The following is a 72,089-nucleotide window of genomic DNA, read 5'->3' on the forward strand; positions in this document are numbered from 1 at the left end:
AGCATTTTTGTGTAGAGACTCTTCTTGGAGTTAAACGCCAGCTTTTATGCCAGTTTGGGCGTTTAACTCCCATTCTTGTGCCAGTTCCGGCGTTTAACGCTGGGAATTCTGAGGGTGACTTTGAACGCCGGTTTGGGCCATCAAATCTTGGGCAAAGTATGGACTATCATATATTGCTGGAAAGCCCAGGATGTCTACTTTCCAACGTCGTTGAGAGCGCGCCAATGGGGCTTCTGTAGCTCCAAAAAATCCGCTTCGAGTGCAGGGAGGTCAGAATCCAACAGCATCTGCAGTCCTTTTTAGTCTCTGAATCAGATTTTTGCTCAGGTCCCTCAATTTTAGCCATAAAATACCTGAAATCACAGAAAAACATACAAACTCATAGTAAAGTCCAGAAAATTGAATTTTAACTAAAAACTAATAAAAATATACTAAAAACTAACTAGATCATACTAAAAACATACTAAAAACAATGCCAAAAAGCGTACAAATTATCCGCTCATCAAACTCCAACCATCCTCTAGCTACAGGCTTGAGGTCCAGTCTTCTTAGTTGAACTGGCTTGCCTTTGGAGTCTCTCTTCCATTGAGCTCCTTCCACACATATGTCCATTAGGACTTGGTCCAACCTTTGATTAAAGTTGGCCCTTCTAGTGTAGGGGCGTTCATCTCCTTGCATCATGGGCAAGTGAAACGCCAACCTCACATTTTCCGGACTAAAATCTAAGTATTTTTCCCGAACCATTGTGAGATAATTCTTTGGATTCGGGTTCATACTTTGATCATGGTTCCTAGTGATCCATGCATTGGCATAGAACTCTTGAACCATTAAGATTCCGACTTGTTGCATGGGGTTGGTTAGGACTTCCCAACCTCTTCTTCGGATTTCATGTCGGATCTCCGGATACTCATTTTTCTTGAGCTTGAAAGGGACCTCAGGGATCACCTTCTTCTTTGCCACAACATCATAGAAGTGGTCTTGATGGCTCTTGGAGATGAATCTTTCCATCTCCCATGACTCAGAGGTGGAAGCTTTTGTCTTCCCTTTTTCTTTTCTAGAGGATTCTCCGGCCTTAGGTGCCATTGATGGTAATGGAAAAACAAAAAGCTTATGCTTTTACCACACCAAACTTAAAAGATTGCTCGCCCTCGAGCAATAGAAGAAAGAAGATAAGAAGAAGAAGAAGAACAAGAAGAAGAGAATATGGTGGAGAGGGGGAGATGTAGGTTCGGCCAAGGTGAAGAAGAGGAGGTTGTGTTGTGTGAAAATGAAGTAGAATGGAATGGTATATATAGAGAGAGGGGGTAGTGTGTGTTCGACCATTTAGGGTAGGAATGGGTGGGAAAATGGTTTTGAATTTTTGAAGGTAGGTGGGGTGTATGGGGAAGAGTGGATGGATGTGAGTGGTGAAGGGGGTGATTGGAAAGAGGAATTGAGGTGATTGGTGAAGAGTGTTGGGAAGTGTGACATGGGGAATAGTCATCACAAAAATAGGATTAGGAGGTAAGGTAGGAATATAGTAGGTGGGGATCCTGTGGGGTCCACAGATCCTGAGGTGTCAAGGAATTCCATCCCTGCACCAAATAGGCATGTAAATTGCCTTTGCACACCATTCTGGCGTTTAAACGCCGTGTGGTGCACATTCTGGGCGTTCAACGCCCATGTAAAGCATGTTTCTGGCGTTGAACGCCAGTTTGATGCTTGTTACTGGCGTTCAGCGCCAGCTCGTCCTCTTAGGCACATTCCTGGCGTTCAGCGCCAGAATGTTACTTGTTTCTGGCGTTCAGCACCAGAATGATGCTCTGTTCTGGCGTTGAACGCCGGCCAGATGCATCTTACTGGCGTTGAACGCCAGTCTGTGCTTCCTCTAGGGTGTGATTTTTTTCTTCTGCTGTTTTTTATTCTGTTTTTAATTTTTATGATTTTTTCGTGACTCCTCATGATCATGTACCTAATAAAACATAAAAATAAAAATAAAATAATATCAAATAAAAATTAGATAAAATTAGGTTGCCTCCCAACAAGCGCTTCTTTAATGTCAATAGCTTGACAGTGGCTCTCATAGAGCCACAAGGTGATCAGGTCAATGTTGTATAGTCCCAACACCAAACTTAGAGTTTGGATATGGGATCTTAACACCAAAATTAGAGTTTGGTTGTGGCCTCACAACACCAAACTTAGAGTTTGACTGTGGGGACTCTTCTTGACTCTGAACTGAGAGAAGCTCTTCATGCTTACTCTCTTTTGTCACAGAGGGATGGCCTTGTGCCTTAAACACAAGGTAGTCCCCATTCAATTGAAGGACTATTTCACCTCTGTTGACATCTATCACAGCTCCTGCTGTGGCTAGGAAAGGTCTTCCAAGGATGATGCATTCATCCTCTTCCTTCCTAGTGTCTAAGATTATGAAATCAGCAGGGATGTAAAGGCCTTCAACCTTTACTAACACGTCCTCCACTATTCCATAAGCTTGTCTCAATGACTTGTCTGCCAATTGTAATGAGAACAAGGCATGTTGTACCTCAATGACCCCCATCTTCTCCATTACAGAGAGTGGCATAAGATTTATCCCTGACCCCAGATCACATAGAGCCTTTTCAAAGGTCATGGTGCCTATGGTACAATGTATTAAAAACTTGCCAGGATCTTGTTTCTTTTGAGGTAGAGTTTGCTGAATCCAGGTATCTAGTTCATTAATGAGCAAGGGAGGTTCACTTTCCCAAGTCTCATTACCAAACAACTTGGCATTCAGCTTCATGATAGCTCCTAAATATTGAGCAACTTGCTCTCCAGTCACATCTTCATCCTCTTCAGAGGAAGAATAGTCTTCAGAGCTCATGAATGGTAGAAGGAGATTTAATGGAATCTCTATGGTCTCTGTATGAGCCTCAGATTCTTTTGGATCCTTAATAGGAAACTCCTTCTTGCTTGAAGGACGTCCCAGGTGGTCTTCCTCACTAGGATTTTCGTCCTCCTCCTCCCTTGTGCATTCGGCCTCATTGATCACATCAATGGCCTTGCACTCTCCTTTTGGATTCTCTTCTGTATTGCTTGGGAGAATACTGGGAGGAGTTTCAATGACTTTCTTACTCAGCTGGCCCACTTGTGCCTCCAGATTTCTAATGGAGGACCTTGTTTCACTCATGAAACTGAAAGTGGCCTTTGACAGATCAGAGACTAGATTGGCTAAATTAGAAGTGTTTTGTTCAGAATTCTCTATCTGCTGCTGAGAAGATGATGGAAAAGGCTTGCTATTGCTCAGCCTATTACGTCCACCATTGTTAAAGCCTTGTTGAGGCTTTTGTTGATCCTTCCATGAGAAATTTGGATGATTTCTCCATGATGAGTTATAGGTGTTTCCATAAGGTTCACCCATGTAATTAACCTCTGCCATGGTAGGGTTCTCAGGATCATAGGCTTCTTCAGAAGCTGCCTCTTTAGTACTGTTGGATGCATGTTGCCATCCATTCAGACTTTGAGAGATCATGTTGACCTGTTGAGTCAACACTTTGTTCTGAGCCAATATGGCATTCAGAGCATCAATTTCAAGAACTCCTTTCTTCTGAGGTATCCCATTATTCACGAAATTCCTCTCAGAGGTGTACATGAATTGGTTGTTTGCAACCATGTCAATGAGTCTTGAGCCTCTTCAGGCGTTTTCTTTAGGTGAATAGATCCACCTGCAGAATGGTCCAATGACATTTTCAAAAATTTAGACAGGCCATAATAGAATATATCTAATATGGTCCATTCTAAAAACATGTCAGATGGACATCTTTTGGTCAGCTGCTTGTATCTTTCCCAAGCTTCATAGAGGAATTCACCATCTTTTTGTTTGAAGGTTTGAACATCCACTCTCAGCTTGCTCAGCTTTTGAGGAGGAAAGAATTTATCCAAGAAGGCAGTGACCAGCTTATCCCAGGAGTCCAGGCTATCCTTAGGTTGTGAATCCAACCATATTCTAGCTCTGTCTCTTACAGCAAAAGGGAAAAGCATGAGTCTGTAGACTTCAGGATCAACTCCATTTGTCTTTACAGTCTCACAGATCTGCAAGAACTCAGTTAAAAACTGATAAGGATCTTCAGATGAAAGTCCATAAAACTTGCAGTTTTGTTGCATTAAGGCAACTAGCTGAGGTTTCAGCTCAAAGTTATTGGCTCCAATGGCAGGAATGGAGATGCTTCTTCCATCAAACTTGGACGTTGGCTTTGTGAAGTCACCAAGCATTCTCCTTGCATTATTATTATTTTCGGCTGCCATCTCCTTCTCTTGTTCTAATATTTCTGAAAGGTTACCTTTAGATTGTTGTAACTTAGCTTCTCTTAATTTTCTCTTCAGAGTCCTTTCAGGTTCTGGATCAATTTCAACAAGAGTGCCTTTATCCTTGTTCCTGCTCATATGAAAGAGAAGAAAACAAGAAAAGAAAGAGGAATTCTCTATGTCAAAGTATAGAGATTCCTTTATGTTAGTAAAAAAAGAAAGGGGAGAAGAATGTAGAAGAGGGGATTCGGATATTAGGTGGAGAGGGGTGAAGAGAAGTGTTAGTAATTAAATAAATAAATAGAATAAGAAAAGAGAGGGAGAATTTCGAAAACAATTTTGAAAAAGGGGTTAGTAATTTTCGAAAATTAGAGATAAGATAAGATTAAAATTAAAATTTAAAACAATTAAAAAGAATTTTTGAAAAAGAGAGAAGTATTTTCGAAAATTAGAGAGGGAAGAATAGTTAGTTGGTTTTGAAAAAGATAGGAAACAAACAAAAAGTTAGTTAGTTGATTGAAAAAGATATTAAAATCAAATTTGAAAAAGATAAGAAGATAAGAAGTTAGATGAGATATTTTGAAATCAGATTTTGAAAAAGATAAAATTTTTGAAAAAGATAAGATAAAAGATAAAAAGATTTAATTTTTAAATTTAAAATTACTTACTTCACTAACAAGAAACTACAAGATAAGATTCTAGAACTTAAAGATTGAACCTTTCTTAACAAGAAAGTAACAAACTTCAAATTTTTGAATCATTCACATTAATTGTTAATGAGTTTTCGAAAATTAGATATAAAGATAAGAAAAATATTTTGAAAAATATTTTGAAAAAGATTTTTAAAATTTTCGAAAAATGGGAAAAAATGAAAAGATATAATTTTTGAAAAAAGATTTTGAAAAGATAAGATTTTTAAAATTGAAAATTTGACTTGACTTGTAAGAAACAACTAATTTTAAAAATTTTTTGACCAAGTCAACCCAAAATTTCGAAATTTTGGAGGAAAATAAGGAAAAGATATTTTTTTGATTTTTTGAATTTTTAATTATGAGAGAGAAAAACACAAACATGACTCAAAACATGAAAATTTTAGATCAAAACACAAGATGCATGCAAGAACACTATGAATGTCAAGATGAACACCAAGAACACTTTGAAGATCATGATGAACATCAAGAACATAATTTTGAAAAATTTTTTATGCAAAGAAAACATGCAAGACACCAAACTTAGAAATCTTTAATGCATGGACTCTAACAAACGAAAAATGCATATGAAAAACAACAAACAACACAAAACAAGAAATCATCAAGATTAAACAAGAAGACTTGTCAAGAACAACTTGAAGATCATGAAGAACACTATGAATGCATGTATTTTTTTCGAAAAATACAAGAAAAATTTTTAAAGCATGCAATTGACACCAAACTTAAAAGTTGACTAAAGACTCAAACAAGAAACACAAGATATTTTTTATTTTTATGATTTTATGATTTTTTTTGTATTTTTATTAATTTTTTTCGAAAATAAAGTTTGGAAAAACGAAAAAGAAAAAGAAAAATTTTGAAAAAGATTTTTGAAAAGAAAATTACCTAATCTGAGCAACAAGATGAACCGTCAGTTGTTCAAACTCAACAATCCCCGGCAACGGCGCCAAAAACTTGGTGGACGAAATTGTGATCACATCAATGTAGTATTCTTTGTTGTTGTATGGAATCATTATTATGGCACCTATGTGTGGACACAACTCCGTTCAACTAACCAGCAAGTGTACTGGGTCGTCCAAGTAATACCTTACGTGAGTAAGGGTCGATCCCACAGAGATTGTTGGTATGAAGCAAGCTATGGTCACCTTGTAAATCTCAGTTAAGCAGATTAAATGGTTATGGGTTTCGAAAATTAATAATAAATAGAAAATAAAAGGGATAAAAATACTTATGTAAATCAATAGTGGGAATTTCAGATAGGCGTATGGAGATGCTGTGCTCCTCTTGAATCTCTACTTTCTTATTACATTCATCTAATCCTTCTTACTCCTTTCCATGGCAAGCTGTATGTAGGGCATCACCGTTGTCAATGGCTACATCCCATCCTCTCAGTGAAAACGTTCCTATGCTCTGTCATAGCACGGCTAATCATCTGTCGGTTCTCAATCAGGTTGGAATAGAATCCCTTGATTCTTTTGCGCTTGTCATCACGCCCAGCCTTCAGGAGTTTGAAGCTCGTCACAGTCATTCAATCCCAGAATCCTACTCAGAATACCATAGGCAAGGTTTAGACTTTCCGGATCCTCATGAATGCCGCCATCTATCTAGCTTATACCATGAAGATTCTGTTGGGGAATCTAAGAGATATGCGCCCGGCCTAAGGTAGAACGGAAGTGGTTGTCAGTCACGCGCGTTTATAGGTGAGAATGATGATGAGTGTCACGGATCATCACATTCATCAAAGTTAAGTGTAACGTATATCTTGGAATAAGGATAGAAGAGAATTAAATAGAAAGTAATAATAATTGTATTGAAACTTGAGGTACAACAGAGCTCCACACCCTTAATCTATGGTGTGCAGAAACTCCACTGTTGAAAATACATAAGTAAAAGGTTCAGGCATGGCCGAATGGCCAGCCCCCTGAATGATCAAGAGACCGAATGATCTAAGACTACAAAGTCAAAAGATTAAACTATCAAAAGATTACTAATACACTAGTAAAAAGTCTTATTTATACTAAACTAGCTACTAGGGTTTACATGAGTAAGTAATTGATGCATAAATCCACTTCCGGGGCCCACTTGGTGTATGCTTGGGCTGAGCTTGATCTATCCACGAGCTGAGGCTTTTATTGGAGTTGAACGCCAAGTTATAACGTGTTTTGGGCGTTCAACTCCGGATCATGACGTGTTTCTGGCGTTTAACTCCAGACAGCAGCATGTACTTGGCGTTCAACGCCAAGTTACGTCGTCAATTTCCGAATAAAGTATGGACTATTATATATTGCTGGAAAGCTCTGGATATCTACTTTCCAACGCCATTGAGAGCGTGCCATTTGGAGTTCTGTAGCTCCAGAAAATCCATTTCGAGTGCAGGGAGGTCAGATTCCAACAGCATCAGCAGTCCTTTTGTCAGCCTTTTTCAGAGTTTTGCTCAAATCCCTCAATTTCAGCCAGAAATTACCTGAAATCACAGAAAAACACACAAACTCATAGTAAAGTCCAAAAATGTGAATTTAACATAAAAACTAATGAAAACTTCCCTAAAAGTAGCTTGAACTTACTAAAAACTACCTAAAAACAATGCCAAAAAGCGTATAAATTATCCGCTCATCAACTGTAAACTCATTTTCTTCTCTAGAAAATTTTGTAAGGGATTTTAGAATTTTCCAATATCTTGGAAGCTCTGTTTGTTGGACACATTCAGGAAAGGCAGACACGAAATATAGCCTATTTAAACAACCAACATTAAATTCCAAACGATTTAAAACTTGTTCGACATTCCTAGCTAGATTATAATGCTACCCTAAGTTATTTTGCCTTAGTCTTTCCAACATGTCATCAGCATTTTGACCATGTCTAGGCATATGAACGTCATAATTAGGAATTTCTCTACCATTTTAGTTAACATTATCAAGCCCTAAACCATGGTTATCATTTTCTTCTAAATTTACCACAGTAACAATTCTATTAACTTGCATGTTTAATTATTCAGTTCTAGTGTTTGTGTTTGCTAAAAAAGGATTCAAAATCGTCACCATTTGATGAGTTAACATGTTTACTAGATCATGGTAGCTTTTATCCATCTGTTGTCTAATATTTACTAAAGATCTAATAGTTTGACTTAGTTGATTAACAGGTATTGCTCTTGACATGTCAGGAAACACAGGCCTGGAATTTTCTACCCGAGTAACAGTGAGTGTAGTAGAATTAGATGCACTGTTATTTCCTGTGTTAATAGCATGAACAAAATTTTGCTGTGATATATATGAACCTGACACCCCAAAAATAGGTACATCTAATATGCCATATGCATTCTGGTAAAGAAAATTTTGAAAAGTTGAGTAGAGAGACACAGGCAATCCTTGTGTCACCATGGAGGGGACATACCCTGGTGGCAAGCCATAAGGTGGCCACCCCATGGTATTTATGTGAGTTGCATTTAACTCTAGATGGGCATGGCCAACGCTATCATGCTTCACTGACAGCAAGGTTGGCTCTGCATTTGAACTCACGGAAGAATTTTTGGACTCATTTCCTCTAGTCTCATCGCTGGAAGTAGAAGATGCTGTAGATGTATTTGACATGTCAAATGACGCTGATTTCTTGGTCTCTAGAAACACAATCTTCCCACTAGGTAATCACGTGCAAATTCAAAACTTCTGATTTTTTCTTTTGACAAAATACATTCTATTGACAAGGTCCCGTTGGGCGTGTGATGAATCTACATTTTATGATATTTATTTACTCTATTTGGGTGAATTTCATCAACTTTTCTTGCATTTATCCATTGAAATAGCATAGTTTCATGAATTCTCTCTAAATTGTGCTTAAAAGTAAAAACATATTTTTTAAGCTTTATAATTGCTAAATTTTATTCACTTTAATTCTATTTGATGTCTTGATGTGTTTGTTGAGTAATTTCAGGCTTACAAGGCAAGTATGGATTGAAGAAGTGGAAGGAAAGCATGCAAAATGGGAGAATTCAAGAAATGAAGGATTTGGAAAGCTGTCAATCCTGACATCTCTTTATTAAATTGGTCATAACTTGAGCTACAGAGGTCCAAATGAGGCGGTTTCAGCGAAATTGGAAAGCTAACGTCCGGGGCTTCAAAATGATATGCAATTTGCTATAGTGGACATAAGTCTAAATCAGGATTCAGCATGTGTGTGGATGCACACATCTGTGCATCCGCACAGATCCCTACACATGACCTCATTAATTGAAAACCGCTGGGGACGATTTTTGGACCCCAAAACCCAATCCAACTCATTTCTAAAGCTATTTCATGCCAAATTAAAGAGGAATGAAGGGGGGAGCACTTATGTTTAGGTTTTTACATGTTTTTGTTAGTTTTCTAGAGAGAGAAGCTCCCCCTTCTCTCTAGAACCTAGGGCTTTTAGTTTAATTTTCTTGTAATTGCTACCTTTAATTCTTGTTTTAATCTAGTTTCTTCTACCTTTATTTGTTCTATTGCCTTAATTTCCTTGTTTATTGGTGCACGAAATTGCAATAACACTTTTTGCAATCCGCACAACTAACCAGCAAGTGCACTGGGTCGTCCAAGTAATACCTTACGTGAGTAAGGGTCGATCCCACGGAGATTATTGGTTTGAAGCAGACTATGTTTATTTTATTAATCTTAGTCAGGATGTCAATAAGATTAATTGGATTTAATTGTAAGAAGTCAAAGCATTTGGAATAAGAAATTGTTACTTTATTAATGGAGAATCTGTTGGAGTTTTGGAGATGCTTTGTCCTCTGAATTCCTGCAATGTAATATTCAACTCAATTGCTTGTAAAGTTCCATCCATGGCAAGCTGTATGTAGGGTGTCACCATTGTCAGTGGCTACTTCCCATCCTCTTAGTGAAAACGTTCCAGATGCTCTGTCACAGCACGGCTAATTAGCTGTCGGTTCTCGATCATGTTGGAATAGGATCCATTGATCCTTTTGCGTTTGTCATCACGCCCAGCAATCACGAGTTTGAAGCTCATCACAGCCATTTAATCCTTGAATCCTACTCGGAATACCACAGACAACGTTTAGACTTTCCGGATCCTCAAGAATGGCCGCCATCAGTTCTAGCTTATACCACGAAGATTCTGATTAAGGAAGCTAAGAGATGCTCATCCAATATGATGTAGAACGGAGGTGTTTGTCAGGCACACGTTCATGGATTGAGGAAGGTGATGAGTGTCACGGATCATCACCTCCTTCACAATTAAGCGCGAATGAACATCTTAGATAGGAACACACACACGTTGAATGAAATAGAAACAATTGCATTAATTCATTGAGACGCTGCAGAGCTCCTCACCCCCAACAATGGAGTTTAGAGACTCATTCTGCCAAAAGGTACAATTTTCAGATCTAAAAATGTCATGAGATCCAAGATAAGTCTCTAAAAGTTGTTTAAATAGTAAACTCCTAGGTTTACAGAATACGAGTAAACTAAGATAATTGGTGCAGAAATCCACTTCTGGGGCCCACTTGGTGTGTGCTGGGGCTGAGACTAAAGCTATCCACGTGCTGAGGCTTTTCTTGGAGTTGAACTCCAAGTTATAACGTGTTTTGGGCGTTCAACTCCGGATCATGACGTGTTTCTGGCGTTTAACTCCAGACAACAGCATGTACTTGGCGTTCAACGCCAAGTTACGTCATCTATTTTCGCGCAAAGTATGGACTATTATATATTGCTGGAAAGCCCTGGATGTCTACTTTCCAACGCCGTTAAGAGCGCGTCAATTGGACTCCTGTAGCTCCAAAAAATCCATTTCGAGTGCAAGGAGGTCAGGATCCAACAACATCAGCAGTCCTTTTTCAGCCTAACTCAGATTTTTGTTCAGCTCCCTCAATTCAGCCAGAAAATACCTGAAATCACAGAAAAACACACAAACTCATAGTAAAGTCCAGAAATATGATTTTTTCCTAAAAACTAATAATATTCTACTAAAAACTAACTAAAACATGCTAAAATCTACATGAAATTACCCCTAAAAAGCGTATAAAATATCCGCTCATCACAACACCAAACTTAAACTGTTGCTTGTCCCCAAGCAACTAGATTAATAAAATAGGATAAAAAGAATTTAAGGAGTAATAAAATCTCCGAGTTTTAAGTGAAGCTCAGATTCTAATTTAGATGAGCGGGGCTAGTAGCTTTTTGTTTCTGAACAGTTTTGGCATCTCCCTTTATCTTTTGAAATTCAGAATGATTGGCATCCATAGGAACTCAGAATTCAGATAGTATTATTGATTCTCCTAGTGTAGTATGTTGATTCTTGAACACAGTTACTTTATGAGTCTTGGCCGTGGCCCTAAGCACTTTGTTTTCCAGTATTACCACCGGATACATAAATGCCACAAACACATGACTGGGTGAACCTTTTCAGATTGTGACTCAGCTTTGCTAGAGTCCCCAGTTAGAGGTGTCCAGAGCTCTTAAGCACACTCTTTTTGCTTTTGGATCACGACTTTAACCACTCAGTCTCAAGCTTTTCACTTGGACCTGCATGCCACAAGCACATGGTTAGGGACAGCTTGATTTAGCCGCTTAGGCCTGGAATTACTTCCTTGGGCCCTCCTATCCACTGATGCTCAAAGCCTTGGATCCTTTTCACCCTTGCCTTTTGGTTTTAAGGGCTATTGGCTTTTTCTTTTTCTTGATCCAATGATTTCTTGCAAAAGTTTTTTTTTTGTTTTTTTCACTGCTTTTTCTTGCTTCAAGAATCAAATTCATGATTTTTCAGATCATCAATAACATTTCTCTTTTTCATCATTCTTTCAAGATCCAACAGTTTTAACATTCATAAACAACAAGATCAAAAATATGCATTGTTCAAGCATTCATTCAGAAGACAAAAAGTATTGCCACCACATATAAATAATTAGAATTTTTCTTATTAAGAACTCGAAAAAAATTATTGCCTCTTTATTCTAAAAATCTACTATTTTATTCATGTTTGATGATGATGAGAAAAATAAATTATAAGTTAATTGAAAATAAAATCAAATATGCTAATTACTACTACTCCTATATAACTTCTAAGGTAAAATCCTATAATAATACTATCACAGAGTTAAAGCTTAAAATTAGAACTTAACAACCTGTATTTTGGGAAGTGGATGTTCCTCTAGTCTGTGGGGTGCTTGGTCCTTCAAGGAATAGCTTCTGACGCTTTAGTTCCTTCAATTCACATCCTTGCTCTTCCTGTTCCCTTAGGTGCCATGATCTTGATGAGTTTTAGCTCAGTGATCATGGCAAATCACACCAAACTTAGAGGTTTGCTTGTCCTCAAGCAAAAGAAAGGAAAAGAGAGGAATAGAGGGAGAGGCAAATTCGAAATCCAAAAGATATGATAAGTTGAAAAAGATTTGAAAAAGATTTGGATTAGAAAAAGATTTGTGTTTATGAATTAAGATACATTTGATATTTTTGAAAAAGGGATTTTAGAAATTAGGATTAAAATTTTTGGAATTGAAGGATGATATTTTGAAACATGTTTATGCAAGAAATCATGAATTGAAACATAAAAATTAGAAAATTTGTGAAGAAAGACGAATTTTACCTCCTCCTCACCATCCTGGCGTTAAACGCCCATCTGCTGCATGTTTTGGGCGTTTAACGCCCAATTGTTGCTTTTCCTGGGCGTTCAACGCCCAGCTGTTGCTTCTTTCTGGCGTTGAACGCCAGGAAGTCCTTTGTCACTGGGCGTTTTTCTGAACGCCCAGGACGCTGTCAATCTGGCGTTTAACGCCCAGATGGCTACCCTTACTGGCGTTGAACGCCCAGTGGGTGCTTCTTTTGGGCGTTCAACGCCCAAAACGTTTCTTACTGGCTTTTTCACGCCAGTGAGCTTCCAAATTTCCCTGTAACTCTATGAATTCAATCAATTGCTATTTTACCTTTGAAGATACTTTGACATATACCTGTAAAAATCAATTAATTAGCAGAAACAAATAAAATAAAATTAAATTTTGTGAATGGCTGGGTTGCCTCCCAGCAAGCGCTTCTTTATTGTCTTTAGCTGGACCATTACTGAGCTCTAATCAAGTCTCAATTTTGAGCATTCTTGCTCAAAATTACTTTCAAGATAATGTTTAATTCTCTGTCCATTAACAATGAACTTTTTGTTAGAGTCATTATCCTGAAGCTCTACGTATCCATATGGTGATACACTTGTAATCACATACGGACCTCTCCACCGGGATTTTAATTTCCCAGGGAATAATTTGAGCCTAGAATTAAATAGCAGAACTTTTTGCCTCGGCTCAAAGACTCTGGATGACAATTTCTTATCATGCCATCTTTTCGCTTTCTCTTTGTATATTTTTGCATTCTCGAAAGCATTGAGTCTAAATTCCTCTAGCTCATTTAACTGGAGCAATCGTTTTTCTCCAGCTAACTTGGCATCAAGGTTCAGAAATCTGGTTGCCCAGTAGGCCTTGTGTTCCAGTTCCACTGGCAAGTGACATGCCTTTCCATACACAAGCTGGTATGGAGAGGTCCCTATAGGGGTCTTGAATGCTGTTCTGTATGCCCACAGAGCATCATCCAAGCTTCTTGCCCAATCCCTTCTACGGTTAATTACAGTCCGTTCCAAGATTCTTTTGAGTTCTCTATTTGAGACTTCAGCTTGCCCATTAGTCTGTGGATGGTATGGAATGGCTACCCTGTGGCTTATTCCATAACGAACCAAAGCAGAGTAAAGCTGTTTATTGCAGAAATGAGTGCCCCCATCACTGATTAATACTCTAGGGGTACCAAATCTGCTGAAGATGTGTTTCTGGAGGAATTTTAACACGGTTTTAGTGTCATTAGTGGGTGTTGCAATAGCCTCCACCCATTTGGATACATAATCCACTGCCACCAGAATATAAGTGTTTGAGTATGATGGTGGGAAAGGTCCCATAAAGTCAATACCCCATACATCAAACAACTCAATCTCCAAGATCCCTTGTTGAGGCATGGCATAACTGTGAGGCAGATTGCCATATCTTTGGCAACTGTCACAATTAAGTACAAACGCTCGGGAATCTTTATAGAGAGTAGGCCAGTAGAAGCCACATTGGAGGACTCTTGTGGCTGTTCGCTCACTTCCAAAATGTCCTCCATACTGTGATCCATAGCAGTGCCATAGAATTTTCTGTACTTCTTCCTTAGGCACACATCTACGGATTACTCCGTCTGCACATATCTTGAAGAGATATGGTTCATCCCAGAGATAGTACTTTGCATCTGTGATCAATTTCTTTGATTGCAGCCTACTGTACTCTTTGGGTATGAATCTCACTGCCTTGTAGTTTGCAATATCTGCAAACCATGGCACTTCCTGGATGGCAAAGAGTTGCTCATCCGGAAAGGTTTCAGAGATCTCAGTGAGAGGGGGGACACCCCTTTTACTGGTTCTATTCGGGACAGGTGATCTGCTACTTAATTCTCTGTCCCTTTTCTGTCTCTTATTTCTATATCAAACTCTTGCAGAAGCAACACCCATCTGATGAGTCTGGGTTTTGAATCCTGCTTTGTGAGTAGATATTTAAGAGCAGCATGATCAGTGTACACAATCACTTTTGATCCTACCAAATAGGATCTGAACTTGTCAATGGCGTAAACCACTGCAAGCAGCTCTTTTTCTGTGGTTGTGTAATTCTTCTGTGCGTCATTTAAAACACGACTGGCATAGTAAATGACGTGCAGAAGCTTGTCATGCCTCTGTCCCAATACTGCACCAATGGCATGGTCACTGGCATCACACATCAATTCAAATGGTAATGTCCAGTCTGGTGCAGAGATGATTGGTGCTGTGACCAATTTAGCTTTCAGAGTCTCAAATGCCTGCAGACACTCTTTATCAAAGATAAATGGCGTGTCAGCAGCTAGCAGGTTGCTCAGAGGTTTGGCGATTTTTGAAAAATCCTTTATAAACCTCCTATAGAATCCTGCATGCCCCAGAAAGCTTCTGATTGCCTTAACATTGGCAGGTGGTGGTAATTTTTCAATTACCTCTACCTTAGCTTGATCCACCTCTATTCCCTTGTTCGAGATTTTGTGCCCAAGGACAATTCCTTCAGTAACCATAAAGTGACATTTTTCCCAGTTTAAAACCAGGTTAGTCTCTTGGCATCTCTTTAGAACAAGTGCTAGATGGTCAAGACAGGAGCTGAATGAGTCTCCAAATACTGAAAAGTCATCCATGAAGACTTCCAGAAATTTTTCCACCATATCAGAGAAAATTGAGAGCATGCACCTCTGAAAGGTTGCAGGTGCATTGCACAGGCCAAATGGCATCCTTCTGTATGCAAATACTCCAGATGGACATGTGAATGTCGTTTTCTCTTGATCTTTTGGATCTACTGCAATTTGATTATAACCTGAATATCCATCCAGGAAGTAGTAGTATTCATGACCTGCCAGTCGTTCTAGCATCTGGTCTATGAATGGTAAAGGAAAATGATCCTTTCTGGTGGCTGTATTGAGCCTTCTATAATCAATATACATACGCCACCCAGTAACTGTTCTTGTAGGAACCAGTTCATTTTTTTCATTATGAACCACTGTCACGCCACCTTTCTTAGGGACAACTTGGACAGGGCTCACCCAGGGGCTGTCAGAAATAGGATAAATAATCCCAGCCTCTAGTAATTTAGTGACCTCTTTCTGCACCACTTCTTTCATGGCTGGATTCAGCCGCCTTTGTGGTTGAACCACTGGGTTGGCGTCATCCTCCAATAAGATCTTGTGCATGCATCTGGCTGGGCTAATGCCCTTGAGATCACTGATGGACCACCCAAGAGCTGTCTTGTGTGTCCTTAGCACTTGAATTAGTGCTTCCTCTTCCTGTGGCTCTAAGGTAGAGCTTATGATTACAGGGAAGGTATCACCTTCTCCCAGAAATGCATATTTCAGGGATGGTGGTAATGGTTTGGGTTCGGGTTTTGGAGGTTTCTCCTCTTCCTGAGGGATTTTCAGAGGTTCTATTATTCTCTCTGATTCCTCCAGATCAGGCTGAACATCTTTAAAGATGTCCTCTAGCTCTGATTCGAGACTCTCAGCCATATTGACCTCTCTTACCAGAGAGTCAATAATATCAACACTCATGCAGTCATTTGGGGTGTCTGGATGTTGCATGGCTTTGACAACATTCAACTTGAACTCCTCCTCATTGACTCTCAAGGTTACTTCCCCTTTTTGGACGTCAATGAGGGTTCGGCCAGTTGCTAGGAAAGGTCTTCCTAGAATGAGAGTTGCACTCTTGTGCTCCTCCATTTCCAGCACCACAAAGTCAGTAGGAAAGGCAAATGGCCCAACCTTGACAATCATGTCTTCAATCACGCTTGATGGGTATTTAATGGAGCCATCAGCAAGTTGAAGACATATCCTGGTTGGTTTGATTTCTTCAGTCAAACCAAGCTTTCTGATAGTAAATGCAGGTATTAGGTTGATACTTGCCCCAAGATCACATAAAGCTTGCTTGGTACAAGTACCCTCTAATGTGCATGGTATCATAAAGCTCCCAGGATCTTTAAGCTTCTCAAGTAAGCTTTTCAGAATGACTGCACTGCATTCTTCAGTGAGGTAAACTTTTTCAGTCTCCCTCCAATCCTTCTTATGACTTAAGATCTCTTTCATGAACTTAGCATAAGAGGGTATTTGCTCAAGTGTTTCTGCAAACGGAATCTTTATTTCAAGAGTCCTGAGATAGTCTGCAAAGCGAACAAATTGCTTATCCTGTTCCGCTTGGCGGAGTTTTTGAGGATAAGGCATTTTAGCTTTATATTCTTCAACCTTAGTTGCTGCAGGTTTATTACCTACAGAAGTGGGTTGGGAAGCCTTTTTAGAAGGGTTGTTATCAGCACTTGTATGTGACTGATCCCCCACTGGCGTTTGAATGCCAGGGGTGGAAGCTGGAGTGGCGTTAGACGCCAACTTCTTATTTGTTACTGGCATCTGAACGCCAGAACTGTGCTCCCTTTGGGCGTTCAACGCCGGATTCATGCTTGTTTCTGGCATTGAACGCCAGAAATGAGCATGGTCTGGGCGTTCAGCGCCAGCCTTATTCCTCTCTGGGCTCTGATTGTCCTCAGAGGGATTTTGAGTAGCCATTTGTTCATTTCTTGGCTTCCTGCTGCTTTGAAGTGAGGTATTTAATGTTTTCCCACTTCTTAATTGAATTGCTTGGCATTCTTCTGTGATTTGTTTTGACAGTTGCTTTTCTGTTTACTTTAACTGTACTTCCATATTCCTGTTAGCCATTCTTGTTTCCTGTAGTATTTCCTTGAATTTGGCTAGCTGCTGAGTTAGAAAGTCTAATTGCTGATTGAATTCATTAGCCTGGTCTACAGGACTGAGTTCAGCAGTTACTGTTTTAGCTTCTTCTTTCATGGAAGATTCACTGCTTAGGTACATATGCTGATTTCTGGCAACTATATCAATAAGCTCTTGAGCTTCTTCAATTGTTTTTCTCATATGTATAGATCCACCAGCTGAGTGGTCTAGAGAAATCTGAGCTTTTTCTGTAAGCCCATAGTAGAAGATGTCTAATTGCACCCACTCTGAAAATATTTCAGAGGGGCATTTTCTTAGCATCTCTCTGTATCTCTCCCAAGCATCATAAAGGGATTCATTATCTCCTTGTTTGAAGCCTTGGATGCTTAGCCTTAGCTGTGTCATCCGTTTTGGAGGGAAATAGTGATTCAGGAATTTTTTTGACAGCTGTTTCCATGTTTTTATGTTGTTCTTAGGCTGGTTATTTAACCACCTCTTAGCTTGATCTTTTACAGCAAATGGAAATAGTAATAATCTGTAGACATCCTGATCTACTTCCTTATCATGTACTGTGTCAGCAATTTGTAAAAATTGTGTCAGAAACTCTGTAGGTTCTTCCTGTGGAAGACCGGAATACTGGCAGTTTTGCTGCACCATGATAATGAGCTGAAGATTCAACTCAAAGCTACTAACTCCAATGGAGGGTATACAGATACTACTCCCATATGAAGCAGTAGTGGCGTTAGCATATGACCCCAGAGTCCTCCTGGACTGTTCATTCCCACTTAGTTCCATGATGGAATAAAGGAGATGATATGTATGTTGATATTATTTATTTTATAAAAATTTATTTTATAAAATAAAATAAAAACGAAATAAATAAAAGAAATTGAAAATATTTTGAAATTGAAATCTGAATTTTTATATAAAATTTTCGAAAATGTAGTTCAAAATTAGTTAGAAAAGATATTTTTTTTTGAATTTTGAATTTTTTTGATGAAAGAGAAAAACACACAAAAGACACAAGACTTAAAATTTTTAGATCCAATGCTCCTTATTTTCGAAAATTTTTGGAGGGAAAACACCAAGGAACACCAAACTTAAGAATTTTAAGATTAAAACGCCAAAAAGACTCAAGAACACCTTGAAGATTCACAAGAACACCAAGAACAAAAGAAAGAACACCAAACTTAAAATTTTTTAGAAAACCAAGATAGATTTTCGAAAATTAAAGAAAAATTAACAAGGAAACACCAAACTTAGAGTTTGGCACAAGATTCAATCAAGGAAAAATTATTTTTGAAAAAGATTCCAAAGAAGATACCCAATTATCAAGAACAACTACTAAAGCTCCAGCCAATTGGGCAGTAACTTCAGTGTTGATTTTAAAGATGTATTATATTTATGGATAAAAGTATAAAATTTTTGAAAGTTAATGTTTTGAAAAAGTACAAGAAAAACAAGAAAGGACACAAAACAAGAAAAAAAACTCAAGATCAAACAAGCAAGATAAACAAGAACAACTTGAAGATCAATGAAGAACAAAGAACACAAGTTCGAAAATTTAAAGAAAAATATAAAACATGCAATTAACATCAAACTTTGAACAGGACACTAAACTCACGAAGAAAATTAAAAATTGATAAAGAAAAATAATATTTTTGAAAAAAAAATTTTAAAAAGGGATAATAAAAGATGCAATTCTAGTAACAAAAAAGAGGATAAATTCTTCCTAATCTAAGCAACAAAATAAACCTTTAGTTGTTCAAACTCGAACAATCCCCGACAACGGCGCCAAAAACTTGGTGCACGAAATTGCAATAACACTTTTTGCAATCCGCACAACTAACCAGCAAGTGCACTGGGTCGTCCAAGTAATACCTTACGTGAGTAAGGGTCGATCCCACGGAGATTATTGGTTTGAAGCAGACTATGTTTATTTTATTAATCTTAGTAAGGATGTCAATAAGATTAATTGGATTTAATTGTAAGAAGTCAAAGTATTTGGAATAAGAAATTGTTACTTTATTAATGGAGAATCTGTTGGAGTTTTGGAGATGCTTTGTCCTCTGAATTCCTGCAATGTAATATTCAACTCAATTGCTTGTAAAGTTCCATCCATGGCAAGCTGTATGTAGGGTGTCACCATTGTCAGTGGCTACTTCCCATCCTCTCAGTGAAAACGTTCCAGATGCTCTGTCACAGCACGGCTAATCAGCTGTCGGTTCTCGATCATGTTGGAATAGGATCCATTGATCCTTTTGCGTTTGTCATCACGCCCAGCAATCACGAGTTTGAAGCTCGTCACAGCCATTCAATTCTTGAATCCTACTCGGAATACCACAGACAAGGTTTAGACTTTCCGGATCCTCAAGAATGGCCTCCATCAGTTCTAGCTTATACCACGAAGATTCTGATTAAGGAAGCTAAGAGATGCTCATCCAATCTGATGTAGAACGGAGGTGTTTGTCAGGCACACGTTCATGGATTGAGGAAGGTGATGAGTGTCACGGATCATCACCTCCTTCACAATTAAGCGCGAATGAACATCTTAGATAGGAACACACACACGTTGAATGAAATAGAAACAATTGCATTAATTCATTGAGACGCTACAGAGCTCCTCACCCCCAACAATGGAGTTTAGAGACTCATGCTGCCAAAAGGTACAATTTTCAGATCTAAAAATGTCATGAGGTCCAAGATAAGTCTCTAAAAGTTGTTTAAATAGTAAACTAGTAACCTAGGTTTACAGAATACGAGTAAACTAAGATAATTGGTGCAGAAATCCACTTCTGGGGCCCACTTGGTGTGTGCTGGGGCTGAGACTAAAGCTATCCACGTGCTGAGGCTTTTCTTGGAGTTGAACTCCAAGTTATAACGTGTTTTGGGCGTTCAACTCCGGATCATGACGTGTTTCTAGCGTTTAACTCCAGACAGCAGCATGTACTTGGCGTTCAATGCCAAGTTACGTCATCTATTTTCGCGCAAAGTATGGACTATTATATATTGCTGGAAAGCCCTGGATGTCTAGTTTCCAACGCCGTTAAGAGCGCGTCAATTGGACTCCTGTAACTCCAAAAAATCCATTCCGAGTGCAAGGAGATCAGAATCCAATAACATCAGCAGTCCTTTTTCAGCCTAACTCAGATTTTTGTTCAGCTCCCTCAATTCAGCCAGAAAATACCTAAAATCACAGAAAAACACACAAACTCATAGTAAAGTCCAGAAATATGATTTTTTCCTAAAAACTAATAATATTCTACTAAAAACTAACTAAAACATGCTAAAATCTACATGAAATTACCCCCAAAAAGCGTATAAAATATCCGCTCATCATTTATCTTGTTAATTTCCCATTTTAGTTATCTTTTATGTTTATGCAAACTCTTATTACTTTAATTTACATTTAATGCAATTTTATGTTTCATGCCTCTTTTATTGCTCTATTGAGTTGCTATTTTTATTTTCCTTACTTGATAGTTGTAGCATTTATTATTCCTTGTCATTTACCATGCTTTCTTTTCATACCCACCAAGTGTTTGACAAAATATTTGGTTGGGTTTCTACATATTTTTATCACTCTTGGTTGAGAAATTGAGTGGTTTAGGTGAACTTGAGTGGTGGATGTCCATTCCACATTGTGTGAGGGTTGTTAATTAACTTGGTTTCTACTAATGCTTGCCTTTCACTAAGTTAATTAGTGAGTTGGCTAGAACTTGTGGATTAAGGTTAATTATGTCCTTTTGATTTATCCTCGATGTAGGGTTGACTAATTGGAATTAATTCACACACAATTACCATGTTTGTGGTCCACTACTAGGATAGCAAGCCCTAATTACCCAATCCTTACCAAGAGCTCTTTTAGTATTTAAATTCTATTTTCATTACCTTTACTTGCCTTCATTTAATTTCTTGTATGTTAAGTTACCTTCTTGCCTTTTAATTTCTTGCCAATTGCTATCATCCAACCCCCATTTCCTCATAGCCAATAATTGACACTTTAATTGCAACTCCTAGGGAAGATGACCCGGGACTTAAAACTCCCGGTTACTGTGTTTTGATTGTGACTATCTTTTGAATTAACATTTGATTAAGAGGATCCATTGCCGGTTCGGACTATACTTACAACAGAAGAAATTTTATTTTATCTAAATTCCAAATTGGTATAAAAATTCTCTTGTCAACGTGCCAATTTATTTTACTCAAATTTTGTTAATGTTTAAAAGAAAATGTGAGTATCTCAATGTCGCAATTGTATCGTCAATAAGAATTAAAAAGGATTGAAAGTAACAAATAAACAAAGAAATGCGATGTGTCGGAGGCAAAGTAAATTGCAAAAATTAAACAAACAAGAAATTAAAGAGAAGATGAGGAAAGAAACATAAACGTAAAAAGGGAAGAACAAGTAAAAGTAGAGAAATTTTATTAATAGAAACTGAAAGAAAACAAATTACAAGTGTTTGAGTTCAGAGGAATTACTTAAGATTCCCAATTTTACTTTTTGATGCCAAGGGACTTAGAGCGTTTTCGGTTTCTAAGTGTTTTTCAAAAAAACTGAACTCCTTACAATGTGTACCTAAAACTCTATTTATAGACTAACCTTCTATCAGCTGACAGTTATCCTTTGTATAATACTTGCGAAAAATTTAAATTGCACCTGTAATTGTTCCCGCACTTCTTACTTGAGGTCAATTTCAAAAATCAAATAAATAACCAAACTGTCAAATAATCTAATTTAATTAAAATAATATAAATATTATATATGAAAATATCACCATATATAACTAATTATTTTTTTATAAGAATTATATTTTGTCCAACAAATAATAATAATAATAATAATAATAATAATAATAATAATAATAATAATAATAATAATAATAATAATAAGATATGTAAGAAGATAAATTCATACATTTTAAAAATATTCATCTAATGTTATTTTTCTAAAATAGTTAAACTTATTATATTTTGTTGAAAAAGATAATTTTTTTCTTCTTTGTAGTTATTTTTTAAATTATTTTGTAGTCATTTCTGTTGCTATACGTGGTTAGATTATTATTGTTTAAGTTTATATAGCCTGTTTTGTTTCATTTTTTGTAATTATTTTTATATATCTTTTATTTTTTACAATTTATATGTCAAATTTTAATTAATATATTGGTTATTAAAAATATATGTTATGAGTTATTAAATTCTTATTTAAATAAAACTATTTTTTTAACGTTGTATGTTTATTTTTGGATTCTAACTCTAATTTATTATAAGGATGGAAGAAAATAATTATTAAATTATTAGAAAATTTGTTATCGTTATTAACGTAAATTGTCATACTCTATAATATATTTTGAAGTTGTACATAAATCATTTTAGACTATTAAAATTTAGCTTTTAGATATAAATTGTCTTACTTCAATATGTTTTAGGTGTAAAAGGTGTAAATTATTGCACTCTAAGATGATTTAGGTTAATTTTAAAAGTTTAATATCTTATGACGACTTATGTGCGAAGCACTTCAAAATATAAATTGTCTTGTTATATAACAGTTAATATATAATTTAAAATATACAATTCTAAAATGATTTATATGTTATTAGATGAAAACGAATACAATTAAATTTTTAATGAAAACATCAATGATGTTTTTTTTTTAAATGGATTTATAAAATTTTTTAGATTTGTGTTTTTTGAAAAGTAAAAAAAAAATTATAGTAGAGTAAAATTTACCTGAAACTAAATAACTTAGTGTAATACACATCTTTGATCAATATTAAAAAAAATTAACCTAATTATGTATATTCTATCTTTTTTTAATTAAGTTAACTTTAGAATACCAATAATGCTTTTTCATATGCTGTTTTTAATATAAAATTCTAGAAAAAAATAATTTAAAATGTTATAATGTTATTATATTGACACAACACTTTATTTTTGTATGATAAACATACACAACACTTTATTAAATATTTTTTTTATAAAGTATTTAAATTTTGTTTTTATAAAGTATTTAAAGTATATAAAAATGTACTCCTATTATAAAAAGAGTATTTAAAAAGTCGTTAAATTTTTATATGTTATTAAAATTTAATAAATATAAGTACATTTTTATATGTTATTTTTAATTCAATATACTAATAGGAGTTAAAATTAATTTATATTTGATAATTTTATACTAAAATTAATGTTATAATCTTGTTTTATACTTTTTTTAGTATATTTTTTATATTATATAATATTTTTTTTAGTATCTTATTTTAGTATGCTATAATTCTTTATTATTATAATAAAAATTAATATTTATTTATTTATTAACTTAAAAATAACATATAAAAATTGATAAGTTAAATACTCTTTTTTATTACAAATTTTTTATTAATATTTATATAGGTTGATTTTGTATTAAATTTAATAGTCCAAATTTTATTTATAGATAGAACTTAATTTCTAGTAAATCGAAACAGACTCATTTAAACTCCTTAGACATCATGTATTACTAGTAATTCGAACGAAACTTTTTTGAATTATACTTTTGTAATTCGAACCAAGTAGCTTCGAATTACCTGTACACAAAGTTTGGGCATAATTCAAACTATATTGTTTCGAATTATGTAAGATTGGAATTCGAAACAAATTGCTTCAAATTACATTAAAATATGTTTTAGTTGATTGATGAATCAGATTTTTATTTAGCTTATTAGTATAATAACATCCTTTTCTTGACTTAAATACGTTTTTTATCCTTATTTTTATTTGGTATAAACTTTTTGTTCACATCATATTTTACCCATTTGTAAAATGACGTAAAAGTGACACCAAAATGCAAACTATACATAATAAAAAATAATTAAAATTTATATATAAATATATTAAAACTGAGTTGAGTTGATGATTAATTTTTAATGTTTTATAGTCTCCGAATAAATTAGTTGAATGAAATAGTCTGTTTTTACTTTTCAGCATTGCTCTTCTCCAAATCGGAACTTGCGTCCGATCTTCGGCCCCATCCTTGTCAGTATCTTGATTTCTCTTTCTCTACATTTATTGTTGTGGATTTACGATGTATAGTTTAACAGTAATTAACATGCTTAAATTGATTTGAATTTAACGATCCCAAGATTCATGGCCGCTACTTTTCTAAACCACCCTTGGGGGCTTCAAGGTTCCTGCTGCATTCCCTCTTCTAGAAAGTTCGCGTCTTCCTCTCTCCGATTTCCCTCCTCCTCTCTTTCATGGCACGGCCACAAGGTTCGCGGATCATCATCCTTTTCTGACGACCCCGCCGCATTCATCTCTGATGCTATTATCAGTTCTCACCGTCACGAATCACCTAGTAAGCATTTTTGAATTCTTGATTTTTTTTATATCATGCAACAGAGGTATAATGCATTGCTTCGTAATATGTATCATTTGATTTTGATTGTGTGGGATAGGTGAGAGTGAGAGTACTTTGATATTGATTCGTCATGGTGAATCCTTGTGGAACGAAAAGAACTTGTTCACTGGGTGCTGTGATGTGCCTTTAACAAGGAAAGGTGTGGAGGAAGCTATTGAAGCTGGTAAGAGGATCAGCTATATACCCATAGATATTATTTTCACTTCTGTCTTGATTCGAGCCAAGATGACCGCCATGCTTTCAATGACTCAGCACCACCAGAAGAAGGTGTTAACATAAATTACTTATTATTCTTCTTAAAATACTATTGGAATTTGGAACCTGGATTTCTTAATCAAATCAAATGTTTACTCTTCAGGTTCCAATAATCATCCATAATGAGAGTGAACAGGCAACTGCTTGGACTCGAATTTACAGTGAAAAAACTACAAAGCAGTCTATTCCAGTTATAACAGCTTGGCAGTTGAATGAAAGAATGTATGCAGAATTGCAGTTATTAATCTTTTCCATTGTTTATTGCTTGTTTCCATACATACTAAGAGGATGGATGTGTCATTCCTTATGCTACTTCTATAGGTATGGGGAGTTACAGGGCCTTAACAAGCAGGAAACTGCCGAAAGATATGGGAAGGAGAAAGTGCACGAGTGGCGTCGCAGTTTTGATATTCCTCCTCCAAAGGGTGAGAGCTTGGAAATGTGTTCAGAGAGAGCTGTTGCCTATTTTAAAGATTTTGTAAGGGTGTCAATTTCTTCCGTCGTGTCAAAGTTTAATATTGGTTTCTATGACTTTGATATGTTTCTGGGAACTAAAACATTTTAATTTTCCATGAGAGCTGCTGATATTCAGAACCATGCATTGTAGATTGAACCCCAACTAAAATCTGGAAGGCATGTGATGGTTGCTGCTCATGGAAACTCGTTGAGGTCTATTATAATGTACCTTGAAAAATTAACCTCTCAAGAGGTATCATACCGCAATTTGCAACTATCTTATTTCTGTAATACTAATTTCTTTGTTTGAAATAATATAGGATTAATTTCATCTTCACTTCTTCATGGCTAAACAGGTCATGAATTTAGAACTATCAACTGGGGTACCATTGCTTTACATATACAAAGAGGGAAAGTTTATCAGTAGAGGCAGTCCTGTGGGGACTACAGAAGTTGGTGTTTATGCATATACTCAGGTATGATCACTTACCCTAATAATTAAATTGTTATTTACTTATTTACTATGATATCTATATGATATATGCTATCAGGTCTTATGTCTTCGTTTTGTCAGATCCCTCAATTTCTTCCATCGATTGACTTCATTTCTAGTTTTACTATAGTCTTCTAGAAAACCAAAAAAGCTGCTTTACATGGTTTTCAATGTGCTTGTGTGCCATTATTGTCAAAGGAATGACCAACGATAGTTTTTTATTTGTTCTGTCTTTACATAAGTGATGGTATAGATGAGAGATATTCTTGCTATCTCAATCTCTTTTTCTTTGACTACTTTTGAGTTCTTTTTCTTATTTTATGGTGTCAGAATGTCCTGATTCACTTGCTATATCAATCTCTTTTGAACTGATATGCTAATAGCCCTGTTGTATGCTGCTGTTTGTGTCTACAGGGGTTAGCTGATTACAGACAGCAGTTTGATGAAATGTCACATTGATCGTTCATCACTTGAAAGTTCTGGTGTGTAGTCTCATGCGAATTTCTCCAGTAAAATATCTCGTATTCCATACAGTCACTGATAATGAGTGTGCTCATATATATATTTGCAGGTATAGTTTTGTATGTTAACTTTTGGTGGGTGGCTTCATATTTTAATTTCTAACAGTGGCGTTCTACACAATTAATCATCTTATGGCAGACCATTAGAAGAACTGGAAAATTATAGGAAGAAATTGATGAACCCCTTGATAATTTAAAATCTGTGAAACTGAAACTTGGAAGCTGAACACTTTTCTGCACTGCAGTAGTGCAGTCTTAACTCTAAAATGACTCTGGTTGGAGAGTGAGAGAGAGATAGTGGACAACTGGATGTTGGTAATATAGCAATAGAATTTGAATGTGTCTGCCTGGAAGTGACTCAGTTGCCATGTTTAAGATTTTGAATCTAAGGTTTTTTATTGAAAACATTGTCAAACTAGGCAAAATATTTCTTAGAGCGGTATGTCTTGTGTCAGTTATAACTTGAGAGAGTGATTTTGCATTTGTTGCCACTTATCATCAAGTGGTCAAATTGCATTCTCCCGTTGGATTGTTCGGCCTTCGTCTTGTTCTTGTCTTCTAATCGATTTACTGTTTGAAGAAAACAACAAACAGGTTACAGGAATTCCTTAGTTGTATTATTATTGAGCTTAATATATATTTCTGACTTCATTTACAGAAAAGAAAAGGGACTGAATGTATACTTTTTTACTCTCTGTATGTTCACTTTTAAATATTTATTTGAATTTGAATTAACAAAAATGATTAAAATTTGGTGGAGTTATATAAAAAAAATTACATAATTATCTTTAGATTAGGACAATAATAATAATTCTCTTTTTAATTGCTTTATTCATTTATTCGCTTTTATCATTTATTTCATGTTGATTAGAGTACCAATAATAACGAGCATGATTGAAAAAATTTGTAATTAATTTGCTACGCGAACACTTTCTTTTTTCATTTTTCCTTGAAAAAGCAAAATTCTAGAAGTGGACAACAAATGAAGAAATAAAAAGTATTTAATTAGGTTTTGAAAGGTAACAACACCTTTAAATATGGAACTCAGGTTTGTAACGGATTAATTGTCAGATTGAAAAGAATCGTGAGAAACAAAAAAAAAAAAAAGAGTTTTGAAAGGTAAAATAAATATAAAGAATTGACTACATTCTTTTCTTAAGATTTTAGTAGATTGATTTGCATCAACTTCTTATCTATTTGGAATTTGGATACGTCTTTAAAAGAAAGTATTTTTATAAAAAAAAATTATTTACTTTTTCTAAAAGCTAATAATATTTTATTAAAAAAAAGTAAAAACAAAATACCTTTTTAATACTTGAAAACTCTTTTTAAAAACTTAATCAAATATAAAATAATTTTTATTTATTAAAAAATGTTTTTTAAAAAAATTATAATTACTTTTCCAAAAGTCAATTCAAACTAACCATTAAATATTTTGGAAGAGTTTACTTAGACATTTTGTGATTTGAATTTCATCTTGCAATAATGCAATACTTAGTCTGGCATTAAATTATAATGCGGAGTGTATCTTCTAGATGTTTGTTTCAATTGATGTTGTCATGTGTGAATTTTTATTGCATAATATCTTTTCTAGCATGTTTTTTATTTGAGAAAAAATTAATCAGAGAATTGATTTTCCATCAAATGTTCTAATTCCATTCCATAAGTTCAGAGAAAAATAAAATAAAAAAATAGAAAAAGAGCAATAATAGAGATATACTAATAATTATGTAATGATTTGTAATTAATTGAGTCATTATTATTATTATTATTAAAACAAAGAATTCAGTATATACCCCCATTCTATAATAGAAACAAGTAAATAACAATATTTGGGTGTGGAAAATGGAAACATATGCAATATTTGGTATATTTGTGAGTTGTTTATGGCCTCATCAGGGAAGAGCATAACCTGTTATGGGTATGAGGCCTCATCGTTAAGTTGTCCGAAAGTTGTGCAGCCAAAATCTGAGCCATTTGAAAACAGAAAACAGCAACATCCTAAACACATACATACGCATGATCTCATCATGCAAAAAATACGAGAGTGAAAGTTGTTGCAGGAGGCTCGTAGATGATGAGTTAGTTACATAGCAATCAATCTGGTGCATGTTAGCAGGGTGGAGGACTCAACATCATATATAATAATATAATGCATGCATATTCCAAAACACGAAGTAGCCAGTGAATGTCGTATTTTTACGCTGCTTGTTCCAATTCTACTTGTACCATATCAAATGATAATAATTCTAAAATGACCAAAGCCAGCGATCCTTCCATCAGCCCTATCAGGCAAATCTCTGCAGCCTCTTCTCCCGATGTTACTACCAACAAGAATGACAAGAAAAAGAGGGTTCGTTCTACATATATTCCTGCATTATGCCTTCCTTCATTTCTTATAATTTCTTATCTTCATTTTTATTTTATTTTTTTCTTTGGTTCAAGTCTCTCTTTCCCAAGATTTTCGGTTCAAAGAGAACTGGGAGAGGCTCAGACGATGATGCTTTCACCAAGCCACATGAGGAAGGAGATCAAGGAGTTACTCTCGGTAATTTCTTTTTCACTTTTCTTTTCTCTTTTTTGTCATCGTTGCTTTAATTTTTCTTTGATGAATGTTCTTTTCGTGTCGAAAGATTTGGAGAAGAAGATTGAATTCGGAAGAAAATCTTTCATGGAAGTATCTCCCTTCATGAGAAAAAGCTTCTCAGGTATGCATATATATTAATGTTGCATGCAATTAATTTGTAGCACAAAATTTTTTTTTACATTTCCTGAAACTCTTTTTATATATTCAAATTTTATGGCTTGAATTTACATTGAGAAACTTTTGGGACAATGCTACGTTCTGGGTCATCCAACTCGTATATAGTCCCAAGTACTTGGCAAGATATTTGTAGCTTACCTAACAAAAAAAAATCTTGGCTATTAGGAAGAATATTTTGTGATCAAGGGGAAAAGAAAATCTTTTATTTGTTGTTTAGGTATTTATTTTCGACCACAATAGCTAATAAAGAGTAAATAGTCAAATTTATCTCTCAGATTATTTGTTCTTCAAATTGATTTTCAAAAATTTTTTTTAACCAAATTCATTTTTATGAGATTTTCAGTTAGTCACATTAATCCTTTTGTCATTTTCGTTGTTGATTAAATCAAAGTTTATTATGTAGCACGTTAAGTGACACTATATTGATCATAGTATACTCATAGCTGTCCTAATTGACGATTAACATGCTAAATTTATGCAATTAAATCAAATTAATCCCAAATTGAGCAAGATTTTGAGACATTGAAATTCCTCAAATTAAAATTGATTTGATCTAATTTCATAAATTTATCATGTTAGCACCTAATTAGGATTGTCAAATGTCTATTATGGCGTCACTTAAGATGTCACATCAGCAAACTTTGATACCATGAACAACAGAAATGAGAGAGGAACTAATGCGACTAACTTAAAATATTTAGAAGATGAATTTGATCAAAAAAATCTTTTAAGGACCAATTTAAAAAATGAGTAATTTTTGAGAGAAGAATTTTACCGTTTACTCACCTAATAAAACCCCAGATATAGTTGCCAACGGTTAGGCATCATGGTTAGAAAGAGTGTCTCCGTACACTCATTGCAATTATAACTAGTCAAGATAATGGGAATAAAGCATAACTTTAGTTACTTATATGTGCTGACAGAAAGGGAGACTAGCCCAGGAATCGAAGGCCTAAATTTGTCTACTTTTGAACGACCTATGGGTCCAGAAACTGAAAGACAAAGTTTTAGGTTTGGTATTTTTCTTCGCCTATTGTAGTGAGATTAGAAGCTCGTGTTAGTAAGACATCTGTTTATAATAAATTAATAATAACTGGGAATGCATGTAGGATATTTGTTGCAACTTGGAATGTAGGAGGAAAGTCCCCAAACTATGATCTGAACCTTCAAGATTTCTTGCTGGTGGAGGGCTCTGCAGATGTATATGTATTGGGGTGAGTTTACAATTGCATCATGCTTGGTGGCAAGGCAAGAAGCTAATAAGTAAAACTTTGAATTGAGTTCGCTGACATATATGATTGTGTCTGTGTTTGATTAAGATTTCAAGAAATAGTTCCTCTTAGCGCTGGGAATGTATTGGTAATTGAAGACAATGAACCTGCAGCAAAGTGGTTAACATTGATAAGTCAGGCACTAAACAGGCCAAGAAACGAGCACAATGATTCGTATGATTCGAACCTGAAGAACTCGAGGGAGTTGAAGGGGCCTACAAGTCTGAACTTTTTTCAGAAGTCGTCACTGAAAGTTGTGAGTAAGAGCTTCAGGGCAGAGGGTAGCTGCCTCCTTAAGGCATGTAATTGTCCAGTGGAATCTCCAATCAGCAGAGACAGAAGGAGGGGGAGAAAGTTTAGTGACCCTGTTAGTAAGATAGATAATGAGATTCATGGTGAGACTAGCATGGAAGAGTTGCTCTCCATTGCAGAGATACCAATGACTTCCCAAAACAAGTACTCCCTTATATCAAGTAAGCAAATGGTTGGCATTTTTCTCACTGTATGGACTAAAAAGGAGTTGGTACCTCATATTGGCCATCTTAGAATAGATACTATTGGAAGAGGAATCATGGGTTGCCTAGGTAACAAGGTACACATGTATGCAAATTCATAATCATAATTAATCATATTGAGTTTTCCAAGACTAATAAATAAATAATAGTAGTACATGTGAAATGATAATTGGTTTGCAGGGGTGTATATCAATGAGCATGACAATACACCAAACAAGCTTTTGTTTCATCTGTAGTCACTTGGCTTCTGGGGAGAAAGAAGGTGATGAGATAAAGAGAAATGCCGATGTAGCTGAGATCCTCAAAGGCATACAGTTCCCTAGGATTTGCAAGAACCCTTGTGCTAAAGCCCCTGAAAAGATTGTTGACCATGAGTAAGTAGTATTTCTATTACTATACTAATTTTTTAGTTGTAAATTCTCCTGTTTAATATCTGCATCTTCTGCAGACGAATAATATGGCTAGGTGATTTGAATTATCGGGTGTCTTTGAGTTATGAGGAAACAAGGACCCTCTTGGAGGATAATGACTGGGACACATTGTTAGAGAAAGATCAAGTGAGTATAGTATATATGCTTCCTAGTCCTCGCATAACATTATTATTACTTTTGATTGTACTGACTTGTATACATGTTTTCCTCAGTTGAACATGGAAAGAGAGGCAGGAAGGGTGTTCAATGGATTCCAAGAGGGAAGGATCGTATTTGCACCAACTTACAAGTATTCTCAAAATTCAGATTCCTATGCCGGAGAGACGGTCAAATCCAAGAAAAAACGCAGAACTCCAGCATGGTACTACTATAAATATTGATATTGAATGAAGAAATCCATTCCAATAATTACCCCTTATGTTGAATAATTTTCAGGTGTGATAGAATACTATGGCGTGGTAAAGGCATTGAACAACTATCATATATACGAGGAGAGTCAAGGTTCTCTGACCACAGGCCTGTTTGTGCTATCTTCTCTGTGGATGTGGAAGTTAGAAATAGAAACAACAGGTTCAGGAAGGGTTACTCCTACGCTCACCCAAGACTTGAATTCGAAGACGTAATACCTCAAAGACATAGTTTCTATGATTAATTCAATCTAATATCAAACTTGTATATTTTCTTAGGAACTATAGAACAACGATATTTCATTTCAAAATTATTCTTTAATTCATTACTTCTCTCTTTCTCCAATGTGTTTATATATAACAGTAGAGCAGAACAACAAAGCAATACAATCATGTTATGCAAACAAACCAGATAACTTTTTTATACTTTCTTCCGATTATATTAATTACTAGATCGATAAGAATATACAGTACACTTATAATTAGTGGATACGCCATAAGTCCCAGACTGAGGTTGATTCGAGCTCTTGTGTGATCTGTTAAGGTGGTGGATTTAAATTAAGTTCAAGGCTTCAAGCATGTTATAATATTCTTGTTATCTCCTCCTGCTTCCAAGTGGAGTTCTGATGATGCATTCAATCCAAGATCTTCGTGAATGCCACCATTCAAACCGAAGAGTCCATAGTCTTGTGGTATGGTGGTACCCGCTGCAATCTCAGCCAACTCATAAGCAACAAGATCTTCGTTCCCAAAATGATTATTATCATCATGGTACCATGCTAGGTCCATGTTCATCAAATCATCCAATAATTTGGTGTCATCATCAAGAACATGGGGCTGTTCCGTGCGGTAGGCACATAGGGACTCATGGTTCATCCTTGAGTTCTTGTCCGGGAACCCCATGCACAACTCACTCTGCGGACACTCAGCGTTTTGACATGCATACATCTGCTTACTATTGTTATCGTCAATATCAGCACCATCATCATCGAAATCAAACACACTACTCTTCCTCTTGGAGCTTTCAGCTTCTACCATGGATATGGATGATGGGGATGGTGGAGTGATTTGTGTGAGGGATTGTTGGTGGTTGACAACCTTGGACCACGTGGCAGTGTCTTTGGCAGTCATCTTGGCTTGCAGGGTCTTGGAGTGAGCCACCAAGCTTCTAAGCTTATCGAGATCAGGAGACATGTGCTTGATGACGGCAGCCAAGACGGAAACCTTCCATGCCTTCTTGAGGTCATGGGGCTTCCTATAAGGGGGCGGGCCTTGTTCCTGGGCCAGCAGGCCCTGCTCACCCCACCATAGCTCGTTGCCTTTGGGCCACCACGGAGGAGCCAGCCCTCTGTCAAGAGGGTACCTTCTCTGCGGTGGCACACAGTGCTGCATCAACGCGGAGAGGAGAGAACCCAGGGTAGTATCCTGGAGTTCATTCAAGAGATGCATGGAGGAACTTGCATCCAAGTCACCATTTTCGTGATATGGAAGGTACTTGGAGATGGCGAGGGGAGCGCTCTGATCAAACTTAACTTGGTCCTTCCACCATTCGCGGAGGCTCTCAGAGGAGCCAGTGATGGGCTTTCCCTTCTCAGTGACGATGCCGTAGACGAAGCCCTGACCGTTGCAGACTTGCATGATCTTGACCATGTACTTGAGGATGGAGTCCTGAGCACGCGCCATCTTCTTCCTCCTGGAGGCTTCTTCTTGGTCATCGTGCTTAGGACGCTTTTCCTTCAGCTTCTGGAGCAGCATGCGGTCCTTCCACATGCGCTTCTTCAGCTCTTCGTAGTCCACGCCCTCTACGTCCATTTCTTCTTCGTGTATCTGCACCATGCTAGTTTGGTAGGTAGAAGAGATGAGAGAAAGAGATGGAATAATGTGGTTAAAGTAGGAGAGGGTTATATATAGATACGTGCATGAGAAGCTAAGGTAGTGGGAATGGCGGTGATGGAAGTAGAATGGCTGGTGCGTTAAGGAAATGAAGAAATTAGAGAAGCTTAGGAAATTCAACCAATAAATACGACAGGAGATTAGAACGAAACAAGACAAGAGAGTGTGTGAAGTGGGAGATTGACGACGAAATCATGTGGCGCCTGACGCGTGTGCACCGTGTGAACCTGTATACTATATATCTTAAGACTTAATAAAGAACAAAGTGGAACTCCCCAGTGACTATTTTGTATGGAGCCAGTGGCTGTGGGCATGGAGGAGACGGAGAATTAATTAACATTGCATGTGTGTTTCCAATGACGTCATCATCAGCGTGCACCATCCACTGGCTCTTAGCACTCTCGACCGGTCCTTTGTGTTTCACAGAACGCCCATCTAGAAATTTCTTGAGCTTAGACAAACACCAAGTCAAGTTCTCCCAATATTTTAAGGAGATGGCTGGATGGATATTATAATTAAATTGAACCTTGATTTTTTTGGTCAACCCTTTCTGGGAAAATGTTCTTGGCGGTGTTATGCTTTTTTTTTTTTAGGTAAGGAGTGAGTTTTGAATTATAAACTGATTTTTAAAAGAAAATTCAAAGATTATGTTATTTGAGTTATAGTTAATTGAATGGTAGTATATGTTAACTTAGACGTGATTGTGAAAACTTATTTATACGAGAAATTTCTGCAAATCAAAACTCAAGGACTTGCAAACATGATCTGGATTTATGTGACAGTTATGGTAGTCTATTCTGTTGTTTACTACATATACAAAGTATACAGGAGTGGGAGTTTCGATCTTTATCGACTTGCCAAATAAGTATGAGAGAATAACTGCTTAGCCTGGCTGCTACCACAATGATGTGAAAAGGATTGCATAATGACAGTGTTAAGGTTTATTAAAAATAAAAAATAATAATGCTAAAAAGTAAAAAAAAAATTAAAATTTATCTTATTTAATATTTATTAATTCAAATTTTAACTGATTTTGATTAATATTTTTTAGTTATTAAATATTTTTTATTAAAAAATAAGAAGAAAAGGAAGAAGGCTGTGATTATTGTCGGTTTGCATTTCATTTACACTTTTCTTTATTGAATATTGATATATCCTTTTGGAAAAAAAGGTTATGACTGGTCATAATACAGTCATAACGAAATAATTACATGTTAAAGTATACAAATCTTCATTTATCAATATCTGTACCAGCCGCATGCAAATTTGGAGTCTTTTAAATTTGTTTTCTTAACTTTCCGTTCTTTTCGTAGGAGGAAGGACAGAAAAGACAAAAGCTTACAAGACATTTGATTCTATTTTTATGGTTGATCAGGGGTCGGATTAGTTTGTGTTTGAAAAGTAAATGAAAATCGATTTAATTGTGAAGGTTTATTAATATCTTAAAAAAAAGAAGTTAAACTTCTTTTTGTAAATGAGTTATAGCTTCACGAGTTCCATTTGGAAAGGTTTCGTCCCTCCGAGAATTGAGCTCTTTGGGTGGTTTGTGCTAGTGGGTAGAGTTAACACCAAGGAGCGGCTGACTAAACTAGGAGTCAACATTCTGGGGGATAGTATGTGTGTACTGTGTACCAAGGAATTAGAATCTGTTGAGCATTTATTCCTTAGGTGTGAAGTAACATGGCAGGTGTGGTGCAAGTGGCTGAGGTTACTAGGAAGGGAATGGATGATTCCCGGAACTGTTAAAGAAATGTTTGAGAGTTGGCATGGAATGCATAATAGACAACAGGGGCAGAAGATGTGGATGACAGTGTTCTTTGCAGTGTTTTGGAACATCTGGTTGGAACGGAATGCACGAATCTTCAAGAATGTAAGAGCAAGCCTGGAGGTCATACACACAAGGACGTTGATGAGCTACACGGAATGGAGTGGTGGTGATCCTGGGGGAGGATGAGAGTACTGGGGATAGTAGGGGTTGGTTGATTTGTTGGTAGCTGGTTCTGTGTCTTCTTCTTTCTTTTATTTGCTCCACTTTAATGTGTTGAGCTTCCTTTGTTTCAAAAAAAAAAAAAACTCAAATAATATAGTCTTTTTATTTTTATTTAAAGGTAGTGGATTTGAGTCTCCCTATCTCTATAATTTCTTTTTTAAATTTGTTTACTTTAAATTAAATTTAAAATTCATTGATTGTTAAGTCTGTCAAGTTAATATTTTAGAAAATAATTTTATTTTATCTTTTTATGATTAATCAGGCACTAAACAAATTCTTTACTTTTAGTTACTGTGACTTCTGTGAAATAGATAAAGTAAGAGATACTTTTATTTTATCTTTAATAAAAAATAGAAAAAAAATAGAAAAGAGAGAATGATACAACCATATATCCTATTTTAGTCATTATGTATCCTATTTCAACTCATTCACTCCCTCGCTCATTCACCCCCTTATTAGAGAGAGAGAGCGCCCTAAGTTACTATTTACATCACACTTTAAATTCACATAACTCACAAACTGTATCTCTGATCGAAGACCTCTTTGTGACCATGCGATCACCTTGTTGTCCTCTTCGATTTTATACCATTTTTGTGGGAAGTACTCCCAAAAACCTTGAACTATTTTTGAAATTCCTCTCAAATTCATGTTTTAAGTATGTGGTGTTGAGATTTTTGTGATTTTGATGCAATAAGAAAGCTCAAATATGGATTGTAATTGGATTCTATCCAAATTTCAAATGGAATAAGGTAAGGTGACGTTTGCTTTTTTTAAACCCCCATTTTATATGAACTCTAAGTTGAGAATTCGGTAAATTTGGATTTAATAAAGTTGCTCGAGTGCTTGACTTGGATTGATAGAGGAAAAAGATTCAAGGGCTTATGTTCGGGTTGAGTTGATTGTTGTGAAATCAGAGATTGACTTGCTTGTGAGTACTTGGTTGAGGGTTGGGTCCATTTCGGAGAAAAAATTTAAAGGTTGAAAACTGCCGTCAATAAGGTACGTGTTTTGATTTCGGGTAGACATTAAGTAAGGTTATGTAAAAATTTAGGTTAAATGTCCCTAGGATAGGTTTGAATGGAATTAATTGTTGTTATAAATTATTGATGGATTGGCATGTGTGTGCGTGCACAAGGGTGTGCGTGCGTACTATTAACAGCAAGTATTCAAGCTCGTGTGTATGCACATACACACCCGAAGGAAATTTTACAAGCCGTGGGTGCGCACAGAGATGTACATGTGCACACATTCTATTTTCTTGAAAAGCTCTGTTTTTTACTGTTTAGCTTTTTCAACAAACTTGTAAACCCCTGTAAATCCCATATGATGTTCGATAACTAATTTTTAAACTCTGAAAAGAGTATGGCTAAAGCCAATGAATTAAATTGATTAATTCTCGGAAAAATGCTTAGTTAATTAGAGAAAATGGTTGCGAGGATAGTGGTTTTATCCCGTCCGCAGTGAGGACGATGCTGTTATCCTGCTCACATAAAAACGAAATTGACTAATTATCAAAGAATTAGGGGTTACAGAATATAAATACTTATGAAAGTAATTAAAGCCAATGATTATAACTAATTGTGATATGAAAGACTTGATGAGTTTGGAAAACTCTTAATTAATATTTGTGATGACTAAACATTATTAAAAATAATTAATTACAAAATTATTAATCTGATTTTCATTTAACATATATTGATTAAATAATTTTGTTGCAGGTTTTAATATTGGGCCGAAAAACAAATTTCTGGTGCAAGCCCAATTACATTCAACCTTTGGTTTTGATAATATATGATGAATATGGCTGAATTAATTCTTTATGTTACATGGGCCAGATTGAGTTATTATTGCTACAAGCCCAAAATAAATGCTTTCCTATTTGCTCAATGCATGATCCGAAAAATATTCATCAGGAAAGCAAATGTTACTGTTGGGCCACCTTTACTCATTATTAATACAAGCCCAAATTGTTTCTCATGCATGATCCAAATCCAATGGAAAAAGAAAGCAAAAATGCTTCCAACGGATTTCTTCTTTCTTCAAGTGATGGAATTCAAAATTTATCAAGAAGAGTTAATATATGCATTGGAAACATAAGAGAGAGTTGGTCATTGATTTGATGGGCATCATTAAGCTACACGTTGCTCAGTAAAAAGGGAAGTGGACATTTATTTTGCTTTATCAAAATCCATTAGTTAATGTTCAAAGTTCTCTTTCTTCTCTCTTAACTTTCTTCATCTCTTTCGGTTATTACACAGTAGCCATGGAAGCTAAGTATAGCCACCGAAGAGAAAAAGAAGCATGCTACAAGACCATCAAAATGATGGCACAAAAAAAAAAAAGAAAAGTATGCTGTGGCTAGGATTCTCATTCACTTGTGGTAAGATATTGTGATGAGATCTTGACTTCTTCATATCAAAAATGGTAGAAGGAGATTCGGCCAGCAATGTGAGATTCTTGGAGGGATGGCTTGTCTCTAATTTTGCTCAACCACCACAGGAAATAGCTAGAGTGGCGAAGTGATGGAGGAGGCAGAGATTGGAGCAGATGAAGCCATTATCATCATGAAGCATCAAGGGCCAGAAATCTATCTTGGAGAGCAAGCCAAGGATGGAGCGCTCGGATTGATGAAGGTGATGACCAAGGAAGAACTAGAGGTATTTGCATGTTAGGTTTTGCATGGGTTACCTCTTCTCTCTCCTTGGCTGAACCGGTTTTGTCTTTGGAGAAGAAGAAGTTGGCTTGGTTTTTTGGCTTCAAGTGTGGAGGCTTCCCTCTTCTATAAAAAGAGAGAACAACCACGGGTTGAAGTAAGGAGAAAGTTTGAGAGTGCAAGGCACAGAAGTCTCATAGCTACCTGAGCTAACAGTTTTCTCTTCTCCTTCAATGTATTCTGTTTAGTATTTTTCTGTTTAATTTGTCATGTCTTGAGTCTCATGGAAAAAGGCAAACAGTGAGGTTTGTATGAAAAAGCCATAGAGCGGAAAAAGGCAGAGAGTGCAAATTAAAAGAAAAAGCCATAGATGTCTTAGAGTTCCTTTGTTCATCTATGTTGTGTTTCATGATTCTGTGGGAATCCCCTCGTAAGTTGGGTTAGCACTTTACAATTTGTAATCTGGTTGATTATAGTGAAATTCCATCATTGTTGTGATGGAGACTGGATGTAGGCTGCACTGCACTTAGCAGCTGAACCAGGATATATCTGGGTGTAATCTTCCTTCTCTCCTACTCCATTTCTGTTTCTACTGCACAGGAGCAAAATCCAAAAATGTCTCGTGCCAAGTGATGAGACAAAATGAAAAAGTCTCACGGCTAGGGACGAGCTAAAAACAGAAAAGTCTCCTCTAAGTCCAGCAAGTGTTAGCAAGCAAAAAAGGGGGCTAAGATTCAACCCCCTCTTCTCTTAGCCACTGAAACCATCAATTGGTATCGGAGCTTGGTCTCAAAGAGATCAAGCTTTGCAGCTTGGAGAAAAGATCCTCATGGCAGAAAGCAGTGGCTCAAATCTAGTATCATACAATCTCACAGAAGGGCAGTCAAGCAACAGGCCGCCTCTTTTCAATGGAAAAACTATACCTATTGGAAGGAGAGAATGCAGATCTTTGTGCAAGCAGTAGACTACAGGCTTTGGAAGATCATCCTAGAAGGACCACAGTTTCCTACTAATACAAGTGCTGAAGGAGTAGTCACTCTTAAACCAGAAGCAAGCTGGACCGAAGAAGATAGGAAGAAAGTGGAGCTAAATGCCAAGGCCATAAATCTACTCAACTGTGCTATCAACTTCGAGGAGTACTGACGGGTATCACGATGCACAACAGCAAAGGAAATTTGGGATAAATTACAAATCACTCATGAAGGAACCACCATTGTAAAGAAGACTCGGATAGACATGTTAAACAGGGAATATGAAATGTTTACAATGAAGGAAGGAGAATTCATTGATGAACTATTTGAACGGTTTAATACCATCACTGTTGGCTTGGATGCTATGGGAGTAACACATTCTGATTCTGTGCTTGTGAGAAGAGTGCTGAGATGTCTCACTAAAGAGTGGAAAACAAAAGCTTTAATCATTTCTGAGAGCAGTAATCTTGATTCCATAACACTTGATGATTTGAGAGGAAACCTTCTTGCTTTTGAAAACACTTATTTGAAAAAAGAGTAAAAAAAGAAAGGAATTGCATTTTCTTCTGTAACTAACCCTCTGAATGATGAATCCAGTGATAACTCCTCTGAAAATGAATTTGTGTTGTTTGCCAAAAAAATCAGGAAAATGATGAAGTTCAAAGGAAAAGGCGGCAGCTCAAGGAAAATGAAGAAAGACCTTAGCAAAGTGACTTGTTTTAATTGCAAGGAAATGGGGCATTACAAATCTGATTGTCCCAAGTTGAAAAGGGAGAAGAAGAAAAAAGGAAGAAAGAAGAAGGGTCTGATGGCATCATGGGAAGACTTAGAAAATGACTCGGACAGTGATGAAGAATCTGAAACTAAGTCACAGCCTTGTTTAGATCAGGTATTTTTTCAAAACCCTGACACTGAAGACCTTCATCTCATGATAGACCACCTTTCTGAAAAAATAAGATGTTTTCTAATTGATAATCAAGATCTTGAACAACAAATTTTCATTCTTAAAGCTGAAAATGATTTTCTCAAAGAAAAGCTAAGGGAGGCCGAAACTACCTGTGATCTTGTGGAAGAAAATAAGCAGTTGAAAGTCCAACTTAGAAGTTGTGAAAGTGATCACTCAGTAGTTGCATATGTAAACTGTTTTAAAGAAAATGAAGAGTTGCTGGAAAAAGTTAAAAATCTTGAAAATGACTTAGCTAAATTTACTCAAAGTTCTGAAAATCTAAGTCAAATTTTGGCTAGTCAAAACCACTCTTTGATAAAGCTGGTTTGGGGTTTTATAAATCTGACAAGAAACCTTCCTTTAAAGATAAAGCTTCTTCATCCAATAACATAAGGTTTCAAGATCCCACCTACTTTAACAAAACAGCAACTCCAAGGTTTTGTAGATTGTGTAATCGAAGTGATCATTTTCCCGTTCAATGTTTCTTTGGTGAAAGAATGATCCGTGATAAAGTTTACAAGGTTGTTTTTGATTACAATGATTTGGGACATAAGAGATGGTTTAACGTGAAAGGATCCAAGAAAATTTGGATACCTAAGGTCACTTGAGCTTATTTTGTAGGTATGCCTAGCATCCAAGAGGAAGGAAAATATGTGGTATATGGACAGCGGATGCTCTAGGCATATGACCGGAAAGACAACCTTCTTCATAAAGCTTGATGAATATGATGGAGGACTTGTCACTTTTGGTGATGATGGAAAAGGAAAGATAATAGCTGTTGGAAAACTTGGTAAAAACTTTTCATCTTGTATAAATGATGTTCTTCTTGTCAATGGCTTGAAACATAATTTACTTAGTGTTAGTCAATTATGTGATTTGGGTTTTGAAGTTATTTTTAAGAAGTCTATTTGTTTAGTTGTTTGTGAGAAAACTGGGAATGTTCTATTTGAAGCTAAAAGATGCAACAATGTGTATGGATTAACTCTTGAGAATTTAAAGGAACAAAATGTAACATGTTTTACATCTCTTGAATCTGAAAAATGGCTTTGCCATAGAAAGTTGGGTCATGCTAGCATGTACCAAATTTCTAAGCTAGTCAAAAAGAATTTGGTTAGAGGAATTCCAAACATCAAGTTTGATAAGGATCTTACTTGTGATGCTTGCCAATTGGGCAAACAAGTAAAATCCTCTTTTAAATCAAAAGATGGAATCTCAACCAAAAGGCCATTGGAGATGTTACATATTGATCTTTTTGGTCCTACTAGAACTCAAAGTTTAGGAGGTAAACACTATGGTCTTGTGGTGGTAGATGATTACTCTAGATTTGGTTGGGTACTTTTTCTTGCTCATAAAAATGATGCTTTCCATGCTTTTTCAACCCTTTGCAAGAAAATTCAAAATGAAAAAGATTTAAAAGTAGCTCATTTGAGAAGTGATCACAGAAGAGAATTTGAAAACCAAGACTTTGAAAAATTCTATGATGACTTTGGAATTTCTCATAATTTTTCATGCCCTAGAACACCTCAACAAAATGGGGTTGTTGAAAGAAGGAATAGAAGCCTTCAAGAAATGACTAGGGCTATGTTATGTGAGAATGAAGTTCTTAAATTTCTATGGGCTGAAGCTGTAAATACAGCATGTTATATTTTGAATAGAACAATAATTAGAAAAGGGTTAAAGAAAACCCCTTATGAGCTATGGAAAGGAACTCCTCCAAATCTTAAGTACTTTCATGTTTTTGGATGCAAATGCTTTGTACTTAACAATAAGGAAAACCTTAGAAAATTTGATCCAAAATCCTATGAAGGAATGTTTGTTGGATATTCCACCACAAGCAAGGCCTATAGAGTTGATCTCAAAGAGCATAGAACCATAGAGGAATCCGTACATGTTACTTTTTGTGATTCTAACTTAATTCCCAGTACTGTGATAGATAATGATTTAGATGGTGAAAAAGCTGGAACAAGCAAAGAAAATCCCAAATCTGTACAAAATGAAGAATCTTCCAGTCCAGTTTTGTCTCGTCAGATTGGAGGAGACATTTCCATTTTGTCTCCTGAGCAGGCACGAGCAACTGAAACAGTGAGACTACCAGAAGTTCATCAAAGCTCTACACTTGTCCGAAAGCCTAGAGAATGGAAGTCTATGAGGGGTTATCCTCATGACTTCATCATTGGTGATCCCTCTCAAGGTGTAACAACAAGATCCTCCACCAAAAGGCAAACCGAACCTAGCAACTTTGCTCTCTTGTCACAAATGAAGCCCAACAATGTCAAACAAGCTCTTGAAGATCCATCATGGGTCAAGGCCATGCAAGAGGAGCTTGCTCAATTTGACAAGAATGAGGTTTGGACATTAGTACCTAATCCGGATGGTAAGAAGGTAACGGGTACTAAGTGGGTATTCAAAAATAAACTTGGTGAGGATGGACAAGTTGTTCATAACAAGGCTAGATTAGTGGCCCAAGGTTATGATCAAGAAGAGGGTATAGATTTTGATGAGTCTTTTGCTCCGGTAGCTAGAATGGAAGCAATTAGGTTGCTTCTTGCCTATGCTGCCCATAAGGGTTTCAAAATGTTTCAAATGGATGTCAAATGTGCTTTCCTTAATGGCTTTATTGATAGAGAAGTGTATGTGGCTCAACCCCCCAGTTTTTGGTGCACGAAATAACAATCACACTTTTGCAATTCCGCACAACTAACCAGCAAGTGCACTGGGTCGTCCAAGTAATACCTTACGTGAGTAAGGGTCGATCCCACGGAGATTGTCGGCTTGAAGCAAGCTATGGTTATCTTGTAACTCTTAGTCAGGATATCAATAATTCTCAGATTTAATTGTAAAAAGTAAAAGAACATGAAATAAATACTTGTTTTCAGCAGGTTAAGGTTTTGGAGATGCTATATCTTCTGAATCTCTACTTTCCTACTGTCTTCTTCTTCATGCACGCAATGTTCCTTCCATGGCAAGATGTATGTTGGGTTTCACCGTTGTCAATGGCTACCTCCCATCCTCTCAGTGAAAATGTTCAACGCGCTCTATCACAGCACGGCTATTCATCTGTCGGTTCTCGATCATGTCGGAATAGAATCCAGTTATTCTTTTACGTCTATCACCAATGCCCCACAATCGCGAGTTTGAAGCTCGTCACAGTCATTCAATCCCTGAATCCTACTCAGAATACCACAGACAAGGTTTAGACCTTCCGGATTCTCAAGAATGGCCGCCAAATGATTCTAGCTTATACGACGAAGATTCTGATTAAGGAATCCAAGAGATATCCACTCAATCTAAGGTAGAACGGAGGTGGTTGTCAGGCACACGTTCATAGGTGAGAATGATGATGAGTGTCACGGATCATCACATTCATCAAGTTTAGGAACAAGTGATATCTTAGAATAGAAGCAAGCGTGATTGAATGAAAAATAGTAGTAATTGCATTAATCGATCAAGACACAGTAGAGCTCCTCACCCCCAACCATGGGGTTTAGAGACTCATGCCGTAGAAGATACAATATGAAACGTGTATTGTGTCATGAGGTACAGATACAATAGCAAAAAGTCCTATTTATGGTGAACTAGTGACCTAGGATTTACAAGAATGAGTAAATGACGTAAAAATCCACTTCCGGGGTCCACTTGGTTTGTGCTTGGGCTGAGCATTGAAGCTTTCATGTGTAGAGACTTTTCTTAGAGTTAAACGCCAGCTTTTGTGCCAGTTTGGGCGTTTAACTCCAACTTTTGTGCCAGTTCCGGCGTTAAACGCCGGGAATTCTGAAACTGATTTGGAACGCCGGTTTGGGCTATCAATTCTTGGACAAAGTATAGACTATTATATATTGCTGGAAAGCCCAGGATGTCTACGTTCCAACGCAATTGAGAGCGCTCCAATTAGGCTTCTGTAGCTCCAGAAAATCCACTTCGAGTGTAGGGAGGTCAGAATCCAACAGCATCTGCAGTCCTTTTTCAGCCTCTGAATCAGATTTTTGCTCAGGTCCCTCATTTCAGTCAGAAAATACCTGAAATCACAGAAAAACACACAAACTCATAGTAAAGTCCAGAAAAGTGAATTTTAAATAAAAACTAATAAAAATATAATAAAAACTAACTAAAATATACTAAAAACATACTAAAAATAATGTCAAAAAGCGTATAAATTATCCGCTCATCACAACACCAAACTTAAATTGTTGCTTGTCCCCAAGCAACTAAAAATCAAATAGGATAAAAAGAAGAGAATATACTATAGACTCCGAAATATCAATGAAACTTAGCTCCAATTAGATGAGCGGGACTAGCAGCTTTTTGCCTCCGAACAGTTTTGGCATCTCACTTTATCCTTTGAGGTTCAGAATGATTGGCATCTATAGGAACTCAGAATTCAGATAGTGTTATTGATTCTCCTAGTTAAGTATGTTGATTCTTGAACACAACTACTTTATGAGTCTTGGCCGTGGCCTAAAGCACTTTGTTTTCCAGTATTACCACCGGATACATACATGCCACAGACACATAATTGGGTGAACCTTTTCAGATTGTGACTCAGCTTTGCTAGAGTCCCCAATTAGAGGTGTCCAGGGTTCTTAAGCACACTCTTTTTGCTCTGGATCATGACTTTAACCGCTCAGTCTCAAGTTTTCACTTGACACCTTCACGCCACAAGCACATGGTTAGGGATAGCTTGGTTCAGCCGCTTAGGCCAGGATTTTATTCCTGTGGGCCCTCCTATCCACTGATGCTCAAAGCCTTGGATCCTTTTTATTTTACCCTTGCCTTTTGGTTTAAAGGGCTATTGGCTTTTCTGCTTGCTTTTTTTTCTTTTTTTTCTTTTTTTCTTTTTTTTTGTATTCACTGCTTTTTCTTGCTTCAAGAATCAATTTGATGATTTTTCAGATCCTCAATAACATTTCTCGTTTTCCATCATTCTTTCAAGAGCCAACAATTTTAACATTCTTAAAACAACAAATTCAAAAGACATATGCACTATTCAAGCATTCATTCAGAAAACAAAAAGTATTGTCACCACATCAAAATAATTAAACTAGTTTCAAGGATGAATTCGAAATCATGTACTTCTTGTTCTTTTGTAATAAAAACATTTTTCATTTAAGAAAGGTGATGGATTCATAGGGCATTCATAGCTTTAAGGCATAGACACTAAGATACTAATGATCATGTAGTGAAGACACAAACATAGATAGAACATCAAGCATAGAAATCGAAAAACAGAATAATAAGAACAAGGAAATTAAGGAATGGGTCCACCTTAGTGATGACGGCTAGTTCTCCTTCTTGAAGATCCTATGGAGTGCTTGAGCTCCTCAATGTCTCTTCCTTACCCTTGTTGCTCCTCTCTGAGTTCATGGAGGATAATGGTTGCTTTTGTTGAGGTCCATGAGTGGGCTCTTTTGTTTGCTCCATCCTCTTTCTTAGTGATGGGCTTTTGAGATGAATCTCTCCATCTCTCATGACTCAGAATTGGAAGCAACTGCCTTCCCTTTCCTCTTCCTAGAGGTTTTTCCAACCTTAAGTGCCATCTATGGTTATGGAAAAACAAAAAGCAATGCTTTTACCACACCAAACTTAGAAGGTTTGCTCGTCCTCGAGCAAAAGAAGAAAGAATAGAGGAGAAGAAGAAAATGGAGGAGATGGAGAGGTGTGAGTGGTTAAAAGGTGATGGGAAAGAGTATTTGGGGAAGGGTATTATTGGAATGTGTGAAGAAGAGAGAGTGTGAACTGAGGTTGGTGGGGATCCTGTGGGGTCCACAGATCCTGAGGTGTCAAGGATTTCTCATCCCTGCACCAATTAGGCTTGCAAAACGCCCCTTGTTGCCAATCCTGGCATTAAACGCCAGGTTGCTGCCCATTTCTGGCGTTTAACGCCAGCTTCCTGCCCTTTTCTGGCGTTAAACGCTAGCTTTGTGCCCATTTCTGGCGTTAAACGCCCATTCTGCTGCCCTTACTGGCGTTTAAACGCCAGCAAGTTTCTCCTCCAGGGTGTGCTGTTTTCCAATCTATTTTTCATTCTATTTTTACTTTTTCAGTTATTTTTGTGACTTCACATGAACATCAACCTACAGAAGACATAAAATAACAATAGAAGCTAAATAGATAGAATTGGGTTGCCTCCCAACAAGCGTTTCTTTAATGTCAGTAGCTTGACAGTGGGCTCTCTCGGAGCCTCACAGATACTCAGAGCATGATGATGACCTCTCAACACCAAACTTAGAGTTTGGTTGTGGCCTCCCAACACCAAACTTAGAGTTTGAATGTGGGGGTTTTATTTGACTTTGTATTGAGAGAAGCCTTTCATGCTTCTTCCCTTTCCTATCTGCAAACCATGGTACTTCCTGAATGGCGAAGAGTTGCTCATCCGGAAAGGTTTCAGAGATCTCAGTAGGAGGGTGGGGCGCTCCTGCTACTGGTTCTATCCGAGACAGGTGATCAGCTACTTGATTCTCTATCCCTTTTCTGTCTCTTATTTCTATATCAAACTCTTGCAGAAGCAACACCCATCTTATGAGCCTGGGTTTTGAATCATGCTTTGTGAGTAGATATTTAAGAGCAGCATGGTCAGTGTACACAATCACTTTTGATCCTACTAGATAGGATCTAAACTTGTCAATGGCATAAACCACTGCAAGTAACTCTTTTTCTATGGTTGTGTAATTCTTCTGTGCATCATTTAAAATATGGCTAGCATAATAAATGACGTGCAGAAGCTTGTTATGCCTCTGTCCCAACACTGCACCTATAGTATGGTCACTGGTATCACACATTAGTTTGGATGGTAATGTCCAGTCTGGTGCAGAGATGACTGGTGCTGTGACCAGCTTAGTTTTTAGAGTCTCAAATGCCTGCAGACACTCCTTATCAAAGATAAATGGCGTGTCAGCAGCTAGCAGATTACTCAGAGGTTTGGCAATTTTTGAAAAATCCTTTATAAACCTTATGTAGAATCCTGCATGCCCCAGAAAGCTTCTGATTGCCTTAACATTGGCAGGTGGTGGTAATTTTTCAATTACCTCCACCTTAGCTTGATCCACCTCTATTCCTTTGTTCGAAATTTTGTGCCCAAGGACAATTCCTTCAGTCACCATAAAGTGACATTTTTCCCAGTTTAAGACCAGGTTAGTCTCTTGGCACCTTTTCAGGACAAGTGCTAAATGATCAAGAAAGGAGCTGAATGAGTCTCCAAATACTGAGAAGTCATCCATGAAGACTTCCAGGAACTTCTCTACCATATCAGAGAAGATAGAGAGCATGCACCTCGGAAAGGTTGCAGGTGCATTACACAGACCAAAGGGCATCCTTCTGTAGGCAAATACTCCAGAAGGACATGTGAATGCTGTTTTCTCTTGATCCTGAGGATCTACTACAATTTGGTTGTAACCTGAATAGCCATCAAAAAAGCAGTAGTATTCATGACCTGCTAGTCTCTCTAGCATCTGGTCTATGAATGGTAAAGGAAAATGATGCTTTCTGGTGGCTGTATTGAGCCTTCTATAGTCAATACACATACGCCACCCTGTAACTGTTCTTGTAGGAACCAGTTCATTCTTTTCATTATGAACCATTGTCATGCCTCCCTTTTTGGGGACAATGTGGACAGGGCTCACCCAGGGACTATCAGAAATAGGATAAATAATCCCAGCCTCTAGTAACTTAGTGATCTCTTTCTGCACCACCTCCTTCATGACTGAATTTAGCCGCCTCTGTGGTTAAACCACTGGCTTAGCATCATCCTCCAATAGGATCTTGTGCATGCATCTTGCTGGGCTAATGCCCTTAAGATCACTTATGGACCACCCAAGAGCTGTCTTGTGTGTCCTTAGCACTTGATTAGTGCTTCCTCTTCCTGTGGATTTAAAGCAGAGCTTATGATCACTGGAAAAGTGTCACCTTCTCCCAGAAATGCATATTTCAGGGATGGTGGTAGTGGCTTGAGCTCGGGTTTAGGAGGCTTATCCTCTTCCTGAGGAATTTTCAGAATTTCTTTTATTTCCTCTGGTTTCTCCAGGTCAGGCTGAACATCTTCAAAAATGTCCTCTAGCTCTGATTCGAGACTCTCAGTCATATTAACCTCTTCCACCAGAGAGTCTATAATATCAACGCTCATACAGTCATTTGGGGTGTCTAGATGCTACATAGCTTTGACAACATTCAACTTAAACTCATCCTCATTGACTCTCAGGGTTAATTTTCCTTTTTGGACGTCAATGAGGGTTCGTCCAGTTACTAGGAAAGGTCTTCCTAGAATGAGAGTTGCACTCTTATGCTCCTCCATTTCCAGTACTACAACCTTGACAATCATGTCCTCAATTACCCCTGATGGATATTTAATGGAGCCATCAGCAAGTTGGAGGCATATTCGGGTTGGTTTGACTTCTTTAGCCAAGCCAAGCTTTCTGATAGTGGATGCAGGTATTAGGTTGATACTTGCCCCAAGATCACATGGAGCTTTCTTGGTATAAGTACCCTCTAATGTGCATGGTATCATAAAGCTTCCAGGATCTTTAAGCTTCTCTGGTAAGCTCTTTAAAATGACTGCACTGCATTCTTCAGTGAGAAAAACTTTTTCAGTTTCTCTCCAATCCTTCTAATGACTTAAGATCTCTTTCATGAACTTAGCATAAGAGGGTATTTGCTCAAGTGCCTCTGTAAATGGAATCTTTATTTCAAAAGTCTTGAGATAGTCTGCAAAGCGGGCAAATTGTTTGTCTTGTTCCGCTTGGCAGAGTTTCTGAGGATAAGGCATCTTGGCTTTATACTCTTCAACCTTAGTTGCTGCAGGTTTATTTCCTACAGAAGTGGTTGGAGAAGCCTGCTTAAGGGGGTTGTTATCAGCACTTGCAAGTGTCTGACCCCTTTGTGGCGTTTGAACGCCAGGATTGGGTGCTTTTTGGGCGTTTAACGCCAGATTGCACCCCTTTTTCTGGCGTTTAAATGCCAGAATCATTCCTCTCTGGGCTCTTACTGTCCTCAGAGGGATTTTGGGTAGTTGGTTGGTCATCCTTTGTCAGTTGTTCCTTTCTTAGCTTTCTGTTGCCTTGAGTTGATACATTCAATGTCTTCCAACTCCTTAATTTAACAGCTTGGCATTCTTCTGTTATCTGTTTAGATAGTTGCTGTCTTGTCTGATTCAATTGTGCTTCCTTATTCTTGTTAGCATTTTTAGTGTCTTGGAGCATCTCTTTAAATTCTGCTAATTGTTTTGTCATAAGGAGTAATTGTTGATTAAGCTCAATAATCTGTTCTTGAGGATTAGGATCAGTAATTACTGCCCTGGCCTCTTCCTTTATGTAGGACTCACTGCTAGAGTACAAATGTTGATTTCTAGCAATAGTATCTATGAGTTCTTGAGCCTCTTCAATCGTCTTTCTCATGTGTATAGATCCACCAGCTGAGTGGTCTAAAGACATCTGAGCTTTTTCTGTAAGCCCATAGTAGAAGATGTCTAACTGTACCCACTCTGAAAACATTTCAGAGGGGCATTTCCTTAGCATACCTCTGTACCTCTCCCAGGCATTATAAAGGGATTCATTATCCTCTTGTTTAAAGCCTTGGATGTCCAGCCTCAGATGTGTCATCCTTTTTGGAGGGTAAAATTGATTCAGGAATTTGTCTGATAACTGTCTCCATGTTTTTATGCTTGCTGTGGGTTGGTTATTCAACCACCTCTTAGCTTGATCTTTTACAGCAAATGGGAATAGTAACAATCTGTACACATCCTGATCCACTTCTTTATCATGTACTGTGTCAGTAATTTGTAAGAACTGTGCCAGAAACTCAGTAGGTTCTTCCTGTTGGAGACCGGAATACTGGTAATTTTGCTGCACCATGATAATGAGTTGAGGATTTAGCTCAAAGCTGCTTGCTTTAATGGGAGGTATACGGATGCTACTCCCATATGCAGCTGTAATGGGGTTAGCATATGACCCCAGAGTCCTTTTGGACTGCTCAATTCCACTTAGGTCGATGATGGAGAAAGGGAGATGATGTCGATATTATTTTATTTTATTATTATTATTATTATTAATTTTTTTAATTAAAAGTAACCGAAAATAATAAAATAAAATGAATGAAAAATAAAATAAAAATTCGAAAACCAAAAGAGAATAAAATCAAAGCAAATTGAAAACTAAATTAATTAATTAATTAAAAAGATTTTGGAATTAGCAATTAAGAAGATCTGATTGAAAGTTATTTTGAAAAAGATTTGATTTTTAAAATGAGGAAAGAGAAAAACAACAAAATGATACCAAACTTAAAATTTTTAGAAAATCAAACACAAATTTTCAAAAATTTAAATGAAAACACAAAGAAGACACCAAACTTAAAATATGAAACTAGACTCAAATAAAAGACTCTAAACCAACAAAAATAAAATATTCCTAATCTAAGTTACAAGATAGACCGTCAGTTGTCCAAACTCGAACAATCCTCGGCAACGGCGCCAAAAAACTTGGTGCACGAAATCACAATCACACATTTGCAATTCCGCACAACTAACCAGCAAGTGCACTGGGTCGTCCAAGTAATACCTTACGTGAGTAAGGGTCGATCCCACGGAGATTGTCGGCTTGAAGCAAGCTATGGTTATCTTGTAACTCTTAGTCAGAATATCAATAATTCTCAGATTTAATTGTAAAAAGTAAAAGAACATGAAATAAATACTTGTTTTGTAGTAATGGAGAACAGGTTGAGGTTTTGGAGATGCTATATCTTCTGAATCTCTACTTTCCTACTGTCTTCTTCTTCATGCCCGCAATGCTCCTTCCATGGCAAGCTGTATGTTAGGTTTCACCGTTGTCAATGGCTACCTCCCATCCTCTCAGTGAAAATATTCAACGCGCTCTGTCACAGCACGGCTATTCATCTGTCGGTTCTCGATCATGTCAGAATAGAATCCAGTGATTCTTTTACGTCTGTCTCCAACGCCCCACAATCGCGAGTTTGAAGCTCGTCACAGTCATTCAATCCCTGAATCCTACTCAGAATACCACATACAAGGTTTAGACCTTCCGGATTCTCAAGAAAGGCCGCCAAATGATTCTAGCTTATACCACGAAGATTCTGATTAAGGAATCCAAGAGATATCCACTCAATCTAAGGTAGAACGGAGGTGGTTGTCAGGCACACATTCATAGGTGAGAATGATGATGAGTGTCACGGATCATCACATTCATCAAGTTTATGAACAAGTGATATCTTAGAATAGAAGCAAGCGTGATTGAATGAAAAACAGTAGTAATTTCATTAATCCATCAAGACACAGCAGAGCTCCTCACCCCCAACCATGGGGTTTAGAGACTCATGCCGTAGAAGATACAATATGAAACGTGTATTGTGTCATGAGGTACAGATACAATAGCAAAAAGTCCTATTTATGGTGAACTAGTGACCTAGGATTTACAAGAATGAGTAAATGACGTAAAAATCCACTTCCGGGGTCCACTTGGTGTGTGCTTGGGCTGAGCATTGAAGCTTTCATGTGTAGAGACTTTTCCTGGAGTTAAACACCAGCTTTTGTGCCAGTTTGGGCGTTTAACTCCAACTTTTGTGCCAGTTCCGGCGTTAAACGCCGGGAATTCTGAAGCTGATTTGGAACGCCGATTTGGGCCATCAATTCTTGAGCAAAGTATAAACTATTATATATTGCTGGAAAGCCCAGGATGTCTACTTTCTAACGCAATTGAGACCGCTCCAATTGGGCTTCTGTAGCTCCAGAAAAATTCACTTCGAGTGCAGGGAGGTCAGAATCCAACAGCATCTGCAGTCCTTTTTCAGCCTCTGAATCAGATTTTTGCTCAGGTTCCTCAATTTCAACCAGAAAATACCTGAAATCATAGAAAAACACACAAACTCATAGTAAAGTCCAGAAAAGTGAATTTTAAATAAAAACTAATAAAAATATAATAAAAACTAACTAAAATATACTAAAAACATACTAAAAACAATGCCAAAAAGCGTATAAATTATCCGCTCATCAGTTTTGAACATAAAGATTTTCCAAATCATGTTTTTAAACTCTCAAAGGCTCTTTATGGCCTTAGGCAAGCTCCAAGAGTTTGGTATGAAAGGCTTAGTGCCTTCCTATTAGAAAATCAATTTCAAAGGGGTACCACGGACACAGCTTTATTTATTAAAGCATCTAATGATGATATTCTTCTAGTTCAAGTTTATGTGGATGACATTGTGTTTAGTTCGGCCAATGAGTCATTGTGTGAAGAGTTTGGAAAACTCATGACTAGTGAGTTTGAGATGAGTTTAATGGGAGAGCTTACTTTCTTTCTTGGCCTCCAAATTAAACAAACTCCTAGTGGTACTTTTATTCACCAAGGAAAGTATGCAAAAGAACTTATCAAAAAGTTTGGCCTAGAAAATTCTAAACCAATGGGAACACCAATGCATCCAAACAATAAACTTGAAAAAGATGATGATGGCAAAGATGTGGATGAAACACGGTATAGAGGAATGATTGGTTCATTAATGTATCTTACATCCTCTAGACCGGATATTGTTCAAAGTGTGGGTGTATGTTCAAGATTTCAATCTCACCCAAAAGAATCACATCTTTCGGCTGTTAAACGCATCATTAGATATATTAAGGGAACATGTGACTATGGTTTATGGTATCCAAAATCTGATTATTTTTGTGCAGTAGGGTTTTGTGATGCAGATTATGCGGGAGATAGAGTGGTAGAAGGAGCACCTCCGGCATGTGTTGCTTCCTTTGAAGCTCACTCAACATGTGGTCAAGCAAGAAACAAGCCACAGTGGCTCTATCCACAGCTAAAGCTGAATATATATCCGCATATGCTTGTTGTTCACAATTAATTTGGTTAAAAACTCAATTGGAAGATTACAAATTAAAGATCAATAGTATACCCTTATTTTGTGATAACATGAGTGCAATAAATATTTCAAAAAATTCTGTTTTGCACTCAAGAACAAAGCACATTGAAATCAAATATCATTTTATTAGAGAACATGTGCAAAAGGGTACTATTGATATTCAATTTGTAAAATCTGAAGACCAAATTGCTGATATTTTTACAAAACCCCTCTGTGAAGACAAATTCTGTACCTTGAGAAAAAGTTTGGGAATGTTTGATTTAAGTTTTATTGATAATTTGTGAATATTTGACTCTGTTCAGTTTTGGCTCGTAGGTTTGAACGAGATAAAAATGCAGGCATAATGGAAGAGCTATGATTAAGGGGGAGACTGCGCAGAAATAAATTCCTATGGGCCCCACTAAATCTTTTTGACCCCATTCTGACCGTTTTGTTAGTTCCTCACCTTTTGAAAATCAAATCTCAAAGTTGTCTTATCAAATCTAGTTGAAAGAGGCGTAATGTCAAATCAAATCTTTCCTTTTCAACTAATCCCTTGATTCAAGAAAACCACCTTTTTCAAACTCTTGGAAACCACCCTGGTCATCAACCACCCACCTTGTGCATTAACTCTCTCATATTCTCCTTCACTTAACATTTATTCCATCCATCCTCTCTCACTCAATTCGGTTCCACTCACTCTTTCATCTCCTACCCTTTCACTCTCATTATCATGAACAAGAAGGGCACTCCCGAAAAAAGCACTCAGAGGTTTAAAGGGATTGTCTTGAATGACACCAAGGAGCTAGCAAATTTAGAGTCATGGGATTTCAAGAAAAAGTTTCATACGTCACACTCTCACTATGATCCATCTAGGTTCGACTCATGTGTTTCCCATGAATTCCACAATGAAGTTCTGAAAGAATGCAATCTCTGTGCTACTTATCTAGTTAGCCTAGACTCACTCTCCAACAAAGGGATCAATGTCTCCTCTTTGTTTGATAATCTTCAATGGACTCCTCTGCTTCACATCCGGAAGCCAGTTTACCCAGGTTTAGTCCGTGAGTTCTACGCCAACATGAGACTTATTGATGGCACAATCCATTCATATGTAAAAAAGAGTCATATCATTCTTGATACTGGAACCATTGGGATGGCTCTAGGTTACAAAGAAGAAGGACCAAGAGCATACATGTCTAAGAAATGGGATTTACAGGTTGGGATCATCTACCAGATGGCTTTAAATCACACCTGCGAAAATCTCTCCAAAATGGATGGTACGGCACCAACTCTCTAAGAACTTGGTCCAAATAAGACAATTCTTCTTTACAAGATCATATCCCATGTTCTCATGCCACAAAGTGGTCCACAATATCGGGTAACAGTGTCTGACTTTCTTGTCCTTTTTGCTCTCGTTACTTCATCTCAAATATCATTTGCATACCTTATGATAAGGCACATGTGGAAATCTGTCAAAAGTTCAAAAAAGGCCTAATCTTCCATATGGACTGTTTCTCACCTGCATCTTTGAATATTTTAAAGTTGATCTAACAAATGAAGATGTTGAGAATAAGGTTTCATTCATAAAGGGAGAAGGAGCTGGTGACAAGAATGCTGATTTTGAATCAGGAGTACAATCTATCTGATGTCTTATGTGAATTTTGGTGTTATTTGGTTCCTGTTTGAACTTTTGATTGATTGTATGGATACTTTTGTCTTGTGATACTCTGTTAAACACTCAGTTATTTTGGATATTGGTTATATTTTGCATATTTTGCTTGCTATATTCAATCTATTTGCAGGTGCCCCTTTGATGACAAAAGGGGGAGAATGCTGAAAATTGAAATTGGAAAACAAGGGATGAAATTCTCTCTTGAGAATTCATGATTTGTCCTGTTAAAAAAAAGGATTGATGTCTGATGGATGTATCTGTTTTAATTGTGATCATGTTTTGATTATAATTGATGCATCTGCCTTGAATATTGCTTAGAATATATTGCTGCCATCATTTGATCTTTATCTTGATAAACATGTTGGTTTGAAAACTTATTTTTGGCAGTTCCTTTAAATTGTGATATCTAACAGCTGCCATGTTTTGATCATGTGTGATTCAAAAATATTTTCCTTACTTGAATAATATGGCTCTGATATCTTGACTGGAAAATATTTGAAATTTTTTGAACAACATTGTTTTGTGCTCAGTTGATGTGTGTAAAGTTTGAGCAGATAATCAAATTATTGATAACAAATGAGTTTTGTATATCACCAAACTCTGCTCATAAATCAAGCATTCAACATTTCAAAAATTATATGTTGAATAACATTGATACTTGAAGCTTGATTAAATTGTTACAGGTTAGTGCTTCCCTTAATAAAAATGACATATATTGAGGGGGAGCCATGTGACAATTTGAAAGGGGGAGAAATTCAAATTTAAAGGGAGTATTCTTTACTCAATCTTTAAATTTCTTTCCATTTTAATTTTAATAATGTTTGTCATCAAGGAGGAGATTGATGAGTTTGGAAAACTCTAAATTAATATTTGTGATGACTAAACATTATTAAAAATAATTAATTACAAAATTATTAATCTGATTTTCATTTAACATATATTGATTAAATAATTTTGTTGCAGGTTTTAATATTGGGCCGAAAAACAAATTTCTGGTGCAAGCCCAATTACATTCAGCCTTTGGTTTTGATAATATATGATGAATATGGCTGAATTAATTCTTTATGTTACATGGGCCAGATTGAGTTATTATTGCTACAAGCCCAAAATGAATGCTTTCCTATTTGCTCAATGCATGATCCGAAAAATATTCATCAGGAAAGCAAATGTTACTGTTGGGCCACCTTTACTCATTATTGATATAAGCCCAAATTGTTTCTCATGCATGATCCAAATCCAATGGAAAAAGAAAGCAAAAATGCTTCCAACAGATTTCTTCTTTCTTCAAGAATGGAATTCAAAATTTATCAAGAAGAGTTAATATATGCATTGGAAACATAAGAGAGAGTTGGTCATTGATTTGATGGGCATCATTAAGCTACACGTTGCTCAGTAAAAAGGAAAGTGGACATTTATTTTGCTTTATCAAAATCCATTAGTTAATGTTCAAAGTTCTCTTTCTTCTCTCTTAACTTTCTTCATCTCTTTTGGTTATTACACAGTAGCCATGGAAGCTAAGCATAGCCACCGAAGAGAAAAAGAAGCACGCTACAAGACCATCAAAATGATGGCACAAAAAAGAAAAAGAAAAGTATGCTGTGGCTAGGATTCTCATTCACTTGTGGTAAGATATTGTGATGAGATCTTGGCTTCTTCATACCAAAAATGGTAGAAGGAGATTCGACCAGCAAGGTGAGATTCTTGGAGGGATGGCTTGTCTCTGATTTTGCTCAACCACCACAGGAAGTAGCTAGAGTGGCGAAGTGATGGAGGAGGCAGAGATTGGAGCAGATGAAGCCATCATCATCATGAAGCATCAAGGGCCAGAAATCCATCTTGGAGAGCAAGCCAAGGATGGAGCGCTCGGATTGATGAAGAGTGATTATCAAGGAAGAACTAGAGGTATTTGCATGGGTTACCTCTTCTCTCTCCTTGGCCGAACCGGTTTTGTCTTTGGAGAAGAAGAAGTTGGCTTGGTTTTTTGGCTTCAAGTGTGGAGGCTTCCCTCTTCTATAAAAAGAGAGAAGAGCCACGGGTTGAAGCAAGGAGAAAGTTTGAGAGTGCAAGGCACAGAAGTCTCATAGCTACCTGAGCTAACAGTTTTCTCTTCTCCTTCAATGTATTCTGTTTAGTATTTTTCTGTTTAATTTTGTCATGTCTTGAGTCTCATGGAAAAAGGCAAACAGTGAGGTTTGTATGAAAAAGCCATAGAACGGAAAAAGGCAGAGAGTGCAAAATTAAAAGAAAAAGCCATATATGTCTTAGAGTTTCTTTGTTCATCTATGTTGTGTTTCATGATTCTGTGGGAATCCCCTTGTAAGTTGGGTTAGCATTTTACAATTTGTAATCTGGTTGATTATAGTGAAATTCCATCATTGTTGTGATGGAGACTGGATGTAAGCTGTACTGCACTTAGCAGCTGAACCAGGATATATCTGGGTGTAATCTTCCTTCTCTCCTACTCCATTTCTGTTTCTACTGCACAGGAGCAAAATCCAAAAATGTCTTGTGCCAAGTGACGAGACAAAATGAAAAAGTCTCACGGCTAGGGACGAGCTAAAAACAGAAAAGTCTCCTCTAAGTCCAGCAAGTGTTAGCAAGCAAAAAAGGGGGCTAAGATTCAACCCCCCTTCTCTTAGCCACTGAAACCATCAAGACTGAATTGGCATAGATGGTGGTCTAATCCTGCTTACGTGTTTGAAATTGATAACGATTATTGATTGGTAAGGACGGTGGTTTTATTCTGCTTGCATATTGATTTGGCACCCACACTGGGTAAGGACGGAGGTTCCATCCCACTTGTTCTGTGGTTGCGGTGTGATGTGAGGATGGCAGTTTTATTCCACCCCCATTTTCTCTCAGATGAAAGGTGAGACGGCACTCTCCATTGTTTGGCATGGTTTATACCTCCAAGTGAAGGTGAGACAACACTCTTCGCTGAGATAATGGTACCATGAGCTCATGGCTAATAAGACATGCATGCATCATGTGCATCTATTTGAAATTATTTTAGTGTGCATATTGTATGTGGTATTCCTATTTGAATATCCTATTAATTGCTAATTGTATTACTTGCTATACTCACTTTCTAATTGTGTTTGAATTGCATTGATTACTAATTGTGTTTGTCTCTACTAAATTGGATACTGAATACTAAACCCAAACTAATTTACCGCTATTTGAGATGTCTCCATGTGTGGTGTGATAAGATAAGGACCACTAGGGGCCCGGTTTGTCCTTCTAGCATCACTATAAAAGCTGGATTTCCTCGTGGGAGAAGTTGAATTGGAATCATAGGTTTTGGAAGATATGGCACTCAAATTCTTTGCCTTCGCCCCTTGAATCTAGATATTCCGGCTACAGAGCAAGGTAGATGCCTCCGCTTAAGAAAGACTTGGAGTTCGAAGTGTGATATTGGAAATCAAAGATGCTGAGAGGTGTTGAAAAGAGCTAAGATTTAGTATATAAATTCTGTTTGGATTAGAAAGAACCCTAGGGTTAAACTTTGTGAGTTTGGAGACTAAGATTGTCTAGCAGGTTTATGTAGTTTTACATAGTCTCTCTTTGGAACTATTACCCTACTGAAAATCTTCGGGTTCTCACCCGTTGTGGAAATTTCTATTTTACTAATATAGGACGTGATGCACCTCGGTAAGTGTGCAGGATTCCTTTGGCAAAGCGAAGAAGACATCTTTTGGAGTTTATTTTGCTTTATGTAGTATCTTTTTCCCGCTTTTAGATATTGTTTTGTAGATTTCTCTTAGAGGTTTTATGTTGGAGAAATAGGATGTATTTTTTATACTTTTATTTTGTAATATTTTAGCCGGCCTTTTCTTTACAGATCGAGACTAGTTCTTATATATCTATTCCGAATCTTATATATGCGTCTTTTGTTTTTGTATTCGATGCTTCTTATCTTTAACACTTCGTGTGTGATAATGGTCATTGTTTTGTTTATCCTTTTTTCACAGGTTCCTAGTTATATTATTATCTTTCGAATACTATGTATGTATATTTTGCTTTTTGGTGTCGTAATGCCTCACCACATCTGATTTACGACTATAGCGTAAGGCTTTGTGTGGTAGGGTGTTACATTTTACATACTTCTCCTTTTATTATCAAGGAGGTGAAGTATTCCCTGCACAAAATCTGTTAGGCACAAAAAAAAGATTGCAATTCAAAGTTAAACAAATTACAAGTTACTATTATAGTCATCCAGTTAAAGTAAAGAGTATCAAATGAGCATAACATAATCATCAAAATATTTTTAATCATCGATAACAAAGACAAAAAGCTAAACATCAGATCCCTCATCCTCGGTTTCCAAGATTTCTTCTTCTTCTTGATCAGATAACATTGGTTCATTTTCCAAAGAATCAATATACTTCAGAAGTACTTCAACTCGGCTTTGAAATTTTTTCAAGGAATTTTCATTTTGAATGGCCAATTTCCTAGCTTGCTTGCTCGAATTGATCAAATGCTTGGTCATATTCACAAATTCTTGTAAAACATCTTTCATAATGCAATTGACCAAGTACTTATTGGAGGAGGATGTACCGACAGCCGAAGGTGGATGGATACTTTCATCCCCTTCTTCTTTCATGATTGTGTCTCTCGCAGCTTTAGTCCATTTTTCTTTAGTTTGTTTTACTGCACCACCGCCTTTAAGATAAGAAGTTCTATTCTCTTCGGTCTTATTAGTTAGATCAACACCAAAAGATTCAAAAAAAATAGGTTAAAAAATGCCATATGATAAGAAAATATTTTTATCACTGTGAATATTGTCATACATATGACGCATCATCAAGTATGCAAAAGAAAATTATGCTTTGTTGAGAATGGCAAAAATAACTAAGGTGTCGCAGAGAGTAATCCTTTGATAGGAATCACTTTGAGGCAAGAGAATGTGGGTGATGATTCGATGCATTTGGGCTCTAACAAGACCTAAAGACTGATGGTTAGGAGTGACACCATCCATGAGGAAAATATTCATACATATATTGGCCAAAACATCTTTATGTAAAATGTCCAGATCATTATCCCACTTATCAGAGGTGTAAGCAGTTACACCTATGCCGTAATAATCTAGGACTTCACTAATGGAGTCTTTGTTCAAATAAATTTCACGGTCCTTAACATATGAATGAACAGATTCTTCATGATAGTACATGTTTGCATAAAACTCTCAAACCAACTCAGGGTAACTGGTTTTCGAATATTGAAAAGATTTTTTCAGTCTAAATAAACGATATTTTCAACAAAGTTTAAACCCTTCTTTAGCCAAATCTTTTAAATCAGCCAAATAAGTTGAACATAAGGGACGATTAGAAACCATAGCCCTATGAAATTCGAAGTTCATGCTAGAAGAGAAACGAAATGCATTAAAATGAAAATGTGAAAAATTATCAAAATGAGATTTAAACTCAACAGGATCAGAGTTGTATGGTTCTTTTACAGATTGAAGAAAGGGTAGATGGTTACCTTTGGTTATTCGATTTGAGGGAGCTTTGGGAGTGGAACGTTCTTGTGGACAAGATTAGAAGTGAGGAGATGGAGACATGGGTGGTTCTTCCTCGATCATAGGCTTTTTTCCTTGGCCACATTTGCCCAAGAGGTACCAGCTTCTAGAGATGCCATTGAAGGGTGGCGAGAAGTGGTTTTTGTTTGAGCCATATTCTCGGGAATGTGAGATGAATGTGAAGAAGAGTGTGAGTGAATGTGTATATGGGTGTGTGCTTGACCTTTTGGAGGAGGGTTTTGAGGAGAATGGTTTGCCAAGGAAATTCTATGAGTAGGCACCTTCTTTCTCATTATAATGAACCCTAAAGAATGAAGTTTTTGAAAATGATAGAAGTTAAATGAGGAAGATGAGCAGTTTTCAGTAACTACAATAAATGCTTATTCACAAAATGACCTTTTAAAATATTTGAAAAAGTATTTAAAAATATTTTAATAAACATTTGGAAGTAAACAAGTGAAAAACAACTCAAAAAATATATTTGAGAATCTGAACTTGATTTAACTTGTTAGAAAACATAAAAGCAAATATTTAGGATTTATGATAAAAAAAAATAAGATGAGACTCATTTCATAGAATAGATCATTCTTCTGGGTCCAATGATAATTTTTAAGAAAATATAAGGAGCCACAAAAAAATTCAACTTTGACCCTTATTAATAAAAAAGATAACATTCAACATTGATCAAGAAAACCTAGAAGGATTCATCATTTGACCAGTTTTGTCTCATGTCGACCTGAAAGATAAAAGTATGCAGAGAACATCATCAAATTATTCAAAGATTCAGCACAAAAAATGTTTAAAGTTGTTCTCAACTTGCAAAATATATCTTCAGATAGTGGTTTAATAAATATATCAGCAAGTTGGTAATCATATCTTACAAATTGAATATCAAGGTTTCCCTTTTGAACGTGTTCTCTAATAGAGTGAAATTTTACTTCAATGTGTTTGGTTTTAGAATACAGAATAGAATTTTTGGAAATATTTATTGCACACATTAAGAAAATACTATTGACTTACAATTTGTAATATGTAAGTTAGGTTTTCAGCCACAACAATTGTGAACAACATGAAAATGCAGCTATGTATTCAGCCTCGGCTGTGAACAAGGCTACAATGGCTTATTTTTTGCTAGACCACACATTTAGTGACTACTGGTGCACGAAATTGCAATCACACTTTTGCAACTCCGCACAACTAACCAGCAAGTGTACTGGGTCGTCCAAGTAATACCTTGCGTGAGCAAGGGTCGATCCCACAGAGATTGTCGGCTTGAAGCAAGCTATGGTTATCTTGTAAATCTTAGTCAGGATATCAGAAATTATCAGGATTGATTGTGAAAAGTAAAAGAACATGAAATGGTTACTTGTTTTGCAGTAATAGAGAATAGGTTGAGGTTTTGGAGATGCTCCATCTTCTGAATCTCTGCTTTCCTACTGTCTTCTTCTTCAAACACGCAGGTCTCCTTCCATGGCAAGCTGTATGCAGGGTTTCACCGTTGTCAATGGCTACCTCCCATCCTCTCAGTGAAAGCGATTGCATATGCTCTGTCACAGCATAGCGGAATTCATCTGTCGGTTCTCAATCAGGCCGGAATAGAATCCAATGATTCTTTTGCGTCTGTCACTAACGCCCCGCCTTCAGGAGTTTGAAGCACGTCACAGTCATTCAGTCATTGAATCCTACTCAGAATACCACAGACAAGGTTTAGACCTTCCGGATTCTCTTGAATGCTGCCATCAGTCCTAGCTTATACCACGAAGATTCCGGTTAAAGAATCCAAGAGATAACTACTTAATCTAAGGTAGAACGGAGGTGGTTGTCAGGCACACGTTCATAGTTGAGAATGATGATGATTGTCACGGATCATCACATTCATCCGGATTAAGAACAAGTATTATCTTAGAATGGAAGCAAGCATGATTGAATGAGAAACAGTAGTAATTGCATTAATTCATCGAGACACAGCAGAGCTCCTCACCCCCAACCATGGGGTTTAGAGACTCATGCCGTGGAAAGTACACAAAGAAAAAGTGTAAAGTGTCATGAGGTGCTGATACAATGTCAAAAGATCCTATTAATAGTAAACTAGTAGCCTAGGGTGTACAGAAATGAGTAAATGACGTAAAAATCCACTTCTGGGTCCACTTGGTGTGTGCTTGGGCTGAGCATTGAAGCTTTTGTGTGTAGAGACGTTTTCTGGAGTTAAACGCCAGTTCTCATGCCAGTTTGGGCGTTTAACTCCAAGTTTTATGCCAGTTCCGGCGTTTAACGCTGGAATTTCTGAGGCTGATTTGCCATGCCGGTTTGGGCCATCAAATCTTAGGCAAAGTATGGACTATCATATATTGCTGGAAAGCCCAGGATGTCTACTTTCCAACGCCGTTGAGAGCGCGCCAATTGGGCTTCTGTAGCTCCAGAAAATCCACTTTGAGTGCAGGGAGGTCAGAATCCAACAGCATCTGCAGTCCTTTTTGGTCTCGGAATCAGATTTTTGCTCAGGACCCTCAATTTCAGCCAGAAAATACCTGAAATCACAGAAAAACACACAAACTCATAGTAAAGTCCAGAAAAGTGAATTTTAGCTAAAAACTAATAAAAATATACTAAAAGCTAACTAGATTATACTAAAAACATACTAAAAACAATGCCAAAAAGCATACAAATTATCCGCTCATCACAACACCAAACTTAAATTGTTGCTTGTCCCCAAGCAACTGAAAATCAAAATAGGATAAAAAGAATAGAATATACTATAGACTCCAAAATATCAAGGAAACATAGCTCCAATTAGATGAGCGGGACTAGTAGCTTTTTGCCTCCGAACAGTTTTGGCATCTCACTCTATCCTTTGAGGTTCAGAATGATTGGCATCTATAAGAACTCAGAACTCAGATAGTGTTATTGATTCTCTTAGTTAAGCATAATGATTCTTGAACATAGCTAGTGTATGAGTCTTGGCTGTGGCCCAAAGCACTCTGTCTTCCAGTATTACCACCGGATACATACATGCCACAGACACATAATTGGGTGAACCTTTTCAGATTGTGACTCAGCTTTGCTAAAGTCCCCAATTAGAGGTGTCCAGGATTCTTAAGCACACTCTTGTTGCCTTGGCTCACAACTTGATTTCTTTCTTTTTCTTTTTCTTTTCTCTCTCTTTTTTTTTTCGAACTTTTTTTTTGTATCCACTGCTTTTTCTTGCTTCAAGAATCAATCTAATGATTTTTAGATCCTCAATAACAGTTCTCTTTCTCCTCATTCTTTCAAGAGCCAACAATTTTTTTTAACATTCTCAAAACAACAAATTCAAGAGACATATGCACTGTTCAAGCATTCATTCAGAAAGCAAAAAGTATTGTCACCACATCAAACTAATTCAACTAGTTTCAATGATAAATTTCGAAATCCTGTACTTCTTGTTCTTTTGTGATTAAAGCATTTTTTCATTTAAGAGAGGTGATGGATTCATAGGACATTCATATCTTTAAGGCATAAAATTTCAATTTTATTAATTATGAACTAAGAACAAGACTCAAAGATAGATATAAGATGAGACTAAAGAAATTAAAAATAGAAAACAAAACAAAAGAAAAAAAACGCAAAAACATAGGCTCATAATGATAGAGGTTTTCACATAGTTAGGACTCAACAACCTTGATTTTGAGAAGTGGATGCTCCCTCAGCTTGAGAGGAGAGCTTTTGGCGTTTCAACTCTTGGAGTTCACGCCCCTGCTTCTCTTGTTCCTTCAATAATTTGCAGAGCATGCAGTTCTGATTCTGCTGTTCTTCCTTCAGTTGCTCCATAGTCTCTTGTAACTTGGAGATAGATGCTTCTAGGCTGGTCCAGTAGTCAATTCTTGGGAATTCAGGGAGGAATTCCTGCGCCCTCCTCTTGATGGAGTTGTCTTGCACTTGTCCTTCCATTGACTTCTTGGTGATTGGGTGTTCAATGGGTATGAACTCATCTACTCCCATCTTCACCCCAGCCTCTTTACAGAGCAAGGAGATCAGGCTTGGATAAGCCAATTTGGCTTCAGTGGAATTCTTATTTGCAATTGTGTAGATCTCACAAGCAATCACATGATGGACCTCCACTTCCTTTCCAAGCATAATGCAATGAATCATCACTGCTCTCTTGATGGTGACCTCAGAACGGTTGCTAGTGGGCAATATGGAACGCCCAATAAAGTCTAGCCAACCTCTTGCAATTGGTTTGAGGTCTCCCCTCTTGAGTTGGTTTGGGACACCCTTTGAGTTGGTTATCCAGTTAGTCCCAGGGAGGCATATGTCCTCTAGAACTTGATCCAACCCTTTATCTACTCTCACCATCCTCCTATTGAAGAAATCAGGATCATCTTGCAGTTGAGGTAGTTTGAAGATTTCTCTTATTTTGTCCAGATGGAAGTACATAACTTTCCCTCTGACCATGGTTCTATAGGTATGGTAAGCAGTTCCAGTCATTCTTTGCTTATCTGTTAGCCACAGATTAGAGTAGAATTCCTAAACCATGTTCCTTCCAACCTTTATTTCAGGATTGGTTAGAACTTCCCATCCTCTGTTTCGAATTTGCTCTTGGATCCCCGGATATTCATCTTCTTTCAGATCAAATTTAACTTCCGGGATCACTGACCTCAGACCCATTATTTTGTGACAATGGTCTTCATGTTCTTTGGTTAAGAACTTCTCTTGATTCCAAAGATTCTTTGGATTAGTCTCTTTCTTTCCTCTTAAATTGGTTTGTTTTCCCTTAGGAGCCATGATCTTGATGAAGCTTGGCTTAGTGATCACGGAAAAGCACACCAAACTTAGAGGTTTGCTTGTCCTCAAGCAAAAGAAAAGAAAGAAGAGAGAGAGAGGAAGAGGAAATTCGAATGGTGTGGTGGGAAGAGGGAGCCAAACGTGTATTTATAAGGTGGGGAGGGGAGTTTTCGAAAAATTGAAAAGAGATTTGAGAAGATATGGGAAGAAATTGAGAAAAGGGTGATTTTTTTGAACAAAATTTGGGAATGATTTGAGAGATTTGAAGAGTGATTTTGGATATTTGAAAATTTGAAAGTGAATGATGAGAGATTGAAATGTATTTTTGTAGAAAAATATGGGTAAGAAAAGGAAAGGTTGAAAAAATCTGATTTGAAAACAAAATTGTGGTCCCCCCACCTTTCTGGCGTTAAACGCCCAGAATGGCACTCATTCTGGCGTTTAACGCCCAATTGGCACCCCTTTTGGGCGTTTAACGCCCAGCCAGGTGCCCTGCCTGGCGTTAAACGCCAGAAATCCTTTAGCACTGGGCGTTTTTCTGAACGCCCAGAATGCTGCACACCTGGCGTTAAACGCCCAGAATGGTGCCCATTCTGGCGTTTAACGCCCAAAATGGTGCCCATTCTGGCGTTTAACGCCCAAAATGGCACCATTCCTGGCGTTAAACGCCCAGAATGGTACCCATTTTGGCGTTTAACGCCCAAAATGCACCTTACTGGCATTTTTTTCGCCAGTAAGCTCATTTTCTCTGCTTTTTGAGCTGAATCCTTCTGTAACTCTGTGAATTCCTTCATTTTTGATGTTTGCCTCTGTAAGAACTAATCATATAACCTCCTAATGACTGGGTTGCCTCCCAGCAAGCGCTTCTTTACTGTCTTTAGCTGGACTTTCACTGAGAATCACTCAAGCCTCAGTTTTGAGCACTCCTGCTCAAAGTTTCCTTCAAGATAATGCTTGACTCTCTGTCCATTAACAATGAACTTCTTGTCAGAATCAATATCCTGAAGCTCAACATATCCATATGGTGACACTCCTGTAATCACATACGAACCCCTCCAACGGGATTTAAGTTTTCCTGGAAACAGCCTGAGCCTAGAGTTGAAGAGCAGAACTTTTTGTCCTGGCTCAAAGACTCTGGTTGACAACTTCTTGTCATGCCATTTCTTTGCCTTTTCCTTATAGATTTTTGCATTTTCAAAGGCATTGAGTCTGAACTCCTCTAGCTCATTTAGCTGGAGCAATCTTTTTTCACCAGCTAACTGTGCATCCATGTTTAGGAATCTGGTTGCCCAGTAGGCTTTATGTTCCAGTTCCACAGGCAAATGACAGGCCTTCCCATATACCAGTTGGTATGGGGAGGTTCCTATAGGAGTCTTGAATGCTGTTCTGTATGCCCACAGAGCATCATCCAAGCTCTTTGCCCAATCCTTTCTTTGGGCTATCACAGTCCATTCCAGGATTCTTTTTAGCTCTCTATTAGAGACCTCAGCTTGCCCATTTGTCTGTGGATGATACGGAGTTGCCACTTTGTGGCTAATTCCATATCTAACCATAGCAAGGTGTAGCTGTTTATTGCAGAAATGAGTGCCTCCGTCACTGATTAGCACTCTGGGAACGCCAAATCTGCTGAAAATGTTTTTCTGGAGGAATTTCAGTACGGTCTTGGTATCATTAGTGGGTGTAGCAATTGCTTCTACCCACTTAGATACATAGTCCACTGCCACCAGAATGTAAGTGTTTGAGTATGATGGTGGGAATGGCCCCATGAAGTCAATTCCCCATACATCAAACAATTCTATCTCTAATATCCCTTGTTGAGGCATGGCATATCCATGAGGCAGGTTACCAGCTCTTTGGCAACTGTCACAGTTACGCACAAACTCTCGGGAATCTTTATAGAGAGTAGGCCAGTAGAAGCCACATTGGAGGACTTTAGTGGCTGTTCGCTCACTTCCAAAATGTCCTCCATACTGTGATCCATGGAAGTGCCATAGGATCCTTTGTGCCTCTTCTCTGGGTACACACCTGCGGATCACTCCATCAGCACATCTCTTAAAGAGATATGGTTCATCCCAGAGGTAGTACTTGGCATCTGAAATTAATTTCTTTCTCTGCACGTAGCTGTACTCTTTGGGAATGAACCTCACAGCTTTAAAATTTGCAATATCTGCAAACCATGGAGCTTCCTGAATGGCAAAGAGTTGCTCATCTGGGAAAGTCTCAGAAATCTCAGTAGAAGGGAGGGACGCCCCAACTACTGGTTCTATTCGGGACAGATGATCTGCTACTTGGTTCTCTGTCCCTTTTCTGTCTCTTATTTCTATATCAAACTCTTGCAGAAGCAACACCCATCTTATAAGCCTGGGTTTTGAATCCTGCTTTGTGAGTAAGTATTTAAGAGCAGCATGGTCAGTATACACAACCACTTTGGATCCCACTAGATAGGATCTAAACTTGTCAATGGCATAAACCACTGCAAGTAACTCTTTTTCTGTGGTTGTGTAGTTCTTCTGTGCGTCATTTAGAACACGGATGGCATAGTAAATGACGTGCAGAAGCTTGTTATGCCTCTGTCCCAACACTGCACCAATGGCATGGTCACTGGCATCACACATTAGTTCAAATGGCAATGTCCAATCTGGTGCAGAGATGACTGGTGCTGTGACCAGCTTAGCCTTCAGGGTCTCAAATGCCTGCAGACACTGTGTGTCAAACACAAATGGTGTGTCAGCAGCTAACAGGTTACTCAGAGGTTTTGCAATTTTCGAAAAATCCTTTATAAACCTTCTGTAGAATCCTGCATGCCCCAGAAAGCTTCTGATTGCCTTAACATTGGCAGGTGGTGGTAATTTTTCAATTACCTCTACCTTTGCCTTATCCACCTCTATTCCCTTGCTTGAAATTTTGTGCCCAAGGACAATTCCCTCAGTCACCATAAAGTGACATTTCTCCTAGTTTAAAACCAGGTTAGTCTCTTGGCACCTTTTCAAGACAAGTGCTAGGTGATTAAGACAGGAGCTAAATGAGTCTCCATATACTGAAAAGTCATCCATGAAGACTTCCAGAAATTTCTCTACCATGTCTGAGAAGATAGAGAGCATGCACCTCTGAAAGGTTGCAGGTGCATTGCACAGACCAAAAGACATTCTCCTGTAGGCAAACACGCCAGAAGGGCAAGTGAATGCTGTTTTCTCTTGGTCCTGAAGATCTACTGCAATTTGGTTGTAGCCTGAATAGCCATCCAAAAAGCAGTAATAATCATGGCCAGCTAGTCTTTCTAGCATTTGGTCTATGAATGGTAAAGGAAAATGATCCTTTCTGGTGGCTGTATTGAGCCTTCTGTAGTCAATGCACATGCGCCACCCTGTGACTGTCCTTGTAGGAACCAGTTCATTTTTTTCATTATGAACCACTGTCATGCCTCCCTTTTTGGGAACAACTTGGACAGGGCTCACCCAGGGGCTATCAGAAATAGGATAAATAATCCCAGCCTCTAGTAATTTAGTGACCTCTTTCTGCACCACCTCCTTCATGGCAGGATTTAGCCTCCTCTGTGGTTGGACCACTGGTTTGGCATTATCCTCCAATAGGATCTTGTGCATGCATCTAGCTGGGCTAATACCCTTGAGATCACTTATGGACCACCCAAGAGCTGTCTTGTGTGTCCTTAGCACTTGAATCAGTGCTTCCTCTTCCTGTGGATTTAAAGCAGAGCTTATAATCACTGGAAAAGTGTCACCCTCTCCCAGAAATACATACTTCAGGGATGGTGGTAGTGGTTTGAGTTCAGGTTTGGGAGGTTTATCCTCCTCCTGAGGAATTTTCGAAAATTCCTTTGTTTCCACTGATTCTTCTTGATCAGGTTGAGCATCCTTGAAGATGTCTTCAAGCTCTGATTCTAGGCTTTCAGTCATATTGATCTCTTCTACCAGAGAGTCAATAATGTCGGCGCCCATGCAGTCATTTGGTGTGTCTGGATGCTGCATAGCTTTTACAGCATTCAACTTGAACTCATCCTCATTGACTCTCAGGGTTACTTCCCCTTTTTGTACATCAATGAGAGTTCGTCCAGTTGCTAGGAAAGGTCTTCCTAAAATGAGAGTTGCACTCTTGTGCTCCTCCATTTCCAGCACCACAAAGTCAGTTGGAAAGGCAAACGGCCCAACTTTGACAATCATATCCTCTATTATGCCTGATGGGTATTTAATGGAGCCATCAGCAAGTTGGAGGCATATCCGGGTTGGTTTGACTTCTCCAGTCAACCCAAGCTTTCTGATAGTGGATGCAGGTATTAGATTGATGCTTGCTCCAAGATCACATAGGGCTGTCTTGGTGCAAGCACCTTCTAATGTGCATGGTATCATAAAGCTTCCTGGATCTTGAAGCTTTTCTGGTAAGCTCTTTAATATGACTGCACTGCATTCTTCAGTGAGAAAAACTTTTTCAGTTTCTCTCCAATCCTTCTTATGGCTTAAGATCTCTTTCATGAACTTAGTATAAGAAGGTATTTGATCAAGTGCCTCTGCAAACGGAATCTTTATTTCAAGAGTCCTTAGATAGTCTGCAAAGCGGGCAAATTGCTTATCCTGTTCCGCTTGGCGGAGTTTTTGAGGATAAGGCATCTTGGCTCTATATTCTTCAACCTTAGATGCTGCAGGTTTATTCCTTACAGAAGTGGTTGAAGAAGCCTTGTTAGAGGGATTACTGTCAGCACTCTCAGGTGTCTGATCCTCCCTTGGCGTTTGAACGCCAGGATTGGGTGGAAAATGGGCGTTTAACGCCAACTTTTCCCCCTTTTCTGGCGTTTGAACGCCAGAACTGGGCAAGGGCTGGGCGTTTAACGCCAGCTTTCCTTCCCTTTCTGGCGTTTGAACGCCAATGACTTTCCTCTCTGGGCTCTTACTGTCCTCAGAGGGATTTTGAACAGTGGTTTGGTTATCCTCTGTCAATTGTTCCTTATTTGACCTTTTGCTCTTTTGAGCAGTGTTATTCAGTGTCTTCCCACTCCTCAGTTGAACTGCTTGACATTCCTCTGTTATCTGTTTAGATATTTGCTGTTTTGCTTGATTCAACTGCAGTTCTATGCTCTTGTTAGCAACTTTAGTTTCATGGAGCATCTCTTTAAAGTCTGCTAACTGTTCTGTCATCAGGAGCAATTGTTGATTAAGCTCAATTATCTGTTCTTGAGGACTAGGGTCAGTGACTACTGCCATGACTTTCTCTTTTAGAGAGAACTCATTGCTAGAGTACAAATATTGGTTTCTAGCCACAGTGTCTATAAGCTCTTGAGCTTCTTCAATTGTCTTCCTCATGTGTATAGATCCACCAGCTGAGTGGTCTAAAGACATCTGAGCTTTTTCTGTAAGCCCATAGTAGAAAATGTCTAACTGTACCCACTCTGAAAACATTTCAGAGGGACATTTCCTTAGCATACCTCTATACCTCTCCCAAGCATTATAAAGGGATTCATTATCCTCTTGTTTAAAGCCTTGGATGTCCAGCCTTAGCTGTGTCATCCTCTTTGGAGGGTAAAAGTGATTCAGGAATTTGTCTGACAACTGTTTCCATGTCTTTATGCTTGCTGTAGGTTGGTTATTCAACCACCTTTTAGCCTGATCTTTTACAGCAAATGGAAACAGTAATAGTCTGTAGACATCCTGATCTACCTCTTTATCATGTACTGTGTCAGCAATTTGTAAAAACTGTGCCAGAAACTCAGTGGGTTCTTCCTGTGGAAGACCGGAATACTGGCAATTTTGCTGCACTATGATAATGAGTTGAGGATTTAGCTCAAAGCTGCTTGCTTTGATGGGAGGTGTACATATGCTACTCCCATATGCAGCTGTAATGGGGTTAGCATATGACCCCAGAGTCCTTTTGGACTGATTAATCCCACTTAAGTCCATAATGGACAAAAGGGAGATGATAATGATTGCAAAGAGATAAATTTTGTTTGTTTTTTTTTTTTTGAATTAACGAAAAAAAATAAAATAAAACAAAATAAAATTAAAATAAAAATTCGAAAATCAAAAAGAAAATAGAATCAAAACAAATTGAAAACTGAATCAATTAGTTAATTAAAAAGATTTTGAAAACAGCAATTAAAAAGATATGATTGAAAAATTTTTTTTTATGAAAAAGATTTGATTTTGAAAAGAGGAAAGAGAAAAACACAAAAAGACACCAAACTTAGAATTTTTAGAAAATCAAACACACAGTTTTCGAAAATTTTTAAGGGAAAAACACAAAGAGGACACCAAACTTAGAATTTTTATGAATCAAAAAGGGACTAAGAACATGCAAAATCGAAAATTAAAAGAAAAACAAAAGCATGCAACTGACACCAAACTTAAAATATGAAACTAGACTCAACTAAAAGACTCTAAACCAACAAAAATAAAACAGTCCTAATCTAAGCAACAAGATAAGCCGTCAGTTGTCCAAACTCAACAATCCCCGGCAACGGCGCCAAAAACTTGGTGCACGAAATTGCAATCACACTTTTGCAACTCCGCACAACTAACCAGCAAGTGTACTGGGTCGTCCAAGTAATACCTTGCGTGAGCAAGGGTCGATCCCACAGAGATTGTCGGCTTGAAGCAAGCTATGGTTATCTTGTAAATCTTAGTCAGGATATCAGAAATTATCAGGATTGATTGTGAAAAGCAAAAGAACATGAAATGGTTACTTGTTTTGCAGTAATGGAGAATAGGTTGAGGTTTTGGAGATGCTCCATCTTCTGAATCTCTGCTTTCCTACTGTCTTCTTCTTCAAACACGCAGGTCTCCTTCCATGGCAAGCTGTATGCAGGGTTTCACCGTTGTCAATGGCTACCTCCCATCCTCTCAGTGAAAGCGATTGCATATGCTCTGTCACAGCATAGCGGAATTCATCTGTCGGTTCTCAATCAGGCCGGAATAGAATCCAATGATTCTTTTGCGTCTGTCACTAACGCCCCGCCTTCAGGAGTTTGAAGCACGTCACAGTCATTCAGTCATTGAATCCTACTCAGAATACCACAGACAAGGTTTAGACCTTCCGGATTCTCTTGAATGCTGCCATCAGTCCTAGCTTATACCACGAAGATTCCGGTTAAAGAA

General features: G+C 37.3%; 4 protein-coding genes across 4 annotated transcripts; 3 read left to right on the plus strand and 1 right to left on the minus strand.

Moving 5' to 3' along the window:
* The first annotated feature begins 24,136 nt into the window (after positions 1–24,136).
* Positions 24,137–27,113, plus strand: LOC112791262 (2,3-bisphosphoglycerate-dependent phosphoglycerate mutase 1). The gene is made up of 9 exons (XM_025834023.3): positions 24,137–24,253; positions 24,361–24,575; positions 24,676–24,905; positions 24,997–25,115; positions 25,215–25,371; positions 25,501–25,602; positions 25,706–25,825; positions 26,257–26,324; positions 26,414–27,113. Exons 2-8 carry the CDS (start codon positions 24,365–24,367, stop codon positions 26,299–26,301), a joined length of 984 nt encoding a protein of 327 aa, XP_025689808.1. The 5' UTR covers positions 24,137–24,253; positions 24,361–24,364; the 3' UTR covers positions 26,302–26,324; positions 26,414–27,113.
* Positions 27,114–28,207: 1,094 nt separating this feature from the next.
* Positions 28,208–32,077, plus strand: LOC112791260 (type I inositol polyphosphate 5-phosphatase 5). Its single transcript, XM_025834021.3, has 10 exons — positions 28,208–28,716; positions 28,809–28,911; positions 28,997–29,071; positions 30,051–30,138; positions 30,237–30,341; positions 30,447–30,990; positions 31,094–31,287; positions 31,362–31,470; positions 31,557–31,705; positions 31,780–32,077. Exons 1-10 carry the CDS (start codon positions 28,552–28,554, stop codon positions 31,994–31,996), a joined length of 1,749 nt encoding a protein of 582 aa, XP_025689806.1. The 5' UTR covers positions 28,208–28,551; the 3' UTR covers positions 31,997–32,077.
* LOC112791261 (putative ETHYLENE INSENSITIVE 3-like 4 protein) lies at positions 32,050–33,885 on the minus strand. The gene has a single exon (XM_025834022.3). It carries the CDS (start codon positions 33,585–33,587, stop codon positions 32,316–32,318), a length of 1,272 nt encoding a protein of 423 aa, XP_025689807.1. The 5' UTR covers positions 33,588–33,885; the 3' UTR covers positions 32,050–32,315.
* Positions 33,886–35,118: 1,233 nt separating this feature from the next.
* Positions 35,119–35,598, plus strand: LOC140183577 (uncharacterized). The gene has a single exon (XM_072232032.1). It carries the CDS (start codon positions 35,119–35,121, stop codon positions 35,596–35,598), a length of 480 nt encoding a protein of 159 aa, XP_072088133.1.
* Positions 35,599–72,089: the final 36,491 nt, after the last annotated feature.

Source organism: Arachis hypogaea, chromosome 3 (assembly GCF_003086295.3).
Source record: "Arachis hypogaea cultivar Tifrunner chromosome 3, arahy.Tifrunner.gnm2.J5K5, whole genome shotgun sequence".
Classification (NCBI taxonomy): Eukaryota; Viridiplantae; Streptophyta; class Magnoliopsida; order Fabales; family Fabaceae; genus Arachis; species Arachis hypogaea.

What these genes read in the sequence shown, in the direction of transcription:
- LOC112791262 (XM_025834023.3), top strand. Translation starts at nt 24,365, where the DNA reads ATGGCCGCTACTTTTCTAAACCACCCTTGGGGGCTTCAAGGTTCCTGC. An exon ending in CTCAGCACCACCAGAAGAAG is followed by an intron (nt 24,906 to 24,996) that starts GTGTTAACATAA and finishes TTTACTCTTCAG; the next exon opens with GTTCCAATAATCATCCATAA. An exon ending in TGGCAGTTGAATGAAAGAAT is followed by an intron (nt 25,116 to 25,214) that starts GTATGCAGAATT and finishes CTACTTCTATAG; the next exon opens with GTATGGGGAGTTACAGGGCC.
- LOC112791260 (XM_025834021.3), top strand. Translation starts at nt 28,552, where the DNA reads ATGTCGTATTTTTACGCTGCTTGTTCCAATTCTACTTGTACCATATCA. An exon ending in CATTGTTAGAGAAAGATCAA is followed by an intron (nt 31,471 to 31,556) that starts GTGAGTATAGTA and finishes TGTTTTCCTCAG; the next exon opens with TTGAACATGGAAAGAGAGGC. An exon ending in AAACGCAGAACTCCAGCATG is followed by an intron (nt 31,706 to 31,779) that starts GTACTACTATAA and finishes AATAATTTTCAG; the next exon opens with GTGTGATAGAATACTATGGC.
- LOC112791261 (XM_025834022.3), bottom strand. Translation starts at nt 33,587, where the DNA reads ATGGTGCAGATACACGAAGAAGAAATGGACGTAGAGGGCGTGGACTAC.
- LOC140183577 (XM_072232032.1), top strand. Translation starts at nt 35,119, where the DNA reads ATGAGTTATAGCTTCACGAGTTCCATTTGGAAAGGTTTCGTCCCTCCG.